Genomic DNA, 60,948 nt, shown 5'->3' with positions numbered 1-60,948 from the left:
GGAGATCGGTCTTTACTTGAGCATTTGCGAAAATATTTGTGATTCTGTTTGATTAATCAATTCTTTAGCCATTTAAAGGCGGAGAACGGTTTAATGAGAATTAAAGCTGTAACATGTTTATAGGATGTGATAGATAGCATGGATGTGAAAGCAGCAAATAGGGTAAAATTAACCAGGTTCTGTTCAGAAGAGCAAACCCAGTGCACTGTTCCAAACTTGACATGCGCAAGAAGAAACTTGCCTGCACTGACCAAAGCCACTGCATGCAGTTCCAACCTACGCGCGCCAATATCAAACACGCTCGTGGGATTTTGCTTTTCTCACAGCCTCTTTTTTATTCTTCTCTGGGCTCTGGAAGGACCAGTGCACGCCCAAGACCAAACCAAGCAGTTTATACTATTACACTACACAGTTTAAAGGCTGAAAAGCCTAACAAATGAACAAAACATCCCCATAAATAGTGCGGGGGCAAAACAGTGGCCTAAGGCCAAGTCACCCATGCAAGAGCAACGCAATGGAAAGCCATTGTAACAAGAACACCTGCGCGCACGGGTTAGGAACTTGCGCGCCCATCCATCCAAGCTATTTCCAGTACTTGTTCTCACATGACTGGGGCTCTGGGACATGTCCAGATATACCCCAGTTGGTGTTCCAACAGAACAGAAATAAGTATTGAAATACAAGCTAGCAGTTTTAACGTAAGAAAGCAGTAAACTGGTTTTACAAGCTCGCAGTGATAATCTAAAAAGAAAACAACATAAAAGAATAAGGTCCCTGTCCCCGCGCAAATCTGTGCGCGCAACTACATAGCAACGTGCACGAGCTAAGGACTGACGTGCGCATGTCCCTTGTTCACACGGTTTTTGAACCTTGCTAGCCTTAGGGCCATGACTGGTATTGAGTACCAGTCTTGACCCTGTCAGCCCCCCTTAGGGATCAGAACAGAAAGCAGCAGGTGTTTATACCTTTGGCTGAGTTTGAATGGATGTTTGAGTTTTGATATTTGAAACTGAATGAGGTGTGAAAGATGGTTGTGTGTTGGACGGTTGTATGCTTGAAACCTTTTTTTTTTTCTAACCCTTTTGATGAAAGAGTGACGGTGGTATTTATAGAGCAAACACCCTCCATAAATGGAAATTATTCCATTAATGGAAACCTTCCATTAATGAAAATCCTCCATAAATAGAAATCTTCTAGAAATGGAAAGTGCAAAGTTGGCTGCAACTTTAATTATTGTGCGGGTCATGGACGCGCACACATGGGTCGAAATGATCACGTGCTGGTTAATGGTCAATCAGGACCATTTGACCAACACCTGACACTTTGACCTACGTGTGTTGGTTCTCAACCAGCGCGTGCCAGTAGAGTTCTGGAAAGTTTATTGGGGTTTCAAAACGCTCAAAACTCAACCACTTATAATTCCCGGGGTGTTCTTGATCCATTTCATCATCGGAGAATTAAAAACCAAAAAGAAAATAAACCAATTGGAAGACCTAGTTTGAGGTGTCTATACATTTGTGTCCCCTAGAATTAAGTGGCATGATGGCTTGAAGCCACCTTTCTCCGATTCATTATTACAATTAGGGTATTGTTAATGTGTGTTCCTAAGGCACATGATAGGAAAACAGTATACCTCCAGAATTCGATTCCACTTCCATGGAAAATCTAAGCGTAATAATTGAGTAATCAATTATATTTTTAAAGAGGGCAACTGTTTATGTAATGGACGGAAATGCCCCAGCTTCACATGTTAAACATACCAACCCATGATTTCTTCCTCAGTAATATTCTAAGCATGCATTGATCTCAACAAATTTACTTGACAAAGGAAAATAGAAAAAGTCAGGCTATTCAGAAGCCGTTCTCCCTAAATTTTGGTATTCTTTGTTTTGCGCAATTTGTTCTATCTTTTTTAAATTTTTGGTTAGATTCACATTATATTTATTGGATTAATTGTTCATCTCAACGAAAGCAGTCTAAAAATATGATCAAAAGCAAAAAAAAAAGTTCACTAAAGACGGAAAATACCAAACAACTGGTATTTTTGATATCTTTGCCGTCCTTATGAAAATTTTTAAAGTTCAATTTATGTTTTTATACTTTTCTTATTTGTATATTCGAGACTAATGATTAATCTAAAAAATTAAGACAAAAATCTAAATAAAAAATAACAAAAATAAAAAATACCTGACCAAAAGTTGAGGGAGAGTGGGGCATGAAGGAGACCCGCTATAGCATTTTAAGAATTTTTTGATACTTATCCGCGAAGATAAATATAATGATGTAAAAAAAATAAGTTATAGCATGTGAAGATTTTTTTTTTTGGTACACAGCATGTGAAGAATTACTTGCTCTATGGTGTAACATTTTCGTTTCTCGTGTACCCCGCCGGGGAGTCGAATTAAGAAAATGCAGGGAATAAAAATGAAATGGTAGCATGAAGGTTTTGTAAAGGGTATTTTGGTCTCACCAAAACTAGTTTTTCGCTTTGCCCAATACTCCAGCTAGCCTATTTCCTGATTTCACTATTCCCCGTGTTAGTGGGGTTAGTTAGTTTCAGTAAATGATGGTTAACATATGCCTTAGGGGCACATATTAACAAAAACCTTACAATTTAGTGGGTCCGCTAAAAACACCCGACACTATCAGACACCGTTGTTCTAACACTGAATTCTTTAGTTTCAATTACGGATAATGTTCATTCGTCAATAAAGTATTTAAATAATTTTGCAAGCATGTAATGATTGGAAGCCGACTAATTACCATGCAACGACACATATACACGTGTTCCATGTGCAATGCTCCGCTCTCTAACAAAGTTTGTGAGGTCCATACACATGAAAATTAATGTTGTTATTTTAATTTAATATTATACGTTTATACATTAATTAGTATTTGTTTGGTCAACGTTGGATATGATTATTGTCACCTACTGATGATGATAATGATACTTGGTGCATATGAGCAGAGGAAGAATTTGACAAGTGGGTTCATGCGACTCCACTCACTTAAAACAGGTACTCCCATAATTTTTGAATTATATTGTGTACACCTTAACCCCACCAAGAATTAGAAAATTGCCCCGAACGCGTCACTTTAAGTAGAATTTTCCCCTCTGCTGTTGCCTAAGATCCCGTTTGATAACAGTGATAGATGATCGGGATTCACACGGAGATGTGATTAAGATTTGGATTAGTAATGAGAAGGGATTGGTAAGGGGATGAGATTGGTAAGGAGATGTGATTGGTGATGAGTATGTTTGTTTAAGATGGAACTAGATAATGAGATTATTAATATTATGTTTGTTTCAAATGGGATAGGATTGGATTGATAGTATACATTTTCATTTTTTGCCCTTCACATGGGATATGATTGGTAAGGAGATAAGATTGCTGACAGCTATTTTCGTATTTGTGCATTGACAAGGAGAGGATTATTAAAACCAAGTGGGAGAGACCCTTCTCAATACCCCTAATGGCAGGCTCCCAAACCCATTGGACTCATAAATGCAATCCTTCTTCTTAGTTTATATTTTTTGTAGCTCAGCTCTTATTTTAGGTATTTGACCCAACACCCTTCTCTAGGTGTGCTCCTTAAAATAGTAGGAGTACTATCCTAACAGGTATTAGTGTTGGAGATCAACGTGCATGGGGTAATTGTAACCAATGAGACTTAGTCTCTCCTTGTATTTCTCCATAATATTATTAGGCATGTCGTTAATCCCTAACAAACTTACCTTCTTATAGGAGTAATTCCTCTATATAAACAAGCAAACTTCTTTCCCTTCCCACAAGTCAGAAACACGAGAGCTTTGTTATTATTATCTTTGTTAATATTATTAGGCATGTCGACCATATGACCCACAGGCTATTCTTATCTTTCTCTGCTAATATTCATTTGTTAGATTTCGTTGATTATTATTTTGTGTTTAATTAGTCATTTATATTCTTCTGGAATTTTCCTAATGATATAACTTATCCAACAGAAAATTGGGCTCCGCATTTATGTGAGGGGGAAGAATTTTTCAGAAAAAATAGTGTGCTGATGTAGCCATCACATGCATCCCTATCGGTAAATAAAATACAAATCAGCCAATCTTTATGGTAATATGAAATAAAGTGAAAAGGGTGAACATAATCTAATCTATAGGCTGATTCCATTAGCTTGGATTTTAATGGGGGAGGGTTAGGGTCCACACTACATGAGAGAGGTGTTATAAATAACTGTTGCATTGAAAATTCGGGAGGTGGGAGTGTTTCATATCCGAATTTTTTATTTTCCTGTGAGATGGCTTAATGTGGAGAAATCTTTCAGTGCCGAGTGGGTACCACGTGGCCCGCTTGGCACATCCGAGCTGTCCGATGCAATTTTGGACGGCTCGGATTTGAAGAGAAAAAAAGGAGAGAGAAAGAGGAGGGATGAGAGGAGAGAGAAAGTTTCAATCTTAGCTGTCCAAAAGTGCATCGGATGGGTCGGCAGTGCCGAGCGGGCACCACGTGGGATATACCCACCCGGGACCAAAAAATTTCTTCTTAATTAATGTGGCTTTTCTTGCTGTTAAATTAGCGTTCCAACTAGGATGAAAGGGTGCAGTCCACCCTTTTTGACGCACTTTCATATTTTGATCACGTCAAGATGCTTATTGTCACCAAAAATGATTTTAATCGGACATCTATAAGTACATTATCGAAGAAAATTTAGAAAGAAAAATTGTGTTTAGCTGGTAAGTATGGATTCCAGGAAACCAAAATACACATCTAAATTTGTTTCTCTCGTGTGCTTATCGAAGAAAATTTAGATGCAAAAATTGTGTTAATTTATAGCTGGTAAGCATGGATTCCATGGAACCAAAATACACATCTAAATTTGTTTCGCTCGTGTACTTGTAGATGTGTCCAATTAATACAACTTATTATTAAGGGTGAAATCAGAGGTGTTTCGATTACGAGTCATTAGGTTAGATTATCAACACTCGTTTATTAATTAACAAGACGCTATATACTTTCTTCTCAAAGAACTAACAAAACCGATGTAGCTAGTGCACAAGCTATTGCTTTTGTCAATGAAAATTGAGACGCAGGCTCCAAGTACCGTGGCTCACGTACCCTTTCTTTAAAGAGGGAAGATAATTGTCAACCATAAGAATTTTTCCAAGTACTCATGGTTGATTATGGAGAGTATACATGTATTTTTTAACGTCTCGAGAATAATTTTGTTTACCCTCCTTTAAAGAGGGTGAACAATGAACATTACCTTCCCGCGGAGGGTGAGCCATCGTCCTTGGAGCCTGCGGCTCAGTTTTCGTTGACAAAAATAGCTGATGCACTAGCTAAATCGACTTTGACAGTTGTTTGTGATGAAAGTATATAGAGTCTAGTTAATAAACGAGTGTTGATAGTCTAGCCTAATGAGTGATCGATACTCCTCTGATTTCACCCTTTTTAATAAGTTGTTCTAATCGGACATGCATCTACAAGCCAAGCAATGAAAGTTAAATACTAGTGTCCTGTTCGGGTTTTTTTTTTTTTGTCCTTATTCTAATTTTTTCCGTATTTGTTAGTTTTTCGTCAATTTTTTTTAGGATTATTACATCGTCATGACGAGAGAAATCTAAAAAGTAAAATTATGATCGAAATTCAATTTTTTTGGAATAAAGACGAAAAAATTGGCTTATTGACTTATTTTTGTCTTTATTCAAAAAAATTAGGTTTCAATAGTAATTTTTACTTTTTAGATTCCTCTTATCATGACGATGCAACAATTTCCAAAAAATTGACAAATACGAAAAAAATTTGAATAAGAACAAAAAAAAATAAGCCAGTTAACTTATTTAGCCAAACGGAGCCGCTGCTAGTTTAAAAAGCAAACTAACTCAAAACTCAAAGCCAATAGATATCAATATGATCTATGCATCGGGCCTGAACATCTCATCAAACACAAATGTAAGGTATATTAATGTTCCCATGATCATTGGGTTGCCACTCTCCTCCATCAATCTTATTCTGATTCCATAGCGTCTGGCCGGTGTCATGCGAAGGTGCATCATAATAACGCTTCTTGGGCCAAGATTGCTCCTACCTCCACCACCGCAAAAAGCGTTTTTTGGTCCTTCCAAAGGATAGTTTGTCGCCCTCGTAGCACCAAGACAAAACCCGACTGTGTATTGAACACCATGCACCATGAGTACTATCACGGCAGTGTTATAGAGGGTCCAAAATCCCTCACAGCGTGGCTTCAGAAAGAGGTTCAGACCAAACAAGGCATTCATCAAAAACAAGCACCCAAGTTCCCAAGCGGAACTCGATATTCGTTGAGCCTTCGAAGCATGCTTGGTTGCTCTTTTTTTTTGTGCATTCAAAGTAGATAGCAAGCTCCAATACGGAGGACCACAAGCAGTCCGATCATAATAGCCTATGCCTTGTACCGGCTCCAATCGAGGCTCGACGAGTATCAATTTCCGGTTGGGAACTTGGTTGATGGTTTCTATTGGCTACCTTCTTTGCTCTCAATATGTACATATGAAGCCACGGGCTGATGGAATTTGGACTCTTTAGAACGCTTCTATGATTGTTCTCAGCTGGGTTCTGTTTTGGCGCTAAGTGGACGGGTAACCATCCTTCGAAGTACAAAAAAAAAAGCTATTTGTCCTAGTGGAAGTTGTTGACTTTTGTGCTCCAACCCATGCTTGCATTTACTCAGCAGACAAGGAGCCTCCCAAATCTTCTTCTGATATCCTTCAGCCTCCTTTGGATTAAGGCTCCGTTCCAGAAATAAAATAAGAACTTATTTTTTTGTGTAATAAGAAAGTTTGTTCTGAAAAATTAGAAGGGTGATACTTATTTTGGAAGAATTTGTATAGGTACCGATCGGCCGGGGAGGGAAATCGTACCGGTGGCGGCGCCGGGCCGTCTCCGGCCACCAAACGACCGATCCAAACCGTCCAAAAATTCTAAAAAAAAAAAACCAAGGCCATCGCGGGAATCAACGGCATCCGAAGTGTGTAGGGTGCTTGATCCGAGCACCCATTTTCCGTGTAGGGTGCTTAATCATATATACATAGAAAATTGGTGCTCGGATCAAGCACCCTACACACCTCGGATGCCGTTGATTCCCGCGCAAGCCCCCTCGGTTTTTTTTTTTTAGAATTTTTGGACGGCTCGGATTGGCCGTCCGGTGGCCGGAGACGGCCCAGCGCGGCTGCCAGTACGATTTCCCTCCGCCGACGCCCATTATCATAGCAACAGTCTTATTTTTTGTATAAGACCACTTCAAGCTCAAAAATCATGTGTTTACGCAAATAATTTTTCTACCACTATGGATCTTGTTTGATAGATCTCATTGAGATCTTTAATACGGTGCAAAAAAATTGATTTTTTTTTTCATTTATATTATTTTTGAGTTTGAAAATGTGGAAGAAACTTTTTATTTGGGTTTTGTGGAATGGCCCTTCTTATTTTTGAATAAAAAGTGGCAAAATAAGTACTTATTTTTAAAGAAGATTTCCGGAACGGAGCCTAAATGAAGGCAGACTTTCGTAGCAAATGAACAGGGCCTCATCTGGCTATAAATGGAGACCTTTGGTTCAGAGTTTTGTATCATAAATCAGGGAGAAGAAAATGATACACGAGTGGATTGTGAGGCAATACTGTGTGAGTTTGAGTGATTTTTTGTAATACTCCTCCAGTAAATATAAAGAATCTACTGTCCCTCCGTGGACGTACCCGATTATTGGAAAACCACGTAAATCCTTGTGTTTCTCTGTGTTGTGTGTGCTTAGTTTAACTCTGATTTAGCATTATAGAAGTTGGTGCAATCTTGGCCCAAAATGCGTAATGTCAAACGCACATTTACATGACGCTAGATAGATGCTTGAAGTGGAGCAAGAAAACGTAATTATCTTGGCAATAGGCCTGTCAATGGTCCGGATCCGATAGATCCGAATTCGATCCGGATTCGATAAGACTCGAATCCGATAGTGATAATCCGGATCCGAATCTGAAGACTTCGGATCCGATCCGAATCTGAAAACTTTGGATCCGATCCGAAAATCCGAATCCGAAAACTTTTTTTACTTCAAAAATTTTAGCAAAAAATATATTTTTTTTTTTCAAAAAAAAATATTTTCCGAAAAAAATTAAAATAAAAAGTAAAAATAAAAATACAACTTCTTAAACATTTTTTTTTCAAAATTAAAAATTTACTGTTTTTTTTTTTAAATTAAAAAAAATAAAGTTCGGATTCGGATTGATAACGGATTTAATCCGATCCGATCCGAATCCGTATTTGAATTACCGGATTCGGATTATCGGATTTCAGATTGACATTATCGGATCCGGATCAGATCCGGTGCACTTGTCAACCGATTAATTTACCTTTCATTTATGTTTGAGTTATTAAGATTGATGTTAAAATCTTATTTAAGCCAGATAAGAACTTAGAGATCTCTAATCCTTACCCTTTTTGTTCTATCCAAATCCAAAATTGAGTAAAAGCATCAAAAGTTCATCTCCAATGTCATACCCATATTTTTACGTCCATTTTGAGTTTCACCCTTTTTCTTACTAAAACTTAGGGAGACTCAAACCATACCCATTTTTCTCAACACCTCTTTTCACACTTTAATATTTACAAATGTGCCATTTTAATTCAAATTTTAGATAAAAATCCTTTAAAATATTATATTTGGATAAAAAAAATTAGTGTAGAATTGGAGAAGACATATTCAAAAAGAATTTTCCACCCAAACTTCACTCAAATTGGGGGTTAAGAAAAGGGTAAGCCGGTAAGGGTTAAAGGCCCTGTTTGTTAACCGGATTCGGCCTTGGGATTGGACTGACAATCCCTTTGGATTGTAAATTCTTTGTTTGGTAACACAAATGGCTTCGGATTGTGAATTCCGATGGGATAAGGAAGCCGGACTTTAGGGGTATTAGCAATACCTCTTGAAACTTGGTATTCATAATCCAATTCCAACCCCTTCTCATTACCAGTCCCTTCTCATTACCAAATTTTTTTATCAATCCAATCCAATCCAATCATCTAATCATATTTCAAACAAATATGATATTAATAATTACATCATCTAATCATATCCCAAATAAATATACTCATTATTAATCCCAATCTCAATTTCATCTCCTTATGAATTTCATCCATTTATCACTGTTATCAAACGAGGACAAGGATGCTTCATCAGGTTGGTAGCACTTTTCTCTAAATAATTCGCAGAACACACTATTTGTAGAGAAGTGATGGTAGCTTTTCAGTCAACCAAACGGTCCAACCCCCTCAAAAGTAGTTTGCCCACAAACGCATTGGTTATTTAAAACAACAAAAAAACCCCTTCAAGTAGATTATTAAGAATAAAATTATACTTAGGCCCCGTTCCAGAACACCTTCTTAAAAAATACTCATACTTATTTCACATTTTCAAACTCAAAAATAATATAAATGAAAAATAATTTTTCAAATTTTTTTGCAACGTATTAAAGATCTCAATGAGATCTATCAAACAAGATCCATAGTGATAGAAAAATTATTTGCGTAAGCACGTGATTTTTGAGCTTGAAATTGACTTCTTAAAAAATAAGTACTTATTTATCGTTCCGGAACGGGGCCTAAGGCCTGTTCCAGAACTTAAAAAAATTCTTATTTTTTAAGAAGGCAATTTCAAGCTCAAAAATTATGAACTTATTGAAATTTAAAAATATGCAATATGGATCTTGTTTGGAAGATCTCATCGAGATCTTTTATATGATGCAAAAAAAATTAAAAAATTATTTTTTATTTATATTATTTTTTAATTTAAAATATGAAATAAGCTGCTTATTTTTTAAGAAGATTTTTGAAACATGGCCTTAAACGGTCTCTTCAGAGATGTAGAAACAAGTGGTGTAGGGCTAACCGAGCAACTACTAGGGATTCCTTAGAAGTTAGCTCCCTCTGGTCGAAAACTCTTTGTCCTTGCCGTCGTAGTACGTGTCACCTAGACTATAAGGGCCCGATTGGATGCTGTATCCATCGGGTGTATTGTGAAATCTGGGTGTATTGGTTTCTGATGGGACAGTTGCTCCACCGTTTGGTATGATTTTTCGCTCTTGTATTCGTTTCTCCCCGTTTTTGTTAATACAACCCTCATGGTACTAATTTATGGCCACCTCCGGAGGTAGCCATAACTAATCCGGGGCAATACAGGTGAAATCTTGCCAGTTCTGCCCTTCCTAATCCCCCTCTTCATCACCTTTTCACACATGCACAGAGAATGGAAAAAATGGAAAATAGAGAGAGGAAAAAAAAATTATGGCCGGAGTTTTCATTTATAGTAGAGAGAGAGAGAGAACTACCGAACGTCGCCGTTGCCGTTCGAAATTTGATCGTCGACGATGTGGATCTGACCATCCATCGTCTTCAAGTTGCCTTCGTCGACTTCGACTGGAACAAGGGGAGGTGGGTTTGTAGAAAGAGAGAGAGAGGTGGGTGGTTTTGTAGAGGTGGATGGGTTTGTAGAGAGAGAGAGAGAGGTGAGTAGTTTTGTAAAAAACTGTGTAATTGGGTGGTTGAAAACCGTGGGTGGGTTTTTGAAATTATTAAAATAATTAAATTATTAGTCAACTAAATTAGTATTGCTTAATTGTGATAAAGTAATTAATTTTATTGGATTTTGTAATAATATATTTAATCTAATAAATTATCGATTTTAATACTAAGCAAGGACAAAAGAGTCATTTATCAGCTTTTTACATCATACACACTTTCTTATAGACCAAATTTATCCTCCATCCAAACCTAGTATTATTTTATCCTCCTTCTCTGATACATCATCCAAACCATTTACTTTTTAATACACTCTCTATAAATGTCACATCAATGTGGGTCCTCCCTCCTTAACTAATACCCCGTACTATCTTATCCCCCTTCATAAATAATATACCCAAACCACATACGGCATCCAATCGGGCCTAAGTGATCATGACTTGACGTCACTATCACCCTAACCCCCCATATTTAAAAAATAATATTATATTTTAAAAATAATATTATACATGACTTTGCCATGTGCTTTGTGTTAATCTAGTACTACCTCCGTCCCAATTTAATTGTCACTTTTGGGAGTTCGTGCCACTTTTCAATTGATTATATCTTGTAATATATAATGTTTTAGGTGATTTTGAAAATATTGTATTATAGAACAAATCGAGATCTATCAAACAAGATTCATATTGCATATAAAATTCATTACCAATTTAAAAATATAACTAGTTTTTTTATCCGGTTAGAATAGAACTGGAACAAATAAATTGGGACGGAGGGAGTATGACATTTAATTTTGAGAAAAGAGGAACATATACAAGTCATTTTAGTGTTGGATGTATTATTGTTCACATGGAGTATTTTCTTTATAATTCTCACGGCTGATCCTATCAGGGATTTCGAATTTTTGTTAAAATCAAACCCATGATCCCAGTCGATGGATTGTGTTTTCAATGGTCCGAATCTACGAACAATTTATGACCTTATTTACAGATCCGGACCATTAAAAACACAATCCAATAGCATAGAGAAAAGTCCGAATTTTAACAAAAATCCGAAAACCCTGAGCCGTGATTCTTTATGTACGCTAAGTAATGATGGAATAGATGGGACGTGGAAGAATAGGTGATGTACGGCGCATGTGATAATAGGTGCAAGAAAGTGATTAAAGGTTGGTGTTCATGGCATGCATTAGGGCCCGTTACGGAGCATCTTCTTAAAAAATAAATACTTATTTCATATTTTCAAATTCAAAAATAATGTAAATGAAAAATAATTTTTCAATTTTTTTGCATCGTATTAAAGATCTCAATGAGATCTATCAAACAAGACCCATATTGCATATTTTTAGATTTCAATAAGTCTGTAATTTTTGAGTTTCAAATTGCCTTCTTAAAAAATAAGGACTTAAAACCCGTTCTGGAACGGGGCTAGGTCACATTTGATGTGCAGTGCATAACTGCATGTGTTCAACGTGGGAGTCTTACTATGTCGTGGAGTAAGAATAAGGTTAAATTTAAGGGAAAGATTACAATATCCGATTTTTATTTGGGTGTGTATTATATGTACCTTTAAATGTAATGAATTATAGAGAAAATGTTACGAATCGTATTGTTAAAAAGTTAAGAATCGTATAAAGGTTACGAGATACACCAAAATGTTATGAATCATAATGAAAATGTTATGAATTGTACTGCTAAAAAGTTATGAATTCTAGAATAAAAATTACGAAACACGCTAAAACATTATGAATGAACCATAAAATTTAAACCTTGTCATTTACAAATCAAAAAATATTATCGATGCCCAATTAAGCTATTAACGAGGGGAAGACTAGCAATGCTAACTGGTCATGTACAATGTGAACTGTAAAAGTTGTGGATTTCAAATAAAGAAAGATTCCAAGCTTTTCAATGCTCCTGGAGAACCCCATCGACTCTGGAGGGGATGAAGAAACAGACATTGAATTGGACTATATCAATGATCTCCCAAGATGCAGACTACTGTCATTGCCTGACATTGAACTATTTGTCTTTGTAGTTATGCTAGTGTTCTTTTTTTGTAACTTTATCAATACTGAAGTTAAGAAGTAAAGTTAGCTAGATGATGAAACTGTGAGAAGGGGAGCTCTTGGCACTTATTGTATTAATATCAGGTAGGTTATTTTTTTGCAGTACTTGTACGTCTTTTCATTTACCTAATTGAGAAATGTTGTCTATGTTCTATTGAATACCTAAAATATGCGTATATCTGCAGAATACAATAAGACACTTCATGACATTTACAACTTTACTAATCATGGTGGAATTGGAGTAGCCAAACTATTATTAAAAGTTGTAAACACCATGAAGTGTCCTATTGTGTTCTGCAGATGATAAGCATACTATAGGTATCCAATAGAACATAGACAACGTTTCTCAATTAGGTAAATGAACGGATGTACAAGTATTGCAAAAATAAAAAATGCTAGGGGTACATATGAAATGTACATATTATGTACATATCAGTTTTGTGGGGCCCACCTTGGATCCCACAAAAATGATTCAAACCACCCATTATTTTTCAAACATTTTTTTATGAAGCCCTGAAAAAAATCAGTACAACCCGATATCGGTAAGGATTTTTTCTTAATTTGTGGAGGCGAAACTACTTAACTGCTTAGTTTCGCCCCTACAAATTCAGAAAAAATCTTTACCGATATCGGGTTGAGTTGATTTTTTATAGGGCTCCATAAAAAGATGTTTTAAAAATAATGAGCGAGTCGGATCATCTTTGTTGGACCCGAATTGAGCCCCACAAAATCTATATGTACATTATATGTACATATTGTATGTACCAATAGTAGCACTCTGCAAAAATATCATATTTGCCTGATAATGCAATAAGAGTCAAGAGCTCCCCTTCCCAAAGTTTCATCATCCTGTTCGCATCGCTAGTCTCCCCCTCGTTACTATGCGGCTCTAGTGCGCTTGGATAACTTTAGAGCGCTTCGCGAAAGAATCGTGTGACGCAGTGAAAGGTTTCCCGTCAGGGTTTCCGGCCCTCTGATTTCGTCACCGTGATATGAACTATTTAGGTTATAGGCTTCGTCGATTAAAACATCCCGTAAGAATTAAACTAATTAGATATCATCAGAAAAAATAATATTAACACTCTAAAAATTGATGCAGACACTTTAAAAGACAAATGAAAGTGGCTTTGAAATTATACTAATTTTAGAGTGACTGCATTAATTTTTAGAGTGTTAATATTATTTTCTCATCATTATCCCTTAATCAATCATATAATTGGACGTTTAATATACTTTTTAAAAGTAAGTACGCCAATTTGTAGCACACTCGTTTTAGCCTTTTACGTTGACCGCCCAAACGATCCATACCCTCCAATCGCACTCGGCACTCCTAAGGCCAGTAGGCCACAAGCAAAAGCCCAAGGCACAACAAACGCATGGGAGTAGAAAAATCATCGAGATGCATTAAGTTCCCTTTCATCAAAAAAGAGGAAAAAAAGGAAAAAAGAAAATCATCGAGAGGGAGACGAAGAGACGGGGTTCAAGGCGTGGAGAAGGATTCAGGTAGAGCAATGAACCACTAGTAGTCTCCATTATTGTAGTATCCGATCTAACGTTTCAAAACCCAACTGGTTCTCATAATGCCTATTCGTTTTCCACCGTTTTTGCAGGGAAATCTAAAGATTTTAACATTTTTCTGTCTAAGTGTTTGTGGGTTTGTCTAGCAGAAGTGATTACCAAACTTGAGTGTCCTATTTGATAGTGATAGCTAGTATGGAAGTTGGGAAAGCTAGGGAGCAGAAGCTAGTTAGTGGCGATGAAGTTGTAGTTTCCATTTCGGGTATAGAAGAATCTAGATCAGTGGGGTCACACCCTGCCGGTTCGACAGAGCTTCAGAGTCTTAAAACTAGAGTCCCAATCTCTGAACCCAAAAGCTCTTCTTCTTCTCCGGAGAGAACCCACTTCAGTACACCCCCGAACAGGCCTCCAAAGACCCCAGAGGAGGCTGTTACTAGGAGAAGGACGCTTACTCGATCTGCTTACTCCAAGCCCAAATCAAGATTTGCGGAGCCCCATTCTTCTTATTCAGATGAGTCACATTTAGTGGAAGAGAGTAGCCATTTGGTGCATTCAGGCTCACCTTATAGGAATTCGCCGCACATGGCATCACCCACCAGCAAAACCAATGTAAGGACGGCCCCAGTGACTCCGAAAACGCCGCTCATGGCTTCACCGGGAGAAGAGGAGGAGGAAGACGACGAAGATGTCTACAAGACTGAAAACGTCAGGGTCGGTGACAAATCGGGTAACAAAATGAAGGTTATGGCTATAATTGAGTGGATTGTGTTTGTGTGCATAATGAGTGTTTTAGTTGCTAGCTTAACTGTTGAGAAATTGCAGAAACATACCATTTGGAGTTTGGAAATTTGGAAATGGTGTGTGCTGGTGTTGGTAATATTTTGTGGTGGATTGATTACTAAATGGTTTATGAATGTCCTTGTTTTCTTGATTGAGAGGAACTTTCTGCTTAAGAAGAAGGTTCTGTACTTTGTTTATGGTTTGAAAAAATCCGTTCGGGTTTTCATTTGGTTGTGTTTGATTCTTCTGGCTTGGGGTCTGCTGATAAGCCGAGGTGTAAGGCGACCAAGGAAGACTACCAGGATCTTGAATTACATCACAAGGGCTCTTGCGTCCACTCTAATTGGAGCAGGAATGTGGATGATGAAAACTCTATTTGTCAAGATATTAGCGTCTTCTTTTCACGTCAATAGATTCTTCGATAGGATCCAAGAGTCTATATTTCATCAGTTTGTTCTTCAGACCCTTTCTGGACCTCCAATTGCATCAATGGAGTATGAAGCAAGGCTTAGCAATGGTAGGAATAGCGGTGAATTGACTTTCAAGAATCTGAAGAAAGGAAAACAAGTGGACAAAGAAGAGGTGATTGACGTAGAGAAGCTTCATAAGATGAAACAAGAGAAGATTTCTGCTTGGACTATGAAAGGGTTGATTCAAGTGATTCAGGGTTCAGGGCTGCATACTATTTCCAATGCACTTGACGAGAGTGTTGATGATGGGGGTGTTGAGCAAAAAGATAAGGAGATTACTAGTGAGTGGGAAGCAAAAGCTGCTGCTTATCGAATATTCAAAAATGTAGCGCGGCATGGTCACAAGTGCGATTATCGCCTCTTGAAATTTTGTATGTGTTTATTAGCTTTGCTTTTCCTGACTTTCTCATTCTTTTCATTGCTATACTTCTAGGTATATTGAAGAGGAGGACCTGTTGCGCTTCATGAAAAAGGAGGACGTAGATAATGTATTCCCAATGTTTGAGGGTGCGACAGAAACTGGAAAAATTAGGAAATCATCTTTAAGGAAGTTGGTGGTAAGATATTTTTTGTTTTGTTTTGTTAGTTTTGTATATAGGCAGTGGCGGAGCTATGTTGGCGCCCGGGGTGGCCCCGGACCCCCTCCGAGCCCCCGAGTTTTAAATTTTTTATTTTGTATATACTTGATTTTGAATATTATTGATACTATTCGTGTATAGCTGATTTTGAATATTATTGATAATCTTAATAATTTTGGTTTGATTTGATAAAAAAACGGTTATTTTACATTCTCATATCTCCATTTTTTTCATAAATAAAAAATAATCACATGACTGTTGATGTTGCCTAAAGAAAAAAGCAAAATGATTGGTATATTTTAGCTGCATTAGGCTAAAATTATTTTAATATACAAATGTAATGTATTGAAAAACAAAAACTTTATGATATAATAAGTATACGTTTCGATTAAAAATATATGCCTAGTATCCGGACCCTCCCGGGTCAAAATTCTGGCTCCGCCAATGTGTATAGGTTCCATTGCAAATTCTTGTTATTGTTCCACTTTTCTCCATAATTCTGTTGGTGAACTTGGGCTTTCCAGTACAGTTAGTTTATTTTTCTTTCCTCTCATCAATATTCATAGTATCCTCAATACAACTGTTTTTTTTTTTGATCGGCATCCTCAATACAACTATTGTTTGGACTTGTTTGCTACTGCATGATTCACTAGAATGATTACAAAGCTGTGTAAGACTTGAACATTGCCATGAAATACATTTCACAATAGTGTTCTAAGATTGTTTTAGGAAGGTATTGTACTTGCTTGGAAGTTTAGTCATAAAACCTATCCTTCACAAAGAGTTTGGATTTAACGAGGGGTAAATGCTGCTGCTTCTTTTTTTCCTCTCAAGAAACATCAATTTCTGTGTATCCACCTCATATTAATGTGTAAAAGACTGTTGTAGGCAGGAATTTTGTTTGTCTTTTATACTGAACCAGTATTTGTCTGCAGGTGAATGTCTACAATGAACGCAAATCACTGGCACATTCTCTAAATGACACTAAAACAGCCATCGAGGAGCTTAACCGAATTTTATCAGGACTTGTACTTGTAGTGATATTTATTGTGTGGTATATTTTGATGGGATTTGCAACAACCCAAGTGCTCGTCTTCATTTCCTCTCAGCTTTTACTTGTGGCCTTTATATTTGGCAACACCTGTAAGACTGTGTTTGAAGCCATCATCTTTGTATTTGTGATGCACCCCTTTGATGTGGGTGATCGTTGTGTCATTGATGGGGTACAGGTAACTCACTCAGCCTACAATACTTGCAGCTTTAGAGTACTTAATGTTTGTTTGATTCATTTATCCTAACATACTGACATTTGCAGCTGGTTGTGGAAGAGATGAACATTTTGACGACAATCTTCTTGAGATACGACAATGAAAAGATTTCCTATCCAAATTCAGTTCTGGCTACAAAACCGATAAGTAATTTTTATAGAAGCCCAGAGATGAGTGATTCGGTGGAGTTTGCTATTGGTTTGTCAACTTCAGCTGAGAGTATTGTAGCTCTTAAAGCTAAAATAAAAGCGTATGTTAACTCATTCGTTCGCTTCCATGTGTATTCTACTGCAACCATCAACCATGACAAACTAAACATAACAACTAAGATAGATGAATATACTACTCTCATTTTGGCTCTTTTAGCTGTCGAAGTATGCTAGTACGAGACATTAGTTCAGAGGCAGGTTGAACTTAGCGCTAGAAAGCTAGATATCTACTTCGTCTGGGTATTGAGTGGAATATTTGATGTCTGTAGTCTGGCAGTGTATGCAGACGTCCAGATATATCCTGTTAGTTGACCACTTCTCATATTGGTTTCCATGTAGACATAGCACTCATGATTGCAAAGCTCATCTTCCTGTCATTCTGAACATTTAATCCTGAAGTTCTTAATACGTAGTTGTGAGGTCTGTCATCTGACTCATCTCCTTGTTTTAGCTTCCATATTATGTCGAGAGTGTTTTTCGTTTGTTAGTACAAGTTTGACAATTAAAGATCGGAGTCTATTGTTTATAGACTTCGATGATGTTACACTTTTACTTAAACCTGCTCGGCTCCTATTTTTCAAATGTTACCAGTAAGTTGAGGAAAAGAAATTAAATTTTGCATATTGATGTCGAGCGGTTGACGTTTTCAATTTCTTCTTGTGATATTGTTTTTTCTAGTAGAAGGTATTGAAAAAACGGGTTTTTGGCTGCTTTCAGGTACTTAGAGAGCAAGCCTCAACATTGGCGTCCCAACCACAGCGTGCAAGTTAAGGATATTGAGGAGATGAACAAGATGAAAATGGCTCTCTTTGTTAATCATACCATGAACTTCCAAAACTATCCAGAGAAGAGCAGCAGGAGAACTGAGTTAATGTTTGAGCTAAAGAAAATATTTGAGGAGCTTGATATCAAATATAATCTTCTCCCGCAAGAAGTTCACCTCATAAATACAGGGTCTGCAGCCCCAGCATTTACAAATGCTTCGCGGTGATGATCAGTTTGCTAGCTTGATAAAGTCCTACTTATGACAAGTATGTGCCTTGATACTTCATATGTGCTTGCGTTTTGCCTGTATCATGAATTAAAATTTTGAAATAGGTAATTGTCAGATGTATATGTGGCTCTATCTCCCCCTTCTGTAATGTGCAGAAGTGTAATCGGTGCCTTCCTACTAATTTGTGTCAACAGCAGCTGTAGCTATTTTTTCAGCTTGTCTTTCTGACAAACCCTGTGTGAGTTACAACCAATATTTGGAAATGAACTCCTAGAGCATGATTGGAATTAGACACTTCAAATAACTTAGTGTTGTGAATAACTTATTTTTTGCTTGTGGGGGAGAGAAAACACCGGAAGCTTGTTGGTCGAGGCATTTTCTCAAAATCAGTGATTCAGCATTTTAGAACAGCTCAGGCTCCATTTCATATTAGGGTAATCAATTTTTTACAAAATTATTAAGCTCTCATTAGATGCAATCCATAGACTTTCACTGCAGTCTGTCATATTCTGTTATTGAGTATGTTTTCACCTAAAAATGTTCTTTTCGCACCTAATAAAAACTAGATTTTGCAGTCAAGGGAATCCAATCTGCTAGTTCTTTCTTGGATTCACTAGCTATCCTATCCAAGCTTGTCTTGCTTTTGAAAGTGACACGTTTAATGAAGCCGGAGAATGTTTGCCTTTCTTTTCCCCAGGTCTTTACTGAGTGAAGATGGTAAAGGATCTTGTACTGGATCTGCATTCTTTTATTGTTTGTTTTTCTCCTTTTTTCGTCGCAATAGGATGTTGTTGAACCGCTGCAACTTCGGCATCAAAGATTAGTTTACAGTACTTTTTATGTTTGTCTGACAACAGGTTCCATGTGGGAACTGGAACAATAGTTCGCTGTAAGCAAGTTATGTCTGTTATTTTCTGGAGGAAGATATCTTGAGATGGAGTCTTGCGTGGAAATCAGCAAAGCCATGGTGGTGCAATTAACTAAGAGTTTGACATCTGCAACCAAACTTTGCTCTTCAATCTGTTATGCAACTGTATTGGATCGATGGAGCTAGTGTGCTGTACAAAAACTGAGTTTTGTTGATCAGAAAACATCTGAGATGTGACATGTTAATGTGGTTTCTTAACAACGATGTTCTTTTTGCCTTTCGAATAGATGCTAGATTGGGGTGGTGAGCTCGTTTGATTGGTTTTCTGTATGTTCATATTGTTGTTATTTTTCTTTTAATTTTGGTGGTTGCAAGATTTGAAGAGCAAAATAGAATCAACGAGCTCCAGCTTGATGTTCATTGTCTGTATCTTTTACTGGCTGTGTGCTTTGCAATGACAGTGGCGGTGATTGTGGTAGCGGTGATGTGGGTTGCGGGTTAGGGTGGTTTCAGGTGTGCCAAGGGTGGTGGTGGTGGAGGAGAGGGGTAGTGGTGATGAAAAATGGTGATGGCGTTGGTAAATTCTGGCTTGTCTAGCTAGATTTGGAATGGAGTATAATCAACTCATTTTTCATTGATTATACTGTAGTTTCCATCGTATACGATATGGAATGGAGTATTTTTTTTTTTTTTTGGTCCAAAGTAAATGAACCAGGGACTCCGCACACCTAGGAATAGCAATCTCATCTGAACCCAAGAGTATGACATCCGTAGAATGCCCAATAGCATAGTACTTAGCAGCATATACTCTAACAACAGCAGCAGATGATTCACCAATCGTTGATCTAGCTAGAAATCCAAAGCGATTTGATCGGGATTGTTTTTAGTAGTAATTGATTTTCCAACCACGGGTTTGGTTTTGATTTGAAACCCGAACTGTAACCGTACTCTAAACTGAACCGCAATATACTGCATTTATATAGTACCCTAACATATGGAGTACATATAAGTTTCATGGTAGTACTCCCCCCGTTCCTAAATAAATGTTCGGCGCGCAAAACTAGGCCTTCAAAAAGATGCATTTAATTTTTTTTCTTCAAATCAATAGATAGCAATGAGTTCTATTAGATTATGGCAAAAATTTAATTTTTTATTTAATAAAAAATATGAATGTTTAGTAAAGCTTAATTTTGCGCGCCGAACACTTATTTAGGAACGGAGGGAGTATTAATTTTGGAAGATGGATTCACTCTCTTATCTAGACTTCAAGATTATGAACTCTATGGTTACTAATTTTATGTTGACAAATTACTTTCCAAAAATTCTACTAATGTGTTGACTGTGTTGTGAGTTACTAAGTTCCGTAGGAGTAATGTTCTTGCCTGATTGTGAGGGATTTGGTATATTAGTTCATGTTTTTAGGCTGCTTGAATTCAATGGTTGGTTTGCTGATCAAATAGGTTGACAACCGTCTTTGGGAAAAAATCGAACTGAATTGGTCCCCGACGCTTCGGCTTCAATTATAAATTTGAGTTTTGGTTTTACCAAAACCGCTGGCCTTAAGCTAAAGCTTGTGTTGCAGCAGCATCAAGTCTCTAAATTTTTTTGAATTTCAAAGGCTCCTCCTATTTATCTTACCCTTGCAATAATCCAAAAAAAGAGCCTCATTTTTTATGTTCACTTAAAAGTCAGGGCCGACTATGCCAAAACCCAATCTGAACCGATCCGTACCCATAAATATAAAATGGGATTAACTTGTATCACTTGCCTTTCGGATCGTCTCATTTAGAGAAAGAATTGTGCTTTCTTTATCGCACACTAAATTGAGTGTTCATATTAATACTATCCCATCCACATGTAAAGTCTTTGTTTAATTGTTTCAAACTTAGAAAAGGAAGGAGAGAGAAAGAAAGAAAATAATTACAGAGAAAAGAAGAAAAAAAGATGTACGTTGTTTTGTTATTTTCTTCTCTCTTCCACGAAAAAGATTTTTCTAAGAAAAAAAAAATTCTTTCTTTTCTCTTCCATTCCTTGAGTTCCAAACAAAATGTTAAAATCCCATCTCACTCACCCAATCCTTCGGAAAATGAAAAGCTGCCATTACAAGGCACTTTCCCACTTTCCAGACATAAATGTAGGATGTGGTAATTCCATTGGGATAAACCCTTATCCAACATATCCATTAGCAAGTGGAGAAATTGCCACGTAGGCCCAAAACAATCCTTTATCCCAATTTTCCACCTCTCACCACAACCTCTCCCTTCACTCTCTATCCTAATCCACTCTTCCCATATCAACTTCCTCACATTGAGAACTACCCAAAGTTCCCCCAAAAGCATTTCACTTGTCAAGAAAGAGAGAGAAGAATAACAAATGGCCTCTACTTTGGCAGTTATGGCAGCCATGCCGTTAACTTCAGCCACCCAGAAGAGGTTTCCGGCCTCCGGTGCCGCCTTCAACCCATTGCAGGTCAGGCCCTCCAAGGCCGCATCGGCAGTGGTGGCATCGAAAACCACCGGAAAGTTTGTAGTCAAGGCCTCACTGAGAGAGAAAGCGGTAACGGGATTGACAGCGGCGGCATTGACGGCCTCCATGATGATGCCAGAGGTGGCAGAGGCGGCTGTCTCACCTTCCCTCAAGAACTTCTTGCTCAGCATCGGAGCCGGTGGCATCGTGCTCGTCGTGCTTATTGGTGCTGTGGTAGGAGTTTCCAACTTTGACCCTGTTAAGAGAACCTGAGAGAAACACTTTGTAATCGTGCTTTGGCATTCTTTTCTTGCTATATGTATCTCTCTCATGTGTGCTGTAATGATCTGTACTAAAAATTTTATGAATATGTAATGGATGACTCCATTGGCTTTTGATTCTACCAAAACCATGCAAATCTCATAATCTATAAAAAAAAACGTAAGAGGTCAGGAGTTCAACTCTTCATCAAAAGTTCTGCTCTAGCTATACTAACTTCGATAAAAAAGGAATACATACTTCTACTATAGAGACAGAATTTCCGCTCAATACATTGAAATCGCATAACTACATCAGGTATAATTGAAGTGGAAAACTTGAATCAAGAATTAACATGTAACCAGACCTCGTTCTTGGCATGCACAAATACTGGTTTGCCAAGTTTTGTTCATAGTATCACTCACTGCAATTTGAATGTCTGTTTCTCATACCTAGAATCGTATCAATCATCTTAACCACTAAAGGTACTAAGCCACTGAATTTTGATTCAGATAACAATTAATTCAGCGATAATGAACCTTAGCAATCAAATCAAGCATGCGTTTGCTCTCCGCAGAATAATTCACCTTCTCTGCCTTAACCACTGTAATCTTCACCCTCTGTTCATCACCATACAATTCCTCTTTGATTTTAAGCCTAAAAAGATATTCTGCAAAGAGGCTTCCACGGATGATTTCTGCGAACTTAACATCATCCTCCTCTTCATATTTCAAAAAGTACAAATCCTTAGCCGGACAACCCAAAATCTCTTCGCTAGATTCCTGGAAAGCTGTTACCCATGTCAACCCAGTGTTGTCCTGAACCTGAGCTTGAAGAAGGTACCTGTAATCGCACTCCTCGATTTCTTGATTACACCAGTCGCATTGCCACCTTGAATTTCCGAACCTAGTCACTTTCCTATTACACTGCCTATCTCCAATCATCAATGGACAAGCTGTGTAGCAAAATGTATCCGTTTTGATGGAAGATATGGTTGCTTTCACGGTAATCCAGTCTGGTTTATCTGATCTACCCAACCCTTCATCCTTAATTTGGGACACAGTTTTACGTATCTCATTCTTTGGGCCTCCTGGAATGATGTCTCTAGAGATGGATTGAGATGTGGTGTTTTTCCCGCCTTGACCAAACCAAATCCTCAAGCTTTGAGCCTCTGAGGAATCCAGGTTGATGAAGAGCTGGGTAGACGAAATTGTCCCTATAGATTTCCTACTGAAGTCATTAACTTTCCCAGCTTTGACAGCTAAAACTGGGAAAAATCCAGAGTCGACCATTTCCTGCAGATTTTGACCTTCCCTATTGCAGAAATCACCCCATAGAGTCAATTCGACACTCCGCGTTGATTAGTCCTTTAGATTCAGAATTCTTCTCTGAGTTTCCATACCATTTTTTCGCATGATAGAGACTGAGGGGTTTACAGCTGTTACAATACCTATGACGTCTATGAAGGAATTATTTTCAGCAATCTCAACTTCACTGATGGATCGGAAGGAGAATTGTTGGCTTGGTATTGAACCATCTTCATCCGGGCAAAGATCGACTGTTGAAGTTGCTTCCAAAAATATCTCCCATTCGTTGAACTTCTTCTGTGCCGGTTTCAAGCTACCCTTTGATATCAAATAGACTTTTCCAACCTCAATTATTTCATAGAAGCGGTCAAGAACAGCATTGAAACAGGTGGCTCGAATTTCACCACCATCGGAATCAAGAAGGTCAAAGGAGAACACCTTCCCATCTCCACGAACATTGTGGTACAAGCAGATGCCTCCTTTCACAGTTGCTCTTGCCTTGATCGCCCACCGACGTTGATAAGGATTCAAAGCAGAAATTGGTAATATGCGTGCTGGTGCCTCATTCTTCATGATTGCCCTGCCGTCGCCGCTAAACTGGTTTGACCCGACGGAAACTCTATCCTTGGACCCATTTGGACTTCGAGGCCCTTTTGGTACGGTTTGGTCCTTTGCATCCCATTCGGGAAAAAATCCGACAATTCGGTTGTGATTATCGTTCATTTGGTTGACCGAGAGGGATGTGAAGAGGATCCCTTTGAAAGGCGACGTTTCTGATGGTTCGGCATCGTTTGTCTTTGGGCTGTTGTTGAGGGTGGTGTCGTGGTGGTGATCTGCAGGGTCTTGGATTAAGGTGAAGAAATTGGGGAAGGAGGTGGTTTCACGGTTGAGATTTGGACAAGAGGAAGCTTTCATTTTGGGTTGTTTTGTTGGAAAAGTTTTTTGATTGAAGCGTCAAACCAGGAGCTGAGAGAAGAGTGGACTCAAGAACAGACACACATATTCTGATCTTGTATTTCCATGATTCTACAAATGAGAAATACAAGGACTTAAGAACAAACACACATAACTATGTTTAAAAAAGAGTTGAACTAGTCCACATGTACAATGCACTGAAACATTAAACAGTCATACAATTACGGAATAATAAATTGGTGGAAACAAACATTCAAGATCCCAATATGAGGTACCCACATATACTTCAACCAGAAAAAGGATTCTGTCAATAGTGAAGGATGAGGTAAGTTGACTCTGATATATACAATTACCTCAAAAGAGAAAAACTTCTTTACGGAGGGTACTGTAAAGAAGTTTTACGGGAATGAATTGCGATTCATTTTCTCTGTAAAGAACTTATTCACGCCCCGCCATAAATAAGTATCTCTCGTCTCAAAATAGGGATGTAGCAGACTCTAAAAGTAGCCATCTTAGTTCTATACAGAAAACTAGAACCTGCTGCTACTCAAAGGCAACAGCAAAGGCAACAGTAACCAAGAGCTATGTGATACTTTTTTCCAATGGTGAGAAAAGCATGAGAGTCTCCGCGATGAAGAGATGAGTGAACCTTAAAGCAAAAAAGCAAGTCATTCTGAAGGAAAAAAATTGGATAGAGAAATCAACAATAGGTGCTTACAACAACACGCCATGATTTCCGAACAACCTTTACAAATTAAGGTAGAGAAAAGGCACGGCTTCTCATCCAGTGCCCCTTACCCACGGTGATTCCATTCCAGTTCTCAAAACTGTTCAGTGTACTAGTATTTAGACACAAAGGTTGAGGAATAACTCAAATTACGTCGCCATAGTTATGGATTTTCTTACAATCAAATGTAGAGAGGGAAGTGAGAGGCTCAAACCTGTGACAGAGAAACCGGTTGGAAAGTAGTCGGGAGAGAGGAGAGGGAAAATCCAGCGGTGGTGGATCAGTGGTTTGGGACGAGTCGTGGTGCGGCGTCGGTGGCGGTGGGCCGGTCGATTGGTGGGGGCTCCGATGATGGTGGGCGTATGTGGGAGCTCCGCTGGTGGTCGATCGGTGGTGGGGCGGCATAAGTGGGAGGCTCCGGTGCTGGATCGTGGAGAGAGAGAGGGAGAGTACTGAACCACTTTCCCTAATTTTTGAAGTTCTTTTCTTTTTTCTCGCGCACAAATGTGAAGCTGGGAAACACAGCATCTGCGAGAAGCAGAGGACCACCTCTTACCTTTCCATGTAAGGATCGATGTAGTGGTCGGGATCGCAGTCCCTGCCGCTAGCGAAATTGGGGGAGGAAACTAGCGGTAAAGTTTCGATGATTAGGGAAGGGGGTTTGGCGTGGTGATCGCAGCCGCTAATTGGTACAAGCAGGACACGTGCATGATCATCGTCGGAAGGCAGTCACACCCAGGCCCACGACCACGAGGTGAATGGAGTGACCTGCTTTTTGTACATTTGATTTCTTTTTAAAAAATGGGTTACAACTAAAGATGGGTTACACCTGTTGTTTTACGTAAATGACAACGTAGTGGCAAAGTAAAAGGGTACGGCTATTACCAACAAGTATTGTTTTGAATAATTTTGAAATTGGAATATTGGAAGTTTTGGGATTGTGTGGTAAATAGTATTTCGTGGCAGAAATACCTATGTGGTTTGAAAATTAGCAGGAAAGTTTGTGAAAAAGGAGTGTAAGATAATACTAACTGTGTTTTCTTAGACTTAACTTAAATTTGAAAATTTTGTTTTTATTTGAATTTTTTTTTTCCATTTGTTAGTTTTGCGATAAACTTTTGGGAGTTATTAATTCGTCTTGACAAGAGAAATTAGAAAAGTAAAATTTTGGCAATTTTATCCAAGTATTTTGATAAATAACCATTTTGCGCTAAAAAATGGTTATTTATCAAAATACTTGGGTAAAAGTAAAAAAAATTTACTTTTCCGATTCTTCTTGTCAAGACGAATCAATAACCCACAAAAAATTTGTCACAAAACTAACAAATGCGCCCTTTGTGCGTTTTTGTGGATTAAAAAAAAACTAACAAATGCGAAAAAAATTCAAATACGGACAAAAATTTCAGATTTAGAGTCCAAAAGAACGCAATTAACGGACTCGTTTCATAGTTATTTGGAATTTGGAAGGAGAGTACGTGAAAACGGGGTGTAAGAAAACCGGACGGATCCTCTACGAGAATTTCTTTTCTTCACAAGGATCGTGTAGGCTTATGTTGTGGAGCTGCCATCCCATTAATGAAGAGATTCAAATCCACATAGTTCACAGGCTCTCGTAAATCCTTCGTTTAGGAGTAAATTCAGACGACGTCCAAGCCCTTTGCTTCAGCTTCTCTACATTTGAAACGATTGATAACCACCATAAAAAGTTAATGCACCAACAAGACCACTATTTGGTCTTGGGAACCATATGATAGGCTATGATCAAATTTTTTAAACTTCAACTTATACGGATCCTTGAGACACCAATCCTTATGTCCACTAGCTGAGACACCAATCCTAATGTCCACTAGCTGCAAACGGGAGATCCATTTAAAGTCGGGGCAAAGTATTGTATGCATTGGTCCACAAGAATTGGAATTCAAACTTCCGTATGTTTTTAGGTGATAATATACATGGGACCTGCAGACCGTCAACACCACATACTCGTTCGACCATTCATCAGTCAGGCAGGAATTCCCTGAATTCAGGAGTTTAACTCCTCTTCAAAAGTTCTACTCTAGCTATTCAAACAATACTAACTTTCGCCGATAAAAAAGAAGATATGTTTCTGCTGTAGAGACAGAATTTCAGCTCAATACGTTGATATTACGTAACTACATCAGGTATAACTAAATTGAAGTGGAAAACTTGAAACAAGAATTAACATGTAACAAGACCTTGTTCTTGGCATGCACAAATACTGGTTTGCCAAGTTTGGTTCATAGTAGCACTCACTGCAATTTGAATGTTTGTTTCTCGTACCTAGAATCGTATCAATCATCTTTACAACAACTAAAGCTACTAAACCACTGAGTTTTGATTCGGACAGTTTCAGCGATAATGAACCTTAGCAATCAAATCAAGCATGTGTTTGCTCTCCGCAGAATAATTCACCTTCTCTGCCTTAACCACTGTAATCTTCACCCTCTGTTCATCACCATACAATTCCTCTTTGATTTTCAGCCTAAAAAGATATTCTGCAAAGAGGCTTCCACGGATGATTTCTGCGAACTTAACATCATCCTCCTCTTCGTATTTCAAAAAGTACAAATCCTTAGCCGGACAACCCAAAATCTCTTCACCAGATTCCTGAAAAGCTGTTACCCATGTCAACCCAGTGTTGTCCTGTACTTGAGCTTGAAGAAGGTACCTGTAATCACACTCCTCGATTTCCTGATTACACCGGTCGCATTGCCACCTTGAATTTCCTGACCTGGTCACTTTCTTATTACACTGCCTATCTCCAATCATCAATGGACAAGCCGTGTAGCAAAATGTGTCCGTTTTGATGAAAGATATGGTTGCTTTCACAGTAATCCAGTCTGGTTTATCTGATCTTCCCAGCCCTTCGTCCTTGATTTGGGACACAGTTTTACGTATCTCATTCTTAGGGCCTCCTGGAATGATGTCTCTAGAGATGGATTGAGATGTGGTGTTTTTCCCGCCTCGATCAAACCAAATCCTCAAGCTTTGAGCCTCTGAGGAATCCAGGTTGATGAAGAGCTGGGTAGACGAAATTGTCCCTATAGATTTCCCACTGAAGTCATTAACTTTCCCAGCTTTGACGGCTAAAACTGGGAAAAATCCAGAGTCGACCATTTCCTGCAGATTTTGACCTTCCCTATTGCAGAAATCACCCCATAGAGTCAATTCGACACTCCGCGTTGATTGGTCCTTTAGATTCAGAATTCTTCTCTGAGTTTCCATACCATTTTTTCGCATGATAGAGACTGAGGGGTTTACAGCTGTTACAATACCTATGACGTCTATAATGGAATTATTTTCAGCAATCTCAACTTCACTGATGGATCGGAAGGAGAATTGTTGGCTTGGTATTGAACCATCTTCATCCAGGCAAAGATCGACTGTTGAAGTTGCTTCCAAAAATATCTCCCATTCGTTTTTTAGATGGTTGAAGTTCTTCTGTGATGGTTTCAAGCTACCCTTTGATATCAAATAGACTTTTCCAACCTCGATTATTTCATAGAAGCGGTCAAGAACAGCATTGAAACAGGTGGCTCGAATTTCACCACCATCAGAATCAAGAAGGTCAAAGGAGAACACCTTCCCATCTCCACGGGCATTGTTATACCTGCGGATGTCTCCTTTTGCAGTCACTCTTGCCTTAATCGCCCACCGACCTTGATAAGGATTCAAAGCAGAAATTGGTATTATGCGTGCTGGTGCCTCATTCTTCATGATTGCACCATGGATTTTGTAATTTGGAGGAGGTTGGTATGGGGGTTGAACAGTTGGAGGGAAACTCTGCATATTGTTTCCTGCATTTCGGGCACTCGTGTTCTTATTATTGGTACTATAACTATTATTGATAGCCACAGGGGGGCGCCCAAAGCTGTTATCAGGCACTCGGTTTTGAGCTCCCGGATCAGATTCTACAACCATTGTTGGATTCCCAATTGTTTCACAATCTGGTATAATAGTTTCCATGTTTAGAACTACAATAATCCTGCAATAAGAAATCAAAGAAATAAATTGCACACGGAAGTTCAACATCAGAAACACAATCTAGATTTATCACAAAAGGCAACAATCCTACTTGAATTTCATGATTCAAGAGGCAGATAATGTTTCCTAAACACTCAAGGGATTTAGGTAGTATTTCACTCTGACACTCTACGGCTTCAATCTCTTAAAAATTTGTCACTAATTGGTAAATGCTGCTTAAAATTAAGTAAAACGTATCACTGAGATATGATCTTTAGAACTGACCCACTATTTGGTTATTTTCCACATATCAAAACTCGAAAATTCCATGATGTCAAGTAATGGACTCACTGTCCTCATATTCAAAAAGCGAACTACTCGTCGTCATACCGTTGATGACATTGGTAGCTTATCATGTGAAAAATATAAGTCCTACACAAGCAGTTCCAGCACTGATTACACTTTGAATTCATCTACTGAACTTCAAATTCAGGGTCATTACTAGGGGCTCCATAGCTGACACCACCACCGATGCAAAACACACAAGCATATCACTGAACAAATTGTAATTAACTGTACATACATGGAAAATGGAACACACGTCTATACAATACAAATACCATAAACTGTAGTATTTAAGTCAGCTTCAAGTTCAACAATCAAAGGCAGCCTTCTCAACCTAACATTCCTATATATAATAACTCTGCCAAGCAAGTCACTCGGATTCATACAGAAACCATCTACCTCCGTTTATGTATGTGTTGTGTATTAGATTGGCAAACCATAAACCTTGAGTTTTTTTTTTTGGTACAACGCAAATGAGAAACTTGAGTTGTTAAGAACCCATTGCAAATCAGTTTTCCAGCAATCATGAAAATACTCATCATTTTCATACTGCTTCAGAGTTTCCTGATTTGAAAAAAATCTTGTTCGGTGGTTTCACAAAAAAGAAATTCCAAACAAATTTCCGAAAAGTGCTCCACAAAATCAATTCACAAAAAAAGAAGAAGCAACCAAGCCTTACTAATCGTCGTTAAACAATAGAACAATCCCTAGATTCTTCCCATGTCATTCTACCCTAAGTCATATAATGCACGTAATTAGGGCTGCAAACCAACGGTATGAACCGAGCTGCTCGTGGCTCGGTTCGTTAACACTCGGCTGGGCTCCATGAGTTTTAGGCTCGTTTACTAAACGAGCCGAGCTTTTGCCGAGCTCAACACTCAAAAGCTCTGCTCGTTTTATAGACACAGCTGGTTTAAAGAGCCTCGTTACAATATTAGTCAGCTCATTAAGGGCTCGGGTTGTTTACAAACAAGCCGAGCTCAAACACTATAAAGCTCTGCTCGTTTGCAACCCTACTTGATGTGCGCGTGCGTGAGCAGGAGCACGAGCACAAGCACAAAAGCATCTTTCAAAAACATTTCAAACAACTAAAATTCGCCAGAGCGAGGATTGAGATTTGAAAACGGAAGCGGGTTAAGATTCTACCAGCTAACCGAACATTGCCAAAAACTGCACAACTTTGAATACACAGACACGTTCCTACACAATCATACGCACGTCGACGTTTATAGTAAATATTTTGCATAATCAAGTAACGGACTAGAGAGAGAGAGAGAGAGAGAGAGAGAGAGAGAGAGAGGCTTTTTTACTTGCGACTCTGAACGGTGCTACATATGTAATCGATGAGCTGGATGACGGAGCCCTTGCGGACTCGCCCCGTCTTGACTCGGTCGTTGAGCTGAGTCGCGATCATCGCGTGCTGAGTCGACGCGCCGTCGGAAACAAGGAAACGGTACCGTTCCTGGCTACCGATGAGCTTGATGTCCAGTACCTGAAGCAACGGCTTCGAGTTCAGGTCTCCCGCCTTTATCGCCGGGATCGCGTTGTGCGTCAGATTCACCGGCATTTTCAACGACCTAGAGAGAGAGAGAGAAGTGGAATTGGAATGAACTCGAAATGATTGATGAATTTGAGTGGGAATTGTTCGAATGGGAAAATGAATCTGAATTTGTTTGAATCTGAGATGTATAGATGAAGGGAGTTCAGTTATTCCTTCTAGGGTTCGGGGTAAAATGGTATATATATGGATGGCGGGGGCGCGCCAAGGAGAAACCGACTCAATTGCGACACGTCAATTCTGAGGTCACTGAACCGAGGATACAATTACGGTTATACCACTCAAATTTGTTCGCGTTTGTGAATTTTGCGCCAGGCTTTTTGGGTTTTATCTTAGATATTTCAAAAAAAAATATGTGGGTACAAGTCATAAGTTTATATTTTTCCAATTCGTCTTGACGAGACGAATTAATAATTTCCAAAAGCTAGGTACAAAACTCACAAATATGAAAAAAAAAATTGAATTAGAACAAAATTCACAAAACAAGAAGTAGCTCGAAAACTCCAAAAAAGCCATCAACTGAACTTAGCTCACATCTTATCAACGTCATAGTTCATACTAGAGCAACTAAAACTCGATTTCCTGCAGAAAAAACTTTTTCTACTAAACATTAGTGTTACCCTTTGTGGAGTGAGAATATTTCCATTACATGATAGAGTGGGGTGGAGTGCAAGAATACTTGGTTGAATTCAGTATTAGTTATGGGCGCAAGGACGCCGAGGAGGTAGTCAGCGCGGCGCTGTGGTGCTGGAAAGGTGAGCTTCGACGTAAGGTAACAGAATGCTTTGCCTCAACTGCAGTGATGCACGACGTTGATGGTCAAGTGGGGGGAACTGTCATGATTTGCAAGTTTGATGGTTGAGTAGGGGAAAATGCCACGATTTGCGAGTTTTTGACACCTTACTCGCAAGTCACAACACTTGTCAATAAACGTGGGTTGGGTGACACACTAAGGCAATGCGCAAGCTTCGATATTATTCACTTACTAGCGATGCCTTGCCGTGATGTTCATGTGAGAACAATTGCAGCAATATTTGAATTATTGAAATTGAAGCTAATAATAATCCCACCAAAAAACTAAAGTCTACTTCACACACAGGAGTTCTTTCATTTTCACTACCTCGAAGAGCATAGTGAAAATAATAGACTGGCCTTTGAAACTAAATTCCACAACCCAATCAACCATCCTATGCCTGCCAAAGAAACCAAAATAATGAACACCACAGAGAAACAAACAATACGAATAGATTAAGCAAATCTTGTTACATAAACAAAGCAAAACTTCAAGCCAGCCAAAACTTTGGCAAGGGTCTCTTCTGTTATACCCAACACCGTCACTGCAAAAGACTAATACAACTCAAATTTGCAGAAAATAGAAGCATTTGAACCCAATTTGAAGGAAACTACGGCCAGCGGTCGCTAATGGCTTAAATCATGATTGGGGGTTGTTCGACCTCGGTTGCCATTGGCTGTATCGCGGGCCTGTGGACATAATCCTCTTCTTCTTTAGGAGTATGGATTGTGACAACATCAGGGAGGGGTGTTGTTGGACCCTGCTTCCCCTTGGGATCCCAATCCAGCATGATCTTCACCTTGATACCAAGTACACCCTGCATGACAAAACCAAAATCATATGGCACTTTGAATTTTGAACAAAACAAACTACAGAATTCAGCATATAAAGGGCAGCCGGAGGAACATGCAGCATTATATAGCTAATATACGGTGCACAAATCCCTCTTCAACGTAAAACACACCCATGCCAGATCTCAACATTCAGGTGTGATTTGGTAAGAAAATAAAGGTAGGCACTCATTTAGCATGACGATTCTTATGGGGAAATGATTTTCACACAAACCTTTTTACCAATGGCACTCCTCCCTTTGTATTTTTGTTGAGTGAATTTATTAAACTACCCCTCAAAGTGAAATAACCCAAGACAACTTCTAAAAACTGAAATTATTGAGCAAAGCCTAAAAAGTCATGACCAAACAAGTTTGTGCATTAATTTAATTTTCCTCAAAGCTAATTTACAACGGTTATATTTTGGCATGTCACTGTGCCCTTAAGATCAAAATTAGGACACTTCTCAACATAGTAATAATTATTCTTGTAACTGGAGCAAATTGGACACAAACCTGTCTTAAGAGAACATGTCTAACGGCTGAATCAATATACTCATTGACCGGCTGACCAGAAGAGATCATGTATCCATCCTTAAACTTCATTGACTTGGCACGTTGTGCCCTCAGCTTTCCGCTAACAATCACCTGCCAAGAAATCTATTAGATTCACATTCTAAAGCACAAAAGGGAGGCAAATGTGTTTTTTGGTAATATACCTCGCATCCCTTTGCGCCACTCTCCATAACGAATCTCAATACACCATAGCAGGCCCTAAATTAGGAATGAATCAATGATTAATCCCTAAGCTTTTATACCATAAGGATAAAACTTTTCAACATTTGGAATCCAGCATTCCAAATTTGAAACAGTGAGAGTTGTCCAAAGAATGACATTGCATATTGTTACAAATGGCCAATTAACGAAAGAAACTTCACAAACTGTTCAAAATAGGAAACAAAAAGGACAATAACCACAGATTTCAAAGGGATTATAATCAAAATAACACATGCATTAGGTAAATTTGTTCCAAGTATGTTGCAAATCCAAGCCTACACAAATGTAATAGGTTACATTGAGTAGCAAAATGGCATAGAGAAGCATGCTTGATGTGGTCATCTTCCGACACAAACAAGGTACATGAATAACCTATTTGCTTTATAGATGACAGAAGATATTACAAACTGGCAAAAAATACCGAATAAGACAGAAAAGTTTGGGCCCATGGAAAGTTTAGAGCAGATATGAACAGTGAAAAGTACTAACGAAAAAGGATCAACATACATGAGATAGTTCAGTATGTAAACCATAAAAAACACAATGGTGCAAGGGTTGTTTCTGTGGCATGTGCCCCCTTTACGTTTACAGCATGAAAACTAGAAGGTTTCATGAGAATGATGGCACAGAGGAACATAATCACTGTGGTCATCTTCCGACACAATATTGGCATTCAAAACAATCCAATCTGCTTTGTTAGATGACAGAGAAGTAGAATTTGAAATTCCACTCAATAGCAAGGGACTCGTACCAAACAAATCACAACCAGGAAAGTAATAATAATTCTTCTCCATTTTATTCTCCTATGCAAAACAAGGCATATAAAACAAGGAAAAATCATTACACCCTAGAGCGACATAAAATGGCAAAACATTGGTAACACACATCTTGCTCTTGTGCGACAGCATAACATGGGAAATCAATGCCACAAACTTTCTTATGTGGGAAGAACATCTCTGACCTTTCTGCGAGTCTCGACTCAAACTTTATTTTGAGTCCGGAAACCACCAAAACAAATTTATGCACTCCGGTCTTTTTTTAATTCTAAATTTCTAAAGCTTCTTAGTGCCCCTCAAATTTAATGCTTTTCCATCAGCGAAGATTTTACTCAAACATATACTTCAAAGTTAGATCTTTGTTTGTCCCACGGCTCAGGTTCCTACTAGATGAAGTAGTTACTCAACAAATATGTTATTTTGAGTAAAAATTGAGTACAGGGCTGGAAATGGTCTAATTAGCAAGAAGTGCACCCGTATGAAAGTTGCAAAACACACATATATACTGCATTTTTATCAGTCACAGATGCAAATCACAGATAACATCTAGCTTCAATTGATTGATCAATCTTTGATTCAATACTACCAAATCAAATATCAGTCACAAAGTGCCAATAACATCATGTAACGCAGGGAAATGTAAAAATAGATTAATTATTCAACAAATGAAATGGATCCACGTGTACCTCCTAACGGCGAGTCCACCGAGGAGCTTGTAACGGAGGGACTCAGCCTGAGCAATAGCGCAGAGTCCCCTGTTGTTCACCTTCTCGGCGTACAACTCCACGTTGCCTTCCGGAAACTTGAACCGCTTCTGCACAACCGAGGTCAGCTCCCTGATCCTCCTCCCCTTCTCACCTAATCACACCAGAAAAACACTTCAAAACACAAAACACAAAAACAGAAAATAAAATCCTAGGCTCACAGATCAATCAGCGAGTAATCACCGAGGACGTTCTGAGTGCGAGTGGCTCTGATGATGATCTCGGTCCGCATCGGAGTTACCCTGACCTCGACCCCGGAGTATCCGTCCTCCGCCAGCTCTCTCGTCAACACCTCGTTCAGCTCAGCAAAGAACACTCCATCAGCAACGAACTGTAAACAAACTCATACATGTTAGCTACATACAATTCAATACAGTAGAAGGTGACGATGGGTAAGGGCAGAAATGACCTTTCGCTTTTTGCTCATCTGAGTCGCCATGTTCAGAGAGGTGTTGAAGGTAGTGGGAGTTGCAGAGGGGTTAGATAGAAGAAGAAGTGTGGCGCTGGTTTTGGCTTGTGATTTGCAAACCCTATTGCTTTGATTAGGGTTTCCGATAGGGGGAGAGTTTATATGTGGAGAGAAATGATCGGACAGTGGGAGTGAAGGTTAAGGGGTTGGACGGTGGAGATTAGGTTTGATGTTCTTGGTGGGGTTGGGGATTGGGCCAAATTTGAGAAGGCCAAAATGATGGGCTGGGCTTGATGAAAAAATTGAAGGGCCAACTCTGAGAAGGCCAAAATGATGGTCTGGGCTTGATGAAATAATTGATGGGCTGGTCCTTCGAAGGCCTGATATACAGGAATGTATGGGCCTGGAGTAGTCTGGCAACTCAAAAGCAGATCCAGAGCATTTGGGAACAAACCCAAATCAAAATAGTCTGGCCCAAGGGTCGGTTTGTTTGCGGGTCGGTTTGCTCCTTACACAATTGAACAGGGTTCAGTTCTTGAAATCATGCTTCAAGAAGTTATGTTGAGGAGATCGATCACAACATATGATTGTAGACCATTTATGGTTACATAAATGACTTTCGATCGGGGGACTTATGTCATGTAACAGAAATGTATCACCCTCCTCTCACAATGCAAAACTTTCACTCCGATTGGGTAGGTGGGACCACAGAAATGTACAAAAGTGATTCAATAGGAGGGACATGAGAGAATGTGCTCCCCTTGAAATCTAGTACTTGACATAGATTTTAGGATAAGTCGAGGCCGCATTCGATGATTTAAAAAAATGTTTGAAATTGGCTAGTCTACCAGGTAATGGGATTAATATCCATCAAATTATTAATTTTATTAATTTTCAGCTCTAATTATTAAGCATGTACGCATCATGAGAAATTGCGCTACTCGAACTCGTTTTCAAAAAATCCTTTCATTCTTTTGATGGGTAATAACTATGAGAGAAATTTACTCACGGCGGAGTCGTGAACAAGTTTTTCGCTGATTGGTGCAATCGTAGCTATCCGTTTCCGTAATTAATGGTTGAGATTGCTTTTCAATTGTGATACCAGTCATAATTGATTTTCAATCCGGATCATCCAAAAACACTTTGAACTCGCGCGATTGGGCTCCGTAAACCCATTTCGGCAGAATGAGTTTACAAAATCTGAAGTGACAATCCTTGCTCCTACTCTGTCTAATCACTGCCCTCATCTAGTGACAGTGCTTCCTTACAGGGGGCAGGAAACCCTTTTAAGTTCTTCAATTTTTAGATGAATCATAAGAATTTCTCTCCTCTACTTATTCAATCATGGGGGTGTCCGGTGGAAAAAGATGATGTTTCTCCTTTATGAGAAGCTTAGAAGATAAAAACCTTGTCTGAAGATTTAATCAAGAATTTTAAGGTGATATTCAAAATAGGGTGTTACTAGCCAGGGAGGAGCTAAGCAGAAGTCAGAATTCTTGTGCTCAATTATCTGAGGATCCTATTTTGATGGAATATGAAAGGATGTGTTTACTATAGTACAATGATTTATGTGCTGCTGAAGAGGCTTGGTCTCGACAAAAATCAAGGATTAAATGGCTTTAGTTGGGGGATAATAATACTAGATTTTTCCATAAAAAAGTTGCAAGCCATAGGATGAGGAATAAGATTCTGTCCATATGTGATGAGAATGGTAAGCGTCTGGATGATGTTAAGGAAGTGAAGGGGGAGATCATTAGGTTGGGCACAACACGTACACTTCTAAATGGGGCTTGGGGAATTCGAACCCCAATTGCTCACTTAAGTGGCAAGTGGCACGGCACAACCCGTTTGACACTTCTAAATGGGCACGACATGGCACGGCACGATTAAAAACAACACGACACGACCAAGTAAACCGTAAACGGGTCGGCACGACACAACGCCATTTAAGTAAATGGGCCTGGCCGGCACGACATGATTGAAAACGTCACGGCACAGCACAACACGATTTAAGTAAATGGGCCGGCACGGCTCAGCACGAAGCATGATTGGCACGAAACTAAACGGACCAGCCTGGCCCAGACCGTTTGACACCTCTACTATCTCATAGGATATTCCTTGGGAAAATGACACTCAAAGACGTGTTTTAATAATTAATACCCGTCAAAGGCATTTTTAGTATTAACAACTATTCTCAGCATGTCATTGACGGGTATTAATTATCAAACACGTCCTGGACCGTCATTTTCCCATATTCCTTCTAGAACACTCTAGGATACCCTAGCCACCCCACTTCATAGGATAGTTGTGCTAGGTTTACCTTCGTACACTCGTACCCTTTTGCCGAGCACCTTTATACAATGCTACCGACCGAGTATTATGTTCAGCCCTATGCACCCTCACATTGCCATCAACCTAGGCTCGCGTCCCGTACTTGCTCGAGGTTGCTCTCTACAGACTACAATGTACCTTCACATGGTGTCTCAAGTATTCTCACATGTCTCTCTACAGACTACAATGTACCTTCACATGGTGTCTCAAGTATTCTCACATGTATCGCATGTGGTCGATCATTATTCTTCCTGTTTGGGAAGATCCCTCTTCAATCATAATTTTTTAGTACAAAAGAGTTAATTACTGTATAAAATTATTTCATAAAAAACAAAAAAAAAATTGAAAAATATAATATGACCAGTACCCATCAGACACCCAGGTACTAGCACCGACCGGTATTTGAACTGGGACAAAACTTAAGGGTTGAGGTACCGGTTTTTCAAAAATGGTACGTACCAGTCAATACCATATAGTATTCACAACTTTGCTCCAATGGTCGTTTATCATATTACAAGTTCCTTCCAGCAATTCTATAGGAAGCATAGTACTATGACACAATGATCCCTTCTTAGATAAACCTCTCTACCATTAACACTCCTCCTGGATACGGCTATTTCAAACAGTGTAAGAGCTCACAAACCTCTTACAAAATTTAAGCAGCAGGACAAACGACATTTCAAAGAGAGTGAAAAATCCAAAACACATAAGAATTCAAATTGCACAACATACTACAATCAATGCTTTCGATAAGAAAATCTATCAATGAGCCACCGTAATTGGTATATGCATACACAGAGTATTAAGAGAAGAACCCTTGAAACATGATGGTCCGTTTGTCAATATCTAAAACAAACAACTAAAGAATTGTCGCAACAAAACTGCTGCCATTACTTGAGAACATTTTATACAGTCACCCCGCAAACGGTATCATTCATCTTCTGGTATTTCACAACACATACAAGTGTGTAAGCAGGCATAACTTTCCCCAGATCTAACTTCTACGGTTATACAGGCACCCTTTTGCCACGAGAACGGTCAAAGAACTGTATATAGAGACCAGAGAAAATTTCAGATAAAAAATTTAATAAATGGCTGAACATGTAGAGACCACTCCCTCCCACAACAGTATGCAAGGGGCAGGTATGGACTCCAAATTATCACAAAAGTAGAATCTAATGAGATGCATTAGAACAATTTATTAACCAGTGTCATGTATATAAGAGCATAAAAGGATGACTTGTGTACTTCAGACGACAGCTTACGTCTTATGCTAAATCAACTAGCCATTCGAGATTATTTTTTTACTTCATACAAAAACCTGGGAAATATGCCCAAAAAATTATTTGTTGGTTCCGAAAAAGTCTAAATCTCCACTAGCTAAGAATGGAATAGGTTTGCAGTAATAGAATTCACGACCTTGCTAGCCAAGTAATCGGCAGAAATATGATGAAGTCGTGAATCACAAGCCAAATGATTAGCCAACCTTAGAAAACAAAAAACCAGACATACTTGAAACTATTTCTAATTCTAACAATTTGGGAATATGTGGAAAAGTCCAAAATTTAAGATTTCAAGAAGGCTCAACTTATTCACTAATTTCACTTTTATTGCCATTATTACAAGCGACGTACTATTTCCATCTGGGAATATACTTCATTCAAGCAGGTGACAAGAAAAGAACTTCATTGAATGCAGCAGCATGATGCAAAATATTAAGTGGGGCTGCCTTATAACATCGACTGTTACATGTTCAGGATCAGAAACATGAAAAGTGTTGACAAGACAAAACGTGTCCATAGTGTTCTGTTCAACTAGATCCCTACGCAAACTCTACGGATAACTAGCCAACAAAAGAAGCCTTAAAAAAGAACACAACCAGAAGAGATCCATAAGAATTCTTGCTAAAAGACATTGTTAACGTACCCATCGAACAAAAGGCTGTTGGAACACCCAACCAAGGACAGGTATCTTCTGAATAAAAACTGATACTGTCGGCCAAAAGCCACTGCACAAAATACACCATAAACTTAGTTAATCTTCGATGAAAATGATGGTGGGAAAGAGTATTTTCACACAATCACACACTTATATATTCAATTGCTCTGGAAAAAAAAAATTACAACTCACTCACAAACTCACACATACCCATAGGGGGAAACCCCTTGGTTTTTTCTTCCTCTCACCCTCTCACTTTGTTTGTCACTCTCGTACACATTTACATCTCAGTACCAAACACAAATCATAAACTCTCAACCTCCAACTATCATGTCTCTCCTTGATAAACTAACTCAATTTTCAGCTTCATCCTCGACCCCATCTTTCATTCTACCACTCCCTTTGTCTCTCAACCTCATTACACATCAACCCTGTTCTCAATCAAGCACGACTGTCTACTGTCGTCTTCCTGCGCCTTGCAAAACATGTTCTTCTCACTTGTGCGGAACAATCTCGTATTGTTCCCTGTATTTTCACACAATCACACACTTAATGTATTCAATTGCTCAGGAAAAAAAAACATAATTACAACAACTCACACACAAACCCCCTTAGGGAAAAAAAAAAAACCACTGTTTTTTTGCTCCTCTCGCCCTCTCTCACTTTGTTTTGTCACTCTACCACACATTTAACATTTGCAATGAATAAACCTATATAGACTACGCAATTATACAACAAAACACAAATCACAAATTCTGAACCTCTAAAAACAATTATCATGTCTCCCAGCCCCTTGATAAACTCACTCAATTCCAGCTTCACCATTGGACCCCCTCTTTTACTTCTACCTCCCCTTGGTCTCTCAACCTCATCTCACACATTAACCCTACTCTCCATCAATCTTACAATGACAACACTCCCTTGATTATCTTTCCAAAACCCACCCCTTGTCCTTTTCCTTTTCGTCGCTTGAAAACCGTTTGTTGTCGTCTCTCTGCACCTTGTAGAACCTGTTCTTCTGACTTGTGCGGAACAATCACGCATTGTTCCCTGTATTTTTACACAATCACATACTTATGTATTTCAATTGCTAAAGGAAAAAACATAATTACAACTCACTGACAAACTTACACACAAACCCCCAACAGGTCGAAAACCCATGTGTTTTGCTCCACTCACCCTCTCACACTTTGTTTTGTCACTCTACCACACATTAACAATTCCAATACAAAACCTACACACTCTACGCTATATCCAACAAAACACAAATCATAAACTCCCAACCTCTAAACCATTATCAAGTCTTCAACCCATTGATAAACTCGGTCAATTTCCAGCTTCATCCTTGGACCCCCTCTTTTAATTCTACCTCCCATTTGTCGCTCAACCTCAATACACATCAACTCTACTCTCAAACAAGCTTACAATGACAACAAAAATGAGGAGATAAAATCATGGAAGGAAAATATAGTGAACCTGAACAGGACGATGAACCCATATGCTTCCAATATCATTCCCAATACAGGCCATCCAACAACAACAAAGAAGAATCCAACACCAAAAGAAATTGTTCCCTGTACAATAATCACACAGCACAAAGAGGTAAATAAAAATGGAAAATGAGCATGCAGCACTTACTTGAGACCCAAGAGACAGAGCAAATAAAACCTTGTAATTGCTAGGTTTCATAAAGAACTGCAGTGAGGACTTCAGTCCGATTGTCAACATCACCCCTGATAAGAAGAGGATCTGATTCAGCATCACCACAATAATAAATGTTAAGCAGTCATCAAATCAACAATATGTGCACAACAATGGAAGAAGTTGGCAAATGAAAGGCTAAGAAATACTTTTACTTACATTTCCCATGGCAAGTAGGCCCTTGTCAAAGAAGAAAAGAACTCCCAAAAACGAGAAAAAAATGCCAAACCCAGTCAATCCAAGCCCAATCTCTGTTTCATCATAGAGTTGCAAGTTATTTCATTGATCAGAATTTCAAATGGATGTAGAAACAAAAAAAATATTGAGAAGAAGCTTCACATTATATGCAACTTATTGCAGAAATAGAATCTGTGCAAATTAGGAAACTTACGAAAAGTACATTGACAACCATAATAAGTGGCACATAAAACCTTTGAACGCTTCATTACCAAATAGAAATAGGGGAACAAACCACTATGCCTATCTATAAAAAAAAAAAATAAGGGAACAAACCACTCTGCCTACTATATACCATAAAAAATGATAAAATACTTTCCAGTATAACTAATGGAAATTGAAATGCACTAATAACTATTTGATTTACAAGAACAAATTGTCTAAACTGATCCACTAAGTTGTCTGAGTGTTTACATGGTTCATTGATGATACCACTCTTCTTCACTCTTCATAGAGGTAACCACATCCCAAAATAATTCATAGCCCGTAATATGGAAAATAAATTCTTAAAGTGTACTATTATTACTGAATGATTGTGCGCTGATACTTCAAGAGAACTCATAAAACCTTTACACTGGCCCCTAAGTTAATACCATTCAAAAGCACCTTTTGCAATGCCAAATTCTTGAAGAATATAAAGGAGAATGGTGAAAGGCGTAGTCAATTTAGAGAAAAACTCAATAAACATACACACGTCTAGTACGTATTACTATTACAAAGGGAACGCCCCTCTTGGTGTAAACGGTGGTTATGAAGCCAACTCACACTTCTAATTTCTCAAACTAGCCAAAAAACAATTGCCACCCAATTTTCTTCTCCCTTCTTTCCTACCTTCACATCCCAGACTTCTAATTAATCTCACTTCAAGATTTTCGTCATTCCATCTTTTGAATCACACAATTTGCACACACATTGTGTTTAACTGTCAACTCAGATTCGATAATAAATGATTTCTACTCTCTAAAAAAGCGTAGGGCACAACTTCATTAGGGCATATTTTTTGTACTTTTCTTTTCTTTATTTTCGAACATTTACATATTTATGTACAAGGTTGCTGGACATTAATTATAAAACTCGTTTTGGTTCATATATATATGTTTATTAAATTTTGGGTTAGCCAGGGTAAATTAGATTCCTAGTTCCACCTTGATTGACAATATTAGGAAGTAATGTGTGTTTGACATCGATTACATACTTTTGCGATCGTCCATTTCGAAGGAAACCATGGTGCCGATTCAGATATGATGCTACACTTGCCAGAATCTCAACAGCTGAACTACAAGTCTGCAAAGCAAAGCAAATCAAATCAGATCTAGATTAAACAAATACTCATAATTATCACAAGACAAAACATACAACAAAAACAATTCTGTTCAAATCCGTCAATTCATATCCTCAGTGGCTAGGTTTTGAATTAGAATTTGAAAAAAGTCAGTTCAAATTAGATCCGTCAAGAGTACCTTCAAAAACTAGCTGGATTCATCAATATTTAGATCACTAGTAAGCTAAATCTCATTACTTGATCGATGACGTAGAAAATGTCACATCTCTATTTTTAAAGACTTGGATACACCTTAGGTTCTCGAACGACCACTTTCTCTTTACCGATTCATTTACTAAAACATACCCTTTTAACAAAATCAACTTTTCACATCTCTTAAATTGAAACCACATACCAAAACACGCATACTAAACCAACCCCATGGATACTGCACATAAAGAAGAAAAACTGTTTATTTTTCTCTAAGCATCAAACAACATCAATGTCAATACACCAACAATGCATATCTCTTATACACCCCAAGTTCTCTGTAATCCAACACCTAATCATCTAAATCAATCCATTGTATCCCCACGTGTCAAATTGACAAGGTTAATCCTTTACATTAGACTATATCCAATTAAACAATGCGAATTCAAGGACGACACTTAAACGATTGAAAAGTATACTTCTTTTTCTTCGATCCATAGGTCATACATCAAAAACGGAGTTCGGGTAACCTTACTATGGCCTTGCGATTATAGCTCAGCGTAACAGTGAAACTGGTGCAAGGCAGAATTTGGGTCAACTTTGGATACAAATCTGTTATCGCTCGGACATACCCATGATGCATGGGATGTATCGTTGGAAAGCTCTATGTGTCTAATTTCCAACAAAACAAACGGTGTGTCTTTTTGAGTCCCGAGCTAGGAGTTATGGCCATTTTACCAAAGTCCGCCGGTGCTGTCAGATTCTACGCAGAAATAAGTAGAATTGATTGAAAAATCATAGCTCTCTCATCTTAAACCCAAAAATAGTGAAACCAAAGCCAAAAGTTGCACCACGACAAGCCCTACACTCAGTAAAAATCCCAGGTTCAGAAACGAGAGGAGATTAACCCAACAATCAAAAGAAAAACAGTTTTGCAACCATTTTCGCACCAGTCAACCAATCCTGCTTTAGAAATTCACCAAAAAATGTATACTTAACCAAATTACTTGATTCCAACTCCAATCCCTTCTTAACTTAAACTTCTAGCTCCTGTAAAAGACCCAAAGCCACCCAAGGTGTTCAACATGCCCAGGACGTTAAAAGAAGGCAGCCACGCACAGATTCGCACATCCAGGAAACAGCCGGTATTCAAAAATTCATAACTAATTGTGTGATTATCGGTTTTGCATGATCTTGGTACCGAAATCTTCGTATTGAAACGTACTTTAACAGTTATGAAGACACCAAAAATTGATTCCTAGCAGAAGGGCCCCAAAAAGAAAGATTACCAGAACTCACGAAATTTTCAGCATTCACTAGATTTATTCAAGACTCAAAATAGATTACAAGCTTGATTCTTGTATATCAAACCAACACATAAACATATAAAGAAGCCAAGAGATCCCTACCTCGAAGGTTAGAAGCAAGCCCGAACATAGAGGAAACCTCAAAGTGCTCCGATCAAGATTCTTCTTGGATCGATAGAGAGATCTCGTCGCGTAGAACAACTTTAGTACTTGGGATTTTTCCGAAATCTCATTCTAAGGCGATGAAATCGAAGAGAGAATTTTGGAGGAGAGGTGAGAGAGAGAGAGAGTCGGCCGGTAGAGAGGAGAGAGAGGAAAAAAAGAAATTTACTTCTCTGCACACCACCCCACCTATTTATACTAGCACCAACACCAATCAAACTCACACCCCTCCACTAACAACCTTACCACATTTATCCCAAATCTCATATTCACATCATATTTCACATTTCATAGTATATACTCCTTCTGTCCCATAATATTTGTCCGATCCGCAAAACGGAATCGTAAAAATAATATTATTTTTGTAAGAAAAGTTGGAAAAAAATTTAACTATTTACTAGATCTCGACGAGTTTTTTTAACTTATGAAAAAAATTTGAATTTTTTCTTGAAAGAAATGCATTATTTTGTAGTTCTTGTTTCGCAGACCGAACAAATATTATGAAACGGAAGAAGTAATCTCGTATTAAAATTATTAAAATAAATACGAATCTCTATAAAAAAACCTCAACAAGTATCACTACGAATACATGAATGTGATAACGTAGAAAACCTTAACAAGTAATAACTATATACATACGTGAATGTGACTAATATATTCCTGAAAAGTGAATCTACAAAAGAGAGAACTTGTAGCAGTGGTAGGATGGTGGAAGATCGAGTCAGAAGAGAGACAAAAAGGAGGTGGGGTTTGGGCCACCAAAATTTAACTCTTATCAATTTCGCCTTCCAGGCTAAGGAATTGATTGTCATTTGCGGAGTGACATTTCACTCGGTCCAAACGGTTGAATTGACTCGATACGGGGTTGGCTAAGCCGAACATTGGCGGAAGCCGCCTTTTTTTACGGGCCTATTTATTGGGCTACATGAGTCTATTGGAAGTGTTTTTCCATTTGGGCCCAAGAGACCCTAGGCCACATAATAAGGACAAATAAGAGATTTTGCACAAACCTAGAAATTCTGTGGGTAAAATCTAAAAAGTTAAAAAAAAAATTTATTGACAAAAATTAGAGAATATGTGTTTGTCTGGAAGATAAAATTATGAGCGAATTCGATACCTCAAAAATCAATCAAAAAAATTGAGGTTTTGATAATGATTCACGAGCTGATGTGCTCCAACTTGTAGTTCAAAATGGATTTCTTTGTTTAAAACAAAAGTCACGTCCTTCAAGTGTCACGTCCCGCTCCGCGACCACGTGACATTCCACACATAAAACCAACCCATACCTCACATCCTGTCAGAATAAACACCCAGTAAAAGACTTATCACCTTAATATAAAAATGAGTCGACGTATCGACCAACCAACTACAACCTCGCACAACTAAACAACAATATAGTTTTACAATCCTTTAAAAATTCTACACTTCAACACATTCATTGAAGACTTATATATAACTTATATAAATCAACTTCTTAGTTCACTACCTACCAACCAACTCGCTCTTCCACATCATCCAACACTAGTCCAAACACTTCTCAACACGATGACTGGTAGTGGACACACTCTACGTAACCTGCTAATTGGGGGACCTAAAAGAAAGTTAGAGTGTGTGAGATATAGAAATGCTTAACAAAATATAGCAACAACCAAATGAATAACAACAAGAATATAAATTTCCAACATAACTGAAATACTCAAATGTATATAATAGATATAACCACCACATCCTCCAAATACAACACAACAGTAACATCCAACGGCTAAAAGACAATCTCAACATGTCAACAGTTTATCGAGAAATTAAGAGCAATACCGGGCACACAGTCAATAATTTAAGGCATAAATTTTTTGGCATTAAGCCAATCATCGGGCACACATTCAATAACTTAAGGCATAAAAACCTTTTGGCATATAGTCAATCACCGGATACATAGCCAACAACTAAAGGCATAAAAGCCTTTTGGCATATAGCCAATCACCGAGCACTAAGCCAACATTCAAGTTCAATTCAATATAGAATAACATCTATGAATCAAACACTCACATATCACAACCGAATCTCGTGTCCCACATACCATGCTCCCAACCATCGTTAAATAAGTGATATAGCTTACGATATGGTGTGCCTCACATGCGAACATTCCCAACATATTAAAAGCTAAACAACAATAGTATAATATACACTCACCATTACAACAACATTTTATTAGGAAGAATCATATCAGACACACTCACCTTTGCATTGACCGAGATACACCAAACTTACGGTTTCGGCACCTCCTATTTGCCCCGACCTGTTACCTAGCCACAACCTACCATATCAGCATATGAATCCCTTGGAATGTTTAAGTAAATACATGATACACCCCATAATATATTTACCATACTAACAAGTGTCAAAAAAGGTTAACAAGGCCACCAATACCCCTAAACCATTTAACAATCATTTGATACCGAATTATAAAACTAATAAGGTATTAGATGATACCCAACGAATACAAATATATCTATCTTAAGGCTTAAAAGTGCCCCCAATCAAATATAAGAGCATAAATATGACATAACTCTAAAAATCGATTTGAAAATCATGATCATCCTGTTGTATTTCAACCATAACTTCTTATTGGTTTAAAACCAGGTCATGAGACCACCACCATTAGAAAGTATACCTCCTGTACATGAATTTTGATATAAAATTTGCCCAACATAGAGTCCGGACGACAAAATTATGCTCGTCCGAAGTTACACACACAACTGCCCAAAATTGTAGATTCTGCACGTCTATCAACTTTAAACAAAAAACTGATTTAACCAAGTACAAAACAAGCCACAACCCATACATATTCCGAAAGGTATATGAGTCTAGTTTCAGAATCAATAATCTGTGCGCAAACCCGATACCCGAGCTAAGAAATATGACCATTTTTTCAAAACGTGTCAGTGCAACAAATACAAAACTCAGCAGGGACATATAAACTTGTAAAATCCGCCAACACTAAACCATGCAACAAAATGACCTGAAATTTGGTAGAGATCATAACAACATATCAAAGTTTATTCCTAATTTTTTCCAGATTTTTCACAATAAAGGAACCTAGTCAAATTCACCCCCAAACTCAAAAATTCTGTGCAGCGAAGCACAATTTCTAGCAGAACAGTCTGTGTTCGAAAATTCATTAAAAATTGAATACTCAATACTTTTCAGTAATTCTACTGCCAAAACATCAGCAACTTATCAATCTTTAAGACTCATAAGGACCCATAATTAGGAGGATCGTTTAACTATAAAAAAAGCTTGATGTGTAAAACAGATCTGTAAGCTATTTGCACAAAATATGAGTTTAAGATACTAAATATCTAGAATGGGTATTACATCAAGCGTCAAAATAATATTTATTTTGTTCTTAGTAATTCCCAGGAATACACAAAAGGCGAAAGTAGAAAAAAGGATAAACGAAAAGTAACGAAATAATTGAGTACGAAAAGCAAAAAGTAGAAAAGTAACAAAAAAAAAAAAAGTAGAAAAAGAACAGCGTTATCTACCTAGGGCGCTCAACATTTGTGATTTGTTTGGATTGCTTTTTTAAAAAAAATTCTCAACTCAAAAATACTCATTATTCCTATTTTTAATCATTACTCATCTCTATCTTCATTCATTATTTTCATTTCTCTCTCTATCTCTCTTCAATCATTACCTATACTTTCAATCATTACTCTTATTTATCTCTCCACTTATGACCTTAGAAAATTTCTCAAAAACTCATCCAAACACAGCATTGGTTGGTCGCCATAGATGTTTTGTGGGAAAGGACCATCGCTAGCGGAACCATTGTCTGCAACATCGTCTGCGGATTGAGAAATTCTGTAGTGCAGGCCCTGCAAGGTATTTTGTAGGGCGCACACGGAGTATTGATCTTGACAATGAATTGTCGAGAGATATGATTTTTTAATTATGACCGGTAAGAATAATTTATTATTGGCCGTAATTGATTTTTAATGTGGATCGTTAATTAATGAGATCGACGATTACTATGTACCGTCCTACACATGTACTACACGGAGGTGCACGACAGCACTCTTGGATCCCATCGTCTGCAGCTCATTGTCGTCAAGTAGCACGCACACCTTTTCCCATTAAGATTCTTGACTGTCATCCTTAATCGGTGCATCTATCTGCATTCCATTGCAGATTACTTCGATGGATACTTAATTTGGATGTAACACTTTTTATTTGCGTTCTTGTTGTTATAGTCGCTCTCGCCTGACGGTGGGTTTGCTGTTTATTGTCATGTTTTTGTTACTAAAGTTTAGGGCGGTAAACGAAACGGATCGAGCTTTGTCGAGCTTGATCTTAAAGAGCTGAGCTTATTTATTTATGAGTCTCTTTAATTGCCGAGCCACCTTAATAAGTCGAGCTAAACTCGCGAGCTGCTTGGTTCATTCTCTCTCATAATAAGAGAGCTTGCTTCGCAGTTAAGTATATGTTTAGTAATGCACCTAACACCTACTGAAAAGAGCTTCATGTCCTTCAATGTCAAACCATAAAGTTCACCCATTGATGACAAAAGGGAAAGAATCTTTTGTCATCACAAAAGTGGATTTAGCTTTCAAGTAATGGGCATGCAACTTGCTATATATCTCTCTCTAAGGAAATGTGCGGATGACTGAATTTGATTATTGACAAAAAAGTTGTTAATTTTAATTATCTAATGGCCAAAATTTGATGAGTTGTAAAGTTTGATTATTCTAATGTGATTTTTTTTTTGAACAAATGTTACTCACTTTAATATTTTTTTGATTTTAATTATACCAATGTGGATGCTCTAATGGATAAGCCATAGCTAGCTACCTACCATTATTTGTGCAGAAAGCAACATTTTGAAAGTGAACCAACCCATTATATTCCTTGTTATCTTGGTTTTAGTGGCCAGCACCTAAACTGTACCTGAGAATATTTTAGAATCACCGACACCAATAGGGAAGCTTAACCTCCAAGTAGAGCTATAAGCAGTGGCATAGTCAGGAATAAGGAGCACTGGCAGGGCTGCAAACGAGCCGAGCCGAGCCGAGCCGAGTTTTAGAGTGTTCGAGCTCGGCTCGCCAAAAATTTAGTTGGCTCGAGCTCGTGACGAGCTGCAGAACTCGAGCTCGAGCTCGGCTTGAGAAGTATTTACAGAGCTCGAGCTCGGCTCGTTCGGCTCGTTTATGAAACAAATATATATATAAATATATATAATATAATCGAGCTCGTGAGCCAATTCGAGCCGAGTTTTGACTAACTCGAGCTCGGCTCGTTTATGAAACGAGCCCAGGACTCGAGCTCGAGCTCGTTCGTTTTTGTCTCGAACCGAGCCGTTATCGAGCCGAGCTCCGAGCCGCTCGCGAGCGGCTCGGATCGTTTGCAGCCCTATGCACTGGGGTACAATGAAACACATACTGAAGAAAAAAAATTGGTAACAAGATGATATGACAAGGAGCTTCCCAAGACCAAGCCCAAGCCCAACTTAGCTGCACCAAGAAGGGCCACACAACAACCACTTCTCCCACCAAACTTGTACTGCCCAGCTAGCCCACCAGCACCATGGTAACATGGCATGGCCCCAAACCAGCACCCCACCAAATTCATCACCCCAACCGTCACCGATACAAACGCCGCCGAGACGTCTCTCCCCGGAAAAAAGATCCGACGACAGTTTACACACGGCGATAACCGAGTTCTAGATCGACAAGGGCAATTGCGGAATTGTACCCTTGATAAATCCATCTTTCCATGCATTCTTAGATATTTTCACAATTTCGATAGGTGATGGCCCAAATTTGAACCCTTTAACCACTTTAGGCCCTCTAATAATTGCCAGAAGCACCCCCAATAAAAACATATTAATAGCAGAGGGAAGAGAAGCTACAATTTTCGTCAATTTCCTCCTTTTTCCCAACCCTTTCTCGATCACCCAAATTACCACCACTTTCTCTCTCCTCAATTTCATCATCACCTGCACCATTGACAATTATAATGAAAACGGCACAAACAAGGGCCAAAACCAACCCATCTAGGCCCAACCAATGCCTCTGCCCACTAGATTTGGACTTTGAAAAATCTTGTACATTTCTTATGTACTTAACCGCAGTTAAAGCAAATGATAGCCCTTGTGCCAATTGAATCCCCCTGACAACAGAAAGCGGCATAAACCTGTACACAAGTTGCATCAGCCCCGTGACACCCAATAAAAATAAAATCGCCCCCGTTAGAATCCCAGCCGCCATCGCCTCCGGTATGCCGAAATCTGGATCGGTTATCGCCACTGCGGCGATCGATTTCATCGGTTGGACAGGCATTGGGACGCCGTAAATAGCGCCGGTGACGAGATTGTAGACCCCGGTGAAAATCAGGGTCGTGCCTAGATTCAGGTCCTTGGCCAGGGTCAAGGCCAATACTATAGGGATGTATGTGCCCAAATCCCCCATTGCACCATTCAGTTCAGCCCATTTTGACCTGAAAAGAAGATTGTTTTTCACTCGGTTGACGACGGTGGCCGGGAAATCCGAAATGGGTGGTCGGGCGGTGGTTTCCGGTAGGGTTTGGAGAGGTGGGTTTTGGTGGGTTTGGGAATCCATTGGTCTTTTTAAAATTTCGGCACTCTCTGTGGTTCCTCTTTTATAGTTGCCCAAAGCGTTTGGTCAAATGGGGAATTGATACTGTGGCTTTAATTGATGAGAATTGAGAGGTAGTTTTGAGGAGAGCAACGTGAACCGTTGAATGAGGCGTGAGGGATCTTACTTTTATGGATGATTCGAGCCGTTCAACGTGAACCGACGACCAAAGAACCGAGGGTATATTGGCGTGAATGCTAGGCAATACCTGGTCTCTTATGGATAATTCAAGCTGTTCAATAATTTAAAAAAAAAATTAAGTGAGTTTATGAGAAATCAGCTTAATCCGATATATATGGGCGCTCGATTCAATTTTCTATTTTTTCATTTAGATTTTAGGATCTCAAATCATACGTATGGGACCTGAAGTGGGCCCTGTGTTCTGTTGAAGCGTGTTGGTACCTATAGTGGGGTTCCTTTTTCTTTAAGAAATTGATATTCGCGTTCCACTTTTTTCTGATGGCGCTCCACTTTCATGAAGTTATTAGTAACTTCACATTAAAATTGGAGCGTCATTAGTAAAAAGTAGAGCACGGAAATCAATTTCTTTTTCTTTATACTAAATTTATTCTTTGTGAAAACACCACAGGGGACTTTCTAGGGCAACCAAAGAATAGAGGAAAATGGTAAAAAAAAGTCCCTTCAATTTTTGTTAAAGCTGAAAAAGTGTATTAAAATATATGAAAAATAAATAAATAAGTCTAAAAAATATATTAGAGTATGTGTATTTTTTCCTTTCATTTCGTTTAGCTTGATAAAAGCACAGTTGGCTTCCAATAACGGGATATAAGAATAAAATTAGATTGTGATAATAAAAAAAATAAAAGTTGATTTGCTTAATACATATATTGGAAATCTAAAAGTCGATTATATAAATAAGTACATGGTGGGATAACAAAACACAAGCATGGTGACGGAGAATCTCCTATATTACTCATGAATATTGATTGCATGCTGTAAAAAAACCTTTTTTTTTTTGTGTGTGGTGATTTATGCAATCTCTTGTGACATTGTGTCATCTTCAAAAATTGAGAACACTTTTAATCGATGGCCCGAGGCCCGGATGTGCACAGCACCTCCTTCGGGTTCATACATTCTATTTCGTAACGCGCGCTTCTGCGCTTGCTTTATTTTGCAAAACACTCAAAATGCTTCTTTGGAAAACAATTTTTAAAAATGTAAACAACCTAGCTACTTTTACAAAGTCTGAAAAATGTTTTCATATTTCTTAATTGTAAATTTTGCGTAAAAAATGCATTCTTTGAAGTTTTCCATTGTTTTTGTTGATTCCAAATGAGCATAAACCGAAGGGAAAAAAAAACAATCAGAAAGTTTGAATTTTTTTTTTTTGCAAAGCAAGAATTTTATTGATTCCAAGGAGCATAAAGTCATAAACTGAAGGGAAAAAAATCAGACGGTTTTATTTTTTATTATTTTTGCGAAGAAAGAATTCTACTGGTTGCATGTGATTGCATTAATCTCACCTGAAGGTGATGAGAGTGAAGCCTTCTTGGGGATCCCATTCCCATGTCCATGTGGGGGCGTGGTTATCTAATTTTTCGCGTTCTCTGTCGTTGGCCACTTGTGGTGGCGAATTAATTCCTTCCTCCTGACAAAGTCAATCAGAATTGAGATTCTATTCCACAGCCAAAATAACAGTAGAACTACAAGGGCTTGTTTGTTTGGAGATAAGATTATTGGGAGATGCTGCCAAGTAAAGACGCTGCCAAGCGCATCCAGACCGTGACGATAGTCTAAAAGTGTTTTCAACGGTTTGAATTAAAAAACGGACTCTTCCCTAGAAGAGATTGTTTTCAATTCGGACCATTGATTGTTGAGATGGACGATCCGGATGCGCTTGCAAGAGTGGCTGGGTTTAAGTGGGATTGTGGTGAAGGAATTATTAGTCGAGTGACTATAATAATCCAAGAACTATATGAGGGGACAGAATTCCTATCTTGTTTTTGTTTTTTTGTTTTTTATCAGACGAAAATGCCTTCAAGGCTATCTTGTTTTTGTTTGTGCATGGGATTACATAAGGGATAGGTCTTATCATGATGTCTATTCCATGTTTGTTTGAAGACTTCTGGACAATGATTAATAGCTCAATTACTGTCTTGTCCCTATTGCAATTGTTGGATTGGGAGATGCTGCCAAGCAGAGGTGCTTGGCAGCGGTGCCGAGCGCATCTCGGCCGTCCAAAAGTGTTTTGGATGGCCCGGATGTAAAGGTACCGAACGGATTTAAAAAAAAAGAAAAAGAAAAGGAAAAAGATGTTTCGATTCGGGCCGTTGATTCCGAGATGAACGGCCGGATTGGCCGCTCGGCACCCGCTCGGCAGGGGTGCCGCTCGGCAGGGTCCCCGGGTCCGCAATGGTTTACCCACTTATGTTTCTTCGACATAAACAAAATCTCTCTCTCTCTCTCTCTCTCTCTCTCTCTCTCTCTCTCTCAGTGTCCCATGCAGCTATCCAGGTAAAAATATACTCCCTCCGTCCCTTTTTAAGTGTCCTGCTTCGTAACTCCAACTTATTAAAAAGACATCATCATTACACCTTTCACATCAACTTTTTCCTCTACTTTCCCTACTTACCCATCATCATTACACTTTTACTCACTAACTTTTCAAAATAAAATCTACTTTTAGGGACAAAATAGACAATACACCAAATTTTACCCCCCTAAACTTTACAAAATGGATACTTATTAAGGGACAACCCAAAATGGAATACTGGACACAAAAAAAGGGACGGAGGGAGTAACTATCAAGATTGATGAGAACAACAACTACCCTCGTTACCTGGCTTTTATCATATGGCATCAACAAGGCATGAAGGATATCACTGCTGTGCAGCTCTGCGAGGTAAACCCCCCCAAAGCACAAGCTAATATACTCAACAAGAAAGCCATTTCCTACCATAGCAATAGTAGCTAGCACCCATTTCACTGCATATAACATCTTATCATGTACATTACTGACAATCGATATAACATTTGCAGACACAAAATTTTGTGTGCAAGCTACTCGATAGGAGCTACGGAGCCGTATGGACAACTACTTCACCCCCTAGGGGACCCCTCTTGATAAGGATGCTATTTAGCGATGATGATGAGGAGACGTGGCTAATTCCAGTTAATAACATACTGGAAGATTGGAAACCTGGAAATACATATGACTCGGGAGTACAAGTGAACTTATAGCCAAATGAATAGGTCTCTAATATTCGATGAATACAGATTCATACCCCTGGAATAAACATCCACGACTTTGCAGTTTTCATATGTTCTATTTTCATTTTCGTTCCAAAGTAGGATAAGCATCGAGAAGTTCTTAATTGTTGTAGTCATTGTATTGTATTGTTGAATAATAATCTCAAAAACTAGATAATGAATGTATGGAATTCATTGTTAACTACAGCAGTCATTCCAGACAGTACTAAATCTTAGCTATTTCATCTGTCTACTTTCCGATTAACATTCCATTGTAAAGCGTCAAGCCCCCTCTTCTGCCCTTAAAAAAGCCGTGGAGATGTCTGACCCCACACAGTAAGAGGCATTTTTTAACTATCAATCAAGAGAGTGCCCAACTAGCATTTTACCTAGTGAATTTAACAGTTAATCTTGGTTTCTTGACCAACAAGCTTTGGTTTTGGCTAAACCTAGCAGGGCACTATAAGCAACGTACCTTTGTATTCTGTTCTTGGTCTGCAGTTTCATAACTAGTAATGTTCAGAATCACCATAGCAAATCAAACACATAAATTCAGCCCTTTTCCAAACATACCTTCAGCCCTTCTACACACATATATTCATTTGTTTTTCCTACATGCGATTCCAGGAAAAATACAACCACTCTTATTTACAATCTATTGAAATATGAGAGGTCTTTCTCTCAGTTGGACTGGCCTAGGCAGAACATTGGTCAAAGCTACATGAAGTGGTCCGGCCGGCAAAACCTTTGTCTATAGCCACCAAACCACAACTGTAAAACAATATCGCCGGTTAAAAAAACACACTGTAGAACAACATTGCCATTTAAATGCAAGCAGTACCTTGTAATTTCAAATTTCAATATTAAATACAGGACAAAATAATGAAACCCTGGCAGATTCAAAAGAAATCAGTTCTGACTCTTAGAAATTAGTCAAATTGTTTCACACTAAACTCAAGGAATCATTAACACAAAAATTGTTGTATTTGTTCAATTAAAAAACTTCACATTCAAAAGCTTGGAAGAATTTCCATCATAATATCCGAACTTATGAAACCCTCATTTGCTGTCGCATATGAGATCTTTCAGAAAAATGTATAGGTAGATAAAAGAACCCACAAAAAGGACATAAATAAGTGTTTGAAGTAATTGTGATTTTCCATGAACACTGAAATAAAAATCCACAACATGGCGAGAGATCATTTACGGTCAGTCGGTCACCTGGAGCGCTTCAATTGAAATGAGGTAGGATTCCAGAGAGAGAGACCAACTGGTTAAACATTCATCACAACTTAAGCCTCCAGCACAAATCTTGGAATATCCACAGATCCTGTATAAATTAACCACTCCACTCTTCGATGCCCTGTCTATCTCTTTTGACAACAAACCAACAATTGTTTTCCATGAACCCAATAACGTAAACCAACATCATTGCCGTTGATTCAGAGTTTCCAATGAGATTGTTTATAACTGTCCAAGGATTATGATTTATGTACTAAAGTAATTCTTGTGAATCCTCTTAAGCTCTACATAGCAGAGCCAACCTCACATGTGCATTCTGATACAAAATCATTATTCTGCTATCCTGCACAAGGAATAAACATGATCCTGGATTAGAGTGTTCTCTCACTTCCTTGAAGCTATATCATCCTCCTTGAGAGTCCATTTACTTGAAGTCTTGATGAAAAGTCCAACATAAATAGCCAGGCTTCATTCATCTGTTTCCAAGAGTAGGCAGTACTACTATCAGAATTTCTCTAATCCATCATATCTCTGCCTGACAACTTTATTTGAGCACCCATCTGACTCAACATGGAGTAAACCATGCTCCTTTTATGTACTGAACTTCTTCCCTGAAAAAAATCAGTACCAAAATCTGCAGACTCAACCAGGCTAGACCCCGCCTCTTTGTGGAACCCCTTATTCGTCATCATCTTTCTCATATTTTCTACATCAGCCCACCTCCCTTCTTCTGCATATATGTTTGATAGCAACACATAAGGACCAATATCTCCTGGTTCCAACTCAATCAGCCGCTTAGCCACAATCTCACCAAGCTCAAGATTTGAGTGGCTCCTGCAAGCTGAAAGCAAAGCTCCCCATAGAACAGGACCTGCATCCATTGGCATATTCATGATTAGCTTTTCAGAATCCTTTAGTAAGCCAGCCCGGCCAAGAAGATCGACCATGCAGCCATAGTGCTCCACCTTAGGCTCAATCATGTAAACTCGGCGCATTAGGTCAAAGTACCACCAGCCCTCCAAAACCAATCCCGCATGAGCACAGCCACTTAAAATGCATATAAAAGTGGCATCATTTGGCATGACTCCTCTCTCCTCCATCTCAAGAAACACTTCAAGAGCCTTCTCTCCATACCCATGCATTCCGTAGCCCATAATCATAGAGTTCCATGATACAACACTTCTTTTAGGCATCTCATCAAAGACTTCTCTGGCCAAATCCATAACCCCACATTTTGCATACATTGTCAAGAGAGCAGTTGAAAGTAGCACGTCTGGTACAATTGTCCTATGATTTATAATGTAAGTATGAACCCATTTACCTCTATCAAGCCTCCCTAGGTGTGCACATGCAGTTAGGATGCTGACAAGAGTGGCCTCATCTGGCTGAGCATCCCCTCCTTCCATCATCCTATCAAACAAATTCAAACACTCTATATAATCCTTGGATCGCACATAAAGAGACAACATCATGTTCCAAGAAACTACATTCCTAACGGGCATCCGATCAAAAAACTCCCGAGCACATGAAATATCTCCAATCCTTGCATACCCATCAATCAAGGAATTCCAGGAAACAATATCTCTAAATGGCATCTCCTCAAACAACTTTTTTGCCTCCTCAACATCCCCAATCGCTACATAACCCGCGATCATAGAATTCCAAGTAAAAGCATCTCTTTCAGGCATTACATCAAAAACCCCACGCGCAACACCCACTTCCCTGTTCTTCACATACCCATCCACCATCGAATTCCAAGTGACCAAATCCGACTTTGGACTTTGATCAAACACCTCCCGTGCGTCCCGAATTCTCCCAAAAACAAAGTACATGTGAATCAAAGCATTCCGAACGAACAAATCTGACTCAAACCCGAATTTCACAACCCTACCATGGGTCTTTCCCCCTTCTCTAACTGACCCAATCTCCGCACAAACCTTCGCCAAAAGCGGAAAAGTATAATTATTTGGCAAAACAAAATTCCCCACCATTTTATCATAATAAAAATTAAGAGCACCAAGTGGGTCGTTCAATCCCACCAAACCTCTAACAATCGTGTTACACAGAAACGCATCGGGCTCTTCGAACCGATCAAAGAGCGAGATCGCGTGAGAAACCCTTGACGGCGAGGAAGAAGAAGAGCACATTTTCTTCACCACTCGGCTCGAAACGAGAGAATGTTGAAATATGCCGGAGACAATTAGCTGGGTGTGGATTTGGTTGAACTCTGTCAGCGTGCCGTTGCAGGATTCTAAGGTGCGCAGGATGGGGTGGTTGAGGGTTAACGTGCGCACTCGTGGGTCGTCTGGGTCTGAATCCGGCCATAGTCGGGGCGTGGGTTTGGAGAGGTTTTTCTGGGTTTGGATGAATTTTTCTAGAGCTTGTGAAGATAAGCGGGTTTTTCTGGCCATGGATATTTGTCTTCACATTTGGCGGGAAGGATATGGGTTCAGAATGCCGTTGGATACCGCTGGTTTTGCCTTCCTCGGCACGATCCAAAAAACTACTCTGACTTCCACAAATAGGAAATTTGCCTTCTTTTTATTTTTGGTGCAAAATTGCCTTCCTACGAACTCAATTTTACAACACAGCTCCGGACACTACTCCATCGTAACTACTCGAAAGTTGAAGTATGTTGCCCTAAGACTATTTGAAAGTCGAAGTATGTGGCCCTAGATGCGTTGATCAGCCCCGGACACAATTGTGTTCGGTGCTATATTAATTGTGTTTCAGCATTGCTCCTCAATCTAGTCAAAATTAGTCCAGTTTGAATTCCTTTCAGTTTGGTCAGGTAGTAGTGAGCTCATCCAAAATCCACGATAGATGTAACCAATCATACATGTAACTATTGATCTCATAACTCGCATTGATAGATGTGTAACCAATCATACTTGTGGTGAAAAAAATAGGCGGCACAATTCTTATTTGTATTACTATCGATGTTCGACTAAACCAATTTTTTTAAGGCAAGTGACCTTCTCTACATGGGCTACGAAATAGTGGATGAAAACTGGACTAGGATCTCAGTCCACTGCCTTCCACTAGTTCTATCCATTCTTCCATTCAAACACCCTTTTAAGTTGTAATTTAGGTTTTCAGAAGTTGATATAGAGAAGATTCTACCAGGTCTTCAAAAACCAATGGCCATCCGTTTGAAATTAGAAAATTATTTCAGATAATAGTCTGTTATTTATCAGACCAATTAGTTGAATGCCGAGAATGCCCTTCATTTCATACTACACTAGCAAGAGGTAAAAGAAACAGAAAAGAAAACACAAAAAATTATATTTTCAATTTCGTTTTCGGCACAACAAAATGGTATTAGAGCCGTTGGTTGACGATCTATGGCAAGACTCTCAGCGCATCATTGAATGGGTTTGCATAGAAGACACTCGTGGAGCGGTATAAAGTCCAAAAGGTGACTCCCGATGAAGCAAGGTGGCTCGATGTTGGAGTGCTGTATTGGATCGCTCATTGTCGATGGAGTTGACTCGTCAGGGAGCATGGTGTTGGTGAATGAGCACGTTGGCGAATGAGCACGTTGGCGATCAATGGAGTTCTCGTCGGGGAGCATGGTGCCGGTGACTAGGCACGTTGGCTCTCAATTGAGATGACTCTGAATCGATTGAGTGGGTGCAGAATAAGCCAAGTTTGAGAGATAGGGTTGAGAGTATTAGATCAGAATCAAGAGGGAGCTTGGATGCAGAGAGAGGTTAAGGCCCAATGTTCGGTTCACACATGAGGGGGAGATTTGTTAGAATATGTGTGAACGTTGAGTCCCACATCGGATAAACAGAAAAAGAGTTGGATCTTATTATACAATTGGATGGTTCTCCACTTACAAGGCTTAGTCTTTTAAGTGGATATGAGTCATTCAATGTATATTTGGCTCAGGTAATGTGGTGGACTCTTTGTTGTTACTCCTATACAAATTAGGCTTTGAACACACAGTGACAAGTCGATACATCGGACGAACTCCCAACAATCTCGATCGGGGATCGTGCAACTCCAATTCGACATTCGTTGAAAACTTTGAACCGAGGCAGAAGTCTACCTTTTCCAAAGTACTGAAGAGGATCTCAGCAACAGTCCAAAGTTCGCATGTTGTTTGACTGACATTGTTTCCTTTATGCACATTTAACGAAACAACGAAGAGAAAGCAATTAAAAAAAATTAATCCTTGTGAGCTGCTGTACAAGAAATATTTCTATCTGTAGGATAGATAGATACATCCAAAGCAGAATCACACAATGTAGATCTGGACATACACTTCGCATATAATTTGAAGTAACTTCATCATTTACCAAACCTATGTGATTTGAAGTGTCAAATCATACTGGAAGGACATTGCTAGTATTTGTTTATGAAATAAAGCAATATAAAAGATGCATTGTCGTTGTAGCAAAGCCATTCAGTTCAAATAAATTTGTAGCAATGCCATTGGATAAGTCCATCAATAAGCTCATGCGTGTTCATCCCCATATTAGCACTAAATAGTGTAGATACCTTCTAATTACAGTTGGAGTCAAAGCTAAATTTGGGGGCCAGCCGTAAAAAATATATTCTCAATTACTATACTAAAAGCTTTTGTGTAATGCTATACAAAAAGTTTTTGTGTATAATTTTCATGTATGCACCATGACAAAAAGCTTTTGTCAAACAATATCATGAAATTTCATTGTCACATTACTTTAAGCTCGTTTTGTTTTGTTTTGTTTTTGCTCGACAAAAATCAACATATATCGTTAGTTGTTGTTAGTGAGATTTAAACTTGTTGTGTTGTATGAGAAATTTAAGTTGTATATTCCTATGTGCATTACACCTATTTCCTCAGTCCTCACCATCCTATCTTGGTCAAAATCATAGACTAACATGACTAGTTTTCGCAGTACTCTTTTTCTGGTCACAACAAATGGAACTCTACCATACCTTTTTTTTTTTTTGAACCAACTCTACCATACCTATGATACAACTATTGTGTCCAAATAATTATGTGGGTACCTCAGAAACCCGATAATTGTGTATATCAGTAGGGGTAAGGCTCAAACTAGACAGAGGCTTCATTTCCAAACCTATTTGCTGCAACTACAAGGAACAAAAAGTAAAGGAAAGAAAGGAGAGAAAGGAAAGATTCTCACTTCACATGTCATTTTGATAGCAAGCTTTTAGTTAATTTGACCAACTCTTCTGATTCTCTCCCCTCATGATTACCTTAAGCATGGCTCCACATTAAACTCAATTAGTATTATTTGAATTGGAGGATGGTACTGTGCAGTGGTATGCGTAACACCAAGCTGTGCATCTCCAAGCCGTTTGATCGTACATCCGACGGCTCAGATCTCATCTCGGCAATGAACGGCTCTTGATCGTTGGTTCCCGGAGATAAGATCTGAGTGGTCGGATGCACGATCCAACGGCTCGGAGGTGCGCAACACATTGCTGTGCACCTCACGCCAACCCAAAGTCCATATAATCTTAAGCGAGTTGTTTGACCCTAGTTAC

General features: G+C 38.7%; 7 protein-coding genes and 2 pseudogenes across 11 annotated transcripts; 3 read left to right on the top strand and 6 right to left on the bottom strand.

Annotated features, from left to right (window-relative positions):
- The first annotated feature begins 13,947 nt into the window (after window positions 1-13,947).
- LOC131325355 (mechanosensitive ion channel protein 10-like) lies at window positions 13,948-19,593 on the top strand. Its single transcript, XM_058357566.1, has 7 exons — window positions 13,948-14,104; window positions 14,212-15,714; window positions 15,803-15,926; window positions 16,883-17,176; window positions 17,263-17,465; window positions 18,142-18,455; window positions 19,276-19,593. Exons 2-6 carry the CDS (start codon window positions 14,315-14,317, stop codon window positions 18,413-18,415), a joined length of 2,295 nt encoding a protein of 764 aa, XP_058213549.1. The 5' UTR covers window positions 13,948-14,104; window positions 14,212-14,314; the 3' UTR covers window positions 18,416-18,455; window positions 19,276-19,593.
- A 1,779-nt stretch (window positions 19,594-21,372) lies between these two features.
- Window positions 21,373-22,161, top strand: LOC131325357 (uncharacterized). The gene has a single exon (XM_058357567.1). It carries the CDS (start codon window positions 21,660-21,662, stop codon window positions 22,023-22,025), a length of 366 nt encoding a protein of 121 aa, XP_058213550.1. The 5' UTR covers window positions 21,373-21,659; the 3' UTR covers window positions 22,026-22,161.
- Window positions 21,591-25,216, bottom strand: LOC131325356 (replication protein A 70 kDa DNA-binding subunit A-like; annotated as a pseudogene).
- Window positions 25,217-27,063: 1,847 nt separating this feature from the next.
- On the bottom strand, window positions 27,064-31,089 carry LOC131325354 (replication protein A 70 kDa DNA-binding subunit A). Its single transcript, XM_058357565.1, has 2 exons — window positions 30,599-31,089; window positions 27,064-28,965 (listed from the first exon to the last, which is right to left on the bottom strand). The coding sequence occupies exons 1-2, from the start codon at window positions 30,853-30,855 to the stop codon at window positions 27,330-27,332; spliced, it is 1,893 nt and encodes a 630-aa protein (XP_058213548.1). The 5' UTR covers window positions 30,856-31,089; the 3' UTR covers window positions 27,064-27,329.
- A 984-nt stretch (window positions 31,090-32,073) lies between these two features.
- On the bottom strand, window positions 32,074-35,389 carry LOC131325353 (small ribosomal subunit protein uS3x-like). The gene is made up of 6 exons (XM_058357564.1): window positions 35,195-35,389; window positions 34,969-35,116; window positions 34,708-34,879; window positions 33,188-33,242; window positions 32,985-33,116; window positions 32,074-32,456 (listed from the first exon to the last, which is right to left on the bottom strand). Exons 1-6 carry the CDS (start codon window positions 35,222-35,224, stop codon window positions 32,274-32,276), a joined length of 720 nt encoding a protein of 239 aa, XP_058213547.1. The 5' UTR covers window positions 35,225-35,389; the 3' UTR covers window positions 32,074-32,273.
- Window positions 35,390-38,254: 2,865 nt separating this feature from the next.
- On the bottom strand, window positions 38,255-45,158 carry LOC131325349 (vesicle transport protein GOT1-like). Of its 5 annotated transcripts, XM_058357559.1 has the most exons (7): window positions 44,282-44,558; window positions 42,597-42,685; window positions 41,324-41,415; window positions 41,132-41,212; window positions 40,940-41,037; window positions 39,452-39,533; window positions 38,255-38,571 (listed from the first exon to the last, which is right to left on the bottom strand). In XM_058357559.1, the coding sequence occupies exons 2-7, from the start codon at window positions 42,625-42,627 to the stop codon at window positions 38,533-38,535; spliced, it is 423 nt and encodes a 140-aa protein (XP_058213542.1). In that variant the 5' UTR covers window positions 42,628-42,685; window positions 44,282-44,558; the 3' UTR covers window positions 38,255-38,532. The 5 variants fall into 5 exon arrangements, with proteins under 5 accessions (XP_058213542.1, XP_058213543.1, XP_058213539.1 ...); XM_058357560.1 differs by having other exon boundaries at window positions 38,255-39,988; window positions 44,282-44,513; XM_058357556.1 differs by lacking the exons at window positions 38,255-38,571; window positions 39,452-39,533 and adding an exon at window positions 39,595-40,513 and having other exon boundaries at window positions 44,282-44,518.
- A 4,026-nt stretch (window positions 45,159-49,184) lies between these two features.
- LOC131326826 (molybdate transporter 1-like) lies at window positions 49,185-51,018 on the bottom strand (annotated as a pseudogene).
- Window positions 51,019-53,759: 2,741 nt separating this feature from the next.
- Window positions 53,760-54,406, top strand: LOC131325352 (expansin-like B1). The gene is made up of 2 exons (XM_058357562.1): window positions 53,760-53,857; window positions 53,995-54,406. The coding sequence occupies exons 1-2, from the start codon at window positions 53,825-53,827 to the stop codon at window positions 54,193-54,195; spliced, it is 234 nt and encodes a 77-aa protein (XP_058213545.1). The 5' UTR covers window positions 53,760-53,824; the 3' UTR covers window positions 54,196-54,406.
- A 329-nt stretch (window positions 54,407-54,735) lies between these two features.
- Window positions 54,736-58,010, bottom strand: LOC131325348 (pentatricopeptide repeat-containing protein At4g18840-like). Its single transcript, XM_058357555.1, has one exon. The coding sequence runs from the start codon at window positions 57,855-57,857 to the stop codon at window positions 55,962-55,964; it is 1,896 nt and encodes a 631-aa protein (XP_058213538.1). The 5' UTR covers window positions 57,858-58,010; the 3' UTR covers window positions 54,736-55,961.
- Between the last annotated feature and the right edge of the window lie 2,938 nt (window positions 58,011-60,948).

This window comes from Rhododendron vialii, chromosome 5a, assembly GCF_030253575.1.
Source record: "Rhododendron vialii isolate Sample 1 chromosome 5a, ASM3025357v1".
NCBI lineage: Eukaryota > Viridiplantae > Streptophyta > Magnoliopsida > Ericales > Ericaceae > Rhododendron > Rhododendron vialii.
This window is presented reverse-complemented; position numbering and strand designations above follow the sequence as displayed.

Excerpts from the sequence above, each read along its gene's own strand:
- LOC131325355 (XM_058357566.1), top strand. The coding sequence starts at position 14,315 with ATGGAAGTTGGGAAAGCTAGGGAGCAGAAGCTAGTTAGTGGCGATGAA. Across the intron at positions 17,177-17,262 it reads GTGTCATTGATGGGGTACAG|CTGGTTGTGGAAGAGATGAA; the intron begins GTAACTCACTCA and ends TGACATTTGCAG. Across the intron at positions 17,466-18,141 it reads CTTAAAGCTAAAATAAAAGC|GTACTTAGAGAGCAAGCCTC; the intron begins GTATGTTAACTC and ends GGCTGCTTTCAG.
- LOC131325357 (XM_058357567.1), top strand. The coding sequence starts at position 21,660 with ATGGCCTCTACTTTGGCAGTTATGGCAGCCATGCCGTTAACTTCAGCC.
- LOC131325354 (XM_058357565.1), bottom strand. The coding sequence starts at position 30,855 with ATGCCGGTGAATCTGACGCACAACGCGATCCCGGCGATAAAGGCGGGA. Across the intron at positions 28,966-30,598 it reads AGCACCGTTCAGAGTCGCAA|GATTATTGTAGTTCTAAACA; the intron begins GTAAAAAAGCCT and ends TTCTTATTGCAG.
- LOC131325353 (XM_058357564.1), bottom strand. The coding sequence starts at position 35,224 with ATGGCGACTCAGATGAGCAAAAAGCGAAAG. Across the intron at positions 33,117-33,187 it reads GTGGCGCAAAGGGATGCGAG|GTGATTGTTAGCGGAAAGCT; the intron begins GTATATTACCAA and ends ATTTCTTGGCAG. Across the intron at positions 32,457-32,984 it reads GACATGTTCTCTTAAGACAG|GGTGTACTTGGTATCAAGGT; the intron begins GTTTGTGTCCAA and ends TTTGTCATGCAG.
- LOC131325349 (XM_058357557.1), bottom strand. The coding sequence starts at position 42,627 with ATGGTTTCCTTCGAAATGGACGATCGCAAAA. Across the intron at positions 41,416-42,596 it reads CGAAATGGACGATCGCAAAA|AGATTGGGCTTGGATTGACT; the intron begins GTATGTAATCGA and ends ATGATGAAACAG. Across the intron at positions 41,213-41,323 it reads GCCTACTTGCCATGGGAAAT|ATCCTCTTCTTATCAGGGGT; the intron begins GTAAGTAAAAGT and ends ATGCTGAATCAG.
- LOC131325352 (XM_058357562.1), top strand. The coding sequence starts at position 53,825 with ATGAAGGATATCACTGCTGTGCAGCTCTGCGAG. Across the intron at positions 53,858-53,994 it reads CTGCTGTGCAGCTCTGCGAG|ACACAAAATTTTGTGTGCAA; the intron begins GTAAACCCCCCC and ends TAACATTTGCAG.
- LOC131325348 (XM_058357555.1), bottom strand. The coding sequence starts at position 57,857 with ATGGCCAGAAAAACCCGCTTATCTTCACAAGCTCTAGAAAAATTCATC.